We start from the raw sequence: 72,089 nt of genomic DNA on the forward strand, positions 1-72,089 counted from the left end.
CTCCTGCAAGGTAGGATCAATCTGCATGTATTCAGAGGTGTGCATGATGGCTTTGACCCCCAGATTTTTCATCACCCATTACAGGTGGATGGTCTGTTTATATTGGGTGAGCCTACCACGGGTACAGTCAGCTTCCTATGCCTCCTCCTCAGCTTGGCGGGTAAGATAGACCTCCCAATCTGCTATAACTCGTTGGACCTGTTTCAAAATTCCCCTTACATAAGCATACATGGCATCCCTGTTATGATGATCTTGGGATTTTCATCTAACTTTCTTGGGTTGTCTAAAGGAGGATTCCCTCTTGTGACCCAGAAGCTACTTTTTCAATTCTTCCTGTGGCCATACACATCTGGTTCTCATTTCACGACTGTCGCTCAAACCATATTTGTCATAGTCACTTGCAAAACAATGGAATCTCTAAGCTAGAACCACATCTAAGAAACCACCCAAACCACTACGAATGGGCCTCCATGCACGTAATTGGCACCTGAGACAATATTAAATAGAAGAAACAGGATTGATAGAACAATAGTCCCTGGGTAATGGAAAATAACGTTAAATGGACCAGCTAACCTCCATCGATGTTTCCTTCCTTGTGTTACAACCCTCTCCCGAACCATTGCGTAAATAACAATGTTTGGAGATGAGTTATAATGTTCTCAAAGGAAGAATCCCCAACCCCCACTGTAGGCCACCCTTCAATTTGCGACGAAACAAATATATATGAAACTAGAACAACAATGAGACATGGCATATGTAGCAGCCGCGAGGGATTTACATAAATCCATTCATACTCAACATAATTTCTTGCCAAACCACCCATACAAAAGCAGAAGATTCCCATTCTCTAGAGCAAGATACCATAGAAGACATACACCGACTCTGGAAACAATACTTCTGAATAGGATGTATGTCGCCCGACATTCTCATTATGAAAAATAACAACAGTGAAAAACAAAGGAATCCTTCGAATTACGAAGACCATAGACCTACAAGAAATCTCCATATTTTTCAGAACTTCGGTAGGAGAAAGGAAACAACACATACCCTTTACCCTTCGCCCAGCTAACGATGCTAGATCCTCCTGTCTGTTCATAATTGATTGCAAACCACACCCCCAAAAATCTATCCTTGAGATGACTATCATGTGGAGAGACAATGAAACACCCCATGCCAACAATTAACCAGACACTCAACGCTACCTTATCTGTGATTACTCTGTCGGCACAAGTTGTCGTCCTTTCACACCATGCACACGCTACCAGCTATACCCTCACTCCCGCTCCACTTGTCGTTGGTCTGATAGGGCCTCAATCCTTCGTAACTCATATTAATTGCCATAAGCTCTATCTCGGATGTGACTCCTAGCTGGACCACACTCTAATCGAGATTATAATATCTTTAATTTATTTTAAAGTTTTACAAAATTAATTTATAAAATTAATTAATAAATGATTAAATGGAAATTATATTCATAAACTAATAAAATAAAAAATTAAATTAATTAGTTAAATTAAATAAATTAATTTACTTCAATTAACTTAATTAAGTTAAATTAACCTAATTAACTAAAGTTAAAAAATTAATAAAACTTTTACTTAAATGTTTTAATTAAGTAACTTTATACAATTAAAAAAAATTAAAATACATATTTACATATTTTAATGCTCAGTCGGTAAAAAGTGATCAAACTTTGACCAATCATATCTTTCAAACTATGCAGCGAAACCAAGTGAAATTTGAACCACTGGAAAGCTAGAAGTAGAATGAAAGGAATGAAGCCTTTAAAATGAAAATTGAAGATCTCTCAAAGTAAGAAAATTAAAGCATCCTAGAAATGATATTAGCAAAATTTACATGGAGGGCCTCATAATTTCGAATAAAGTAGGGGGCTTTGAGGCTTCATTAATTTATGACACACTAAGATGAAATAACTATCTCTAGTTTGGTTTAATATGTTTAAATTTATCAAAGACCTAAATAAAAATTTATAAAACGTTCTCACATAGTACACCAATTCCAAAGGTCCCACATAATATGAATCAAAGTAAGATAAGCTCTTTAGAAGTGAAATTAATTCAATTCTTAGTTCTAAAACAATGAATGAAAATATAGGGAGTAATTATTATTTTTAATCATCCCTATACTATTGGATAACAAAGATAATGATGATTTTTTTTAGCATCGATTTATTGACTATAAAATTACCTCTTTTTCCCGACATTGTTTTTTTGTCTGGAAGCGTCCATAGGCTTGCCGAAGATGTCTTGGTACTGTACAAAAATGGCCCCATTGCCAATGAGCGTTCATAGTCCCAACGAGTTTACTTGTATTTCCCACACATATGTGCTTTCAAATTTCTTATGTGTCGCCCTTTTGATTAACAAATTTGGAGAATTGGTTTTAGCAATTGGGTGACAAGAACGAGGTGGTACAAGAAGTTTTTTTCTTCAAGAAATAGATGTTATACTAGTTAAGCTTGACCGCACTAATCTTCTATTCATCCACCAAATTAGAGGATTTAATTATGGATGGATATGGGATGGATACAAAGCAAATATTGGAGAAAATTCGTTCCTTTATATGGATGAGCTATAATACTTGATTCAACGCTTAATTCTCCCCATAGATAATGGTTGATGTGATAGAAAAGTGAAAACTTCGTAAGGATGACCTTTAGATAAATGAAATCATGTTGAAATGATAAAGTAAGGATTAACCATAGCCATGATTTTTTGTTTCTAAGAAAATATTCCCCTATATATATTTTGGAATATCACGAAATCCAATAATAAAAAAAACAAGTGAAGTCAAATCACTGTAAATAGTGCGAATGAAAAAACTTTGCAATTTTTTCTAAAAGAAAACGAAAGCAAAATGGAATTAATATTAGACCACTGACAAGAATTTTCAAACTACATAGTAAAAGAAGAAAACATACTAGAAAGCAAAGTAAAATAGAAGCCATGAAAATCTAAAAACTCAAAGAAGACAAGACGAGAAAATATATCTCAACATAAAGAGAAAGAATAGTGAGTTAATATTTTGATTCTCAATTAAGTTGAGTGATTAATTATGTCTCATAAGGTTTTAATTAATATTCTATTTTATTTTATATTTAAAAAGAAATCCTAAATCTAGGGAGAAACTATGAGTAAAGGAGAAGTCACATCGAGATGTCACTTTTGTTGCAAATATCTTGTTTCAAAATTAAACCTTAATTGGAAAGCCTTAATGATTATTTATTGAGGATAAGACTTATAATAAGTTTTGAAAAACCAAAGAACAAACTGTTGAATGGAAATAGGATAACAATTCAGAGACTTCCTAATGTAACTTGTTTGTAATTTAAGCATCATCACAACTGCTTTGCCAAACTAGAAGGCATGCAAAATAAAAAAATGGATTTCTAGTCTATTTTTTCAGCAAAATCAAACCTTCGATGTAACCAATGACAACCTAGAAAATGAAAACTCCAATAAAAAAATTATTTAAACAAAACTGAAACTAAAATCAAAATGAGAAAATTGTAAAATATGAAAATAAGTGTATAAAATTTACCTTGAAGAATCTGGTTATGGTTTACCTTAGAGATCTCGATTTTATCCAAATTCCATGTTTTAGAGAAGTAACTTCTTCATAATGAATATTAAAGAGCATGAAGATGTTGCATCTTTATCAAAGTTGACATATACCTATGATCATCAAATTTGTTGAACCTGAACTAAGCAAAACGTCAAGCTAAGAAAAACACTTGCCAAAAGAGAAATGGTTCGATTTTCAAGTTGTTGGCAATGAATAAGAATCAACAAAAAATTCAGATTTGTGCTTTAAATAAAAATGGAAACAATAAAAATATCCCAGAATGATAATTGCTTTGCATTTCAGCTGTCAATACCCTTCTTTGCAAATTTTGATTTTAGTTTTGTACTTCGTATGATAGCTCTTTGATTACATATCAAACCAACAAAACTTTCTTTAAATCCTACTTAAACAAGGTCAAAGTCCCAACCTATGTGGGATCTTTTATATATATGGAAATGACTGGAGCTTTTGATTGAAACAAAAATATTGTATAGTGGGCCTTTTTGATATTGAAATGGAGCATTGTATACAACCAAAATCATGGGATAACCCCAAATGAGCATGAACTAATAATAAGCTAAATTACCTTGGTACCAGGGTTGGTGGAAAGGAATTTCACGAATTTGTAAATCCAAACAAATGTAGAGTATTGCATATGTACAAATTTGTTGTTCAACATTAATCAAAGTACAACTTGTTAAAAATAAAACTCTGATGAGTAGCGAAATGCTTCCCTGAACATGTTCGCAAGAGAATTTTGTTGGGATCTCTTTGAACCATTCTTCTCCACGAAAAATTAAGGGTCCATTTCTTGCTTATTTCATACCTGCATTATTTTAGAATGAAAAAAGAAAAGCAATCTAAACAAAACTACTCCTACTCTAATATGCAAAAGCAAAAGGACTATATAGTCATATTTCTAGTGAAGCCATACAAATTCTTTATCCCTGCACACATATACACATCAAAAAATAGTAACATAAATAGGATTATTACTAGAAAAATAAAAGAAAACTTTAATCTATCATGTACATTTATTTCTAATAAGCTCATGTAAATAAATTTATTTATAAGAATCTTTGGTTGAAACATTTTCTTCAACCATATTCCAATTGGATCATAAAAATCATGAAGGATATATGTCAAATATTTGAGAATATTCAAACGAGAAGATGATAGGCTAGGTTTGAGTAATGTGTCTTTAAATGATGTAGGCCGTAGAAAAATGTTATTATTATGTATAAGAGCAAGAATATTATTAGAAATCTTCTTCGAAATTGAAATTTCCAAATAATTTTCAAATAGATCACGAAAGTGAGAATGGAAATCTAATGAGTTTATCATAACATTTGCAGATAAATAAGATTGTTGGTAAAAATGAAATGATGAATTCACAAGTGTCCAAGCTTGTGGAAGATTTATTTAAGAAGATAGAATCAGTTGGTAAGACATGAACATCAATTAAAATCGAAAAAATTGAAATTCGTGACTTTCATAAACAAGGTGTTGAAAATCATTTTCGTGTTCTTCCACTAATGTGTTGAGTAAATGTTCAACACTCTAAAAATACCAACATAAAATATCCAAAATTTGAAAAATAAGTGGTATAAAAATCAGAAAAAACACATAATAAATGAAGAATAAATAAAATAATTATATAATTTATATTAATCATACATGGAATGTTATGAGACAGATGGGATTTATTTGAAAAAATAATTATCCTCTCAAATATCAGCCAAAATAATGCATTTTGAATTACTACTGTCATCCACTTGTGAATGTCAAAATAATTCACAATTATGACCAGAATGGGAACTTTAATAAAATTAGAATCATAAAGTGGAATGAATTCTTTTTCAAAAGAAACAAAATCATTATTATTATTATTATTAGCACATTCAAAATGAGGATTTATTATAATAGTATGAGTATAAGAATATCTCTTGTCATGAAATATCAATTGACTTTGAGGATTAAGAACATGAGAATTTGATGAAGGGTGAAATAGCTCACTATTTTCAATCTCAAAATCATCATCATAAATGACTATGTAATTCCTATTAATATTCTCTTATTTTTCAAAAATAAACTTAGAACAAGAAGAACAATCAGACTTATATGCATGAAATTTCTTAGATTTGTTAGAGATGTGTTTATTTAAAAACTCTTTTTCCTAATTGAAGCTAATCAACAATTTGTTATTTACTTGATTTATGCAAGCTCCTCTATTTTCTAAAAAAGTATTGTTGAATGATTATCAAATGAATGATTATAAAAAAAAAGACCAAGATATAAATCATAATGGTTGTTCAAGCATACAAATCTGAAAATTTCTCTGCTTGCATAATGACCATTAGAATTACAAATTGTCTGTTGATTTTCTGATTCTATTTCTTTATAAATATTTTCAGCATTGATATCAAACTCATAATATTTCACAATAATTTTAGGAGTGTGATTAATGTGTTTGTTTATATATTCCTGAGAATGGACATTTATATGCTCTAAAATGTATGGTTGGAAGTCATTAATAGCAATCGAAAACCCATAAGTATTTTTTGTGGGGAGAATGCTATTAAAAAAGTTCTCTTTGCTACTTTCTTCAATTTTAGTGTTGATTCCAGATTTTGTTTTTCATTATAATCAATATGTCGACTGTTTTGGATGATGCCAACATTAAGGGGGTCTCCCAAATATAAATTCCCATCACACCATTTGGTGTAGGAACCTCAACTGGAAAATTAGATTGGTTGTCATAATCTTAAAGATTTTCCTTGACTGCAATAAATGACACAAGAGAAGACATGTACTTTTGAGATAAACAAGTAAGTTAGTCTTTTGATGTATTCAATTGCAAATATTATAATGGTTCTTACACAGAAAGGAAGAGAGGGTGAGTCTTTAAGATAAAAGTAATAGTACTATCCTAATAAAGACACACATATATATCTGAAAGAATCATTAATAATCTTGCAAAGTAGTTCACAAAAAAATAATGATCATTAAAGCAAGAGACACACAATTCAAAGATACATACTAAAGTCAATGAAATAATTTATTTTCATTAGTATGTAGAAACATAAGCATACACCGCAAAGAATATAAGAATAGTCTCACAATCATTCATGACATATGCATGAAAATTGTGCCAGATCTGAGAGCTTTGAATTATAAAGTGAATTCCCAAGATACACCATTACAATGATACAACAGTTGTTCCAATAGTGGAAAATTAAGAAACTAATTTCTTCTTAATGTTGGCATTATGATTCTGGTATGGCTCTATGTTACAGATGTTGTACTTGATGGCAACACCCTCAAGTGGCAATGCTCTGATCAGGCTCTCAAAATGTTGAAAATTAAGAGGTACGCAGGAGAATAGTTCAAAAGGTGCGTACACGCAGGTACACCGTGAAGGGACTGCGACCACACACGCAGGTCACCCGTTCAGAAGGTGCGTACCCCCAGTTCACTTACTTCAAGGCAGAGAAGCGCGTTCACGTGGGGTTTCCTATGTTTGGCCCGTGGTATTTAGCCTGCCGTTCTTGATTCTATGGTTTTGGCCCGTGGTATTGTTTTATATTATTATTATTATTGAGCCCCATGTTTTTGGGCCCCTTGTATTGGTTATCTATGGCATTGATCCATGATTTTAGGAAGAGCTTGCCTATATAAAGCAAAGGAGATCTCTTGGCTAAGCATCTTTTGCAAATTGAATATCCTAAGATCTGAAATATTGGGTTATTGTTTTAAAAGCTTGATCTATATAAAAGTGAAGACGAAAGCGAATCTATGAAGGGTGATCTCTCGAGCGCATGATCAGATCTGAGTATCTGACGATCTGTAGCACATTGGTGGACTGCCAATTCGGCCCTAACCAGAAGTACGCAGGTGATTAACAGTGCAAGTGCGTGGGTACGCAGAGCAGAAAAAGGAGAAGTGCGTGGGTACGCAGAGCAGAAGAAGGCGCAGTGCGTGGGTACGTAGCGCGACAGAGGTTCAGGTGCGTAGGCACAGGGAAAGTACGCAGCGCTTCAGAAGCCGCAGGTGCGTGGGTACGCGGCGCGATAACATCTGTGGGTGCGTGGCTGCAGTAGCAGTACGCGGCGCGATAGTATCTCTGGGTGCGTGCCTACAGTAACAGTACGCAGCGTGATTGAAGAAACAGTGCGTGGGTACGCGGTGCGGTAGAAGGGTCTTTGCGGGTATACGCAGGGGAGCAGAAGGTGAAGTGCGTACGCTCGCAAGCCAGAGAAAGAAAAACTGCGTATCTGTCTTAAGATCTTTTGTTGGCTGACTTTTCTCTGTTGATAAGGTGTTCTGGGTTTAGTTTACTGTTATTGTTGATCTGGTTACTGCAGTTGACTGGGTGATTTACTTGTACTTGATGATCTCCTGATGTTTATGGATCCAGTTTGAAAATTTATGAAAAGTGATCCTTGAAAGAAAAGTAGGGGGTTGTAGCTCCCTTCCAGGAGAGACTGGAAAACGAGAGAGAGTTGTAGCTCTCTGCAGGTTGTAGCCTGCGTACTGGTAAAGGACTGCACCAGTACAAAACCATTGTAAAAGGAGTTTCTAATTTGAAAGAAGATAGAGACATATTGCAGCAGGTGGTTTTCACCCACATTGGGTTTCCACCTTACATCTGGTGTTCTTTGGTGTGACTATCTGTTTTCTTTGTTCATGCTCATTATTTTATGGTACTGATATGCAAAAATAATTCAAAGTATAAATAAGGAAGATTTATTAAAAGAACTTGATAATACTGATTCACCCCCCCTCTTAGTATTATTTCCAACAATTGGTATCAGAGCAGGTCCTTCAGAGAAGCTTGATCGCTTGGAGGAAGATCATTCATCATGAGCAACTACGAGAGGGAAGCATCAATCAGGCCACCAATCTTTGATGGGACAAACTTCAATTATTGGAAGGTAAGAGTTACTGCCTATCTTCAATCTCTTGGTACAGAAGTTTGGGATATCATAGATACAGGCTACACTTTTCCTTCAACTACTCCTACAGATTCGGCTGAGAAAAAGAAATATGAAACAAATGCTAAAGCAGTCAATACTCTGCTAGGATGCTTATCTCAAACAAAATTCATAAAGGTTATGCAATATAAATCCGCAAAGGAAATATGGGACAAGATTGTCTTGAGCTATGAAGGAGATGAACAGGTAAAGCGTGCTAAACTTCAAACCCTTAGGATTCAGTATGAGAATCTCAGAATGTATAATGATGAAAGTGTGGCTAACTATTTTCTTCGGGTAGATGAGATTGTTAATTGCATGAAAAAATTGGGTGAAGAAATAAAAGAGGCTATTGTGGTTGAAAAAGTTCTAAGATCATTGTCCCCCAAGTTTGAATCTAAAGTGTCTGCAATAGAAGAAAAGGAAAATCTACGAATTCTTACTATGTCTTAGCTACACGGAATTCTAACTGCTTATGAAACGAGAAAGGGAGGTCCTTCAGACAGAAGAGAAGCTGCTTTCAAGGCTTCAGGCAAAGGAGACTATTATGAAGCAAGTCACGTGCCAGAGGAAGAAGAAGAAGAATCAAATTTTGTCAGAAATCTTCAAAGGGGTTCTGGAAGGTTCAGAGGTAAGTTACCTTATAAATGCTTTGCTTGTGGAAGAGTAGGTCATTATGCTGCGAAATGTCCTTATAAGGATAAAGGAAAGGAACCTGCTAGATGGAACAAGAAACAGATTACAAATAAGAAAAGCTACTACACGCATGAAGATAGTGATGGTCTATCAAATAGTGATGAAGATGAACGAGGTAATGACTATAAACTTTTAATGGCATTTGAAGATGATGATTACATGGATGCTATAGATGTGGATAGCTTTTGTGAAGAAATTTCTAGACTCAAGACATGTATAGAAGAAAAGAATAGGATCATTGATACTCTACAACTTCAAATTGATGAAAAGGAAAAATATCTTGAAAAGTTAGAAGGTGAAATTTTTGGTCTTAGAAAAGAAATTGAGAAAACAAAGGCTATTAATCTTAAGTTTGTCAAAGGATCTGAAACTCTGGATGAGATCATCAATGTACAGCGTTCTCCTCTAAACAAGACAGGTCTGGGCTATAATGGAGAAACTTCTCAAGCATCCACCTCAAAAAGTTATCTTGATGCAGCAAAAAGGAATGAGCAAAGGCACAATGGAGATCACCAAGTAAAACAGGGACCAATTACAAACAAAGACTATCAGGCAAATCAGGGGCAATCCGTCTTAAGGATGAACAAAAGCTACAACCAGCCACAGGTAAAATCCTCTCAATTTGCTTCAAGAATGAATGAAAATAGAAATTACAATCGTTTGGCCAGAAGATTGGATAACCGCAGAAGTTTCTTCAATGGACAATGCGTTTCTTGCCATAACTTTGGTCACAAAGCAGCTCAATGTGTTGCATATAAGATGATCATGACTAGAGAAGCTCAAAAACAAAGAAGTATGACCGGGATTACAAAAAAGACCTATAACAACTTTTTGGTTCTTGAAAATGAAGTTGAATGTTCTATTTGCAATAACTTTGGTCATGAAGATTCTGAATGCAGGAGCAGGTTTCAGCAGACAAAGGAACAAGCCTCAAGCACCAAAACATGGAGAATAAAGGAACCACAAACAGAAAGATGTGGGATAGCATTTTATGCAGAGGGACAGGAAAATCTATGGTACATTGATAGTGGATGTTCGAAGCACATGACAGGTGATAAAGAAAAACTTGAATCATATTCCGCTTTAGAAAAGGGAAAGAAAGTTTCTTTTGGAAATGATACTCCTGCAACTATAAAAGGAAAAGGCACTGCTCAGTTAAAAGAAAAGGTCAAAGATGGAAATGTTTTGTATGTTGATGGATTGAAGCATAATCTTCTGAGTGTCAGTCAGATGTGTGATCAAGGAATTGAGGTGATATTTAGATCAAATGGATGTCTTGTTCGTGATCTTGATACAGGTAAAACGGTGATCAAAGGTAAAAGAACTCCAAATAATCTATTCATATTTGAAGAAGGACAACAACAATGCTATCTAAGCAAGGATGATGAACACTGGTTATGGCACCGGAGGTTGGGGCATCTAAGCTTTTCACAAATAAGGAAAGCATGCAAATATCAGGCAGTTCGTGGTCTTCCAGATATCAAAATTCTAGACAACACCATATGCAAATCATGTCAGTTTGGAAAGCAAACCAGAACTAACTTTCCAGAGAAGGAAGGATCAGCTAGGATGCCTCTTGAGCTTGTACATACAGATGTATGTGGACCATTCAGGAAAAGGACACCTCGAGGAGAAGAATACTTGATATTATTCATTGACGATTTCTCCAGGTTTGTCTGGTTAGGACTTATGAAGCACAAAGATGAAGCATTCAAAAAATTCAAATCCTTTAAAGCCTTGGTTGAAAAATCAGGATACAAAATTAAGTGCCTCAGATCCGATAGAGGTGGGGAGTTTACCTCAAATGAATTTTTCGATTTCTGTGAAGAACATGGGATAAGAAGAGAATTGTCTACAGCTAGAACTCCTCAGCAAAATGGAGTAGTGGAAAACAGTCCAACAAATGGCTCGTGCTATGCTTGATGAGTCAGGAACTCCCGAAACTTTCTGGGGTGAAGTTGCTTATACTGCGGTTGTTATTCTCAACAAAACAAATGTCCGGGTGAACAACACTCAAACTCCTCATGAACTCTGGTATGGTGAGACTCCTTCGGTAAAGCACTTCAAAATCTTTGGGAGCAAATGCTATATTAAGAATACTGATGAGCAACTTGGCAAACTTGAACCTAGAGCAGATGAAGGCATTCTTCTTGGTTATTCTCCACACAGCAAAGCATACAAGTGCTACAATAAAAGACTTGGAAGAATTGTTGACAGCATTGATGTAGTGGTTGATGAGAAGGGATACATTCCTAGGCAAGTAAATCATGAAGATATCGAAGAAGATGAAGACTACCCTCAAAGACAGAATGATGAAGAAGAAGAACCTCAGGAAGAACCAGAGGAGCAGATAAGGATAGAAGAGAAGACTCCATCCAGATATGTTCAGAAGAATCATCCAGAATCTCAGATTTTGGGGCAGAAAGAAGCAGGTGTGCAAACAAGAAGAACAGTTGCAGAAGCTTCAAGCTATTTGGCATTACTCTCTTCCACTGAACCACAAAATGTGAAAGAGGCATGCAAAGATGAATGTTGGGTGAAAGCAATGGATGAAGAACTTGAGCAGATCGAAAAGAACAACACTTGGGAGCTGGTTCCTAGACCAAAGGATAAGAATGTTATAGGGACAAAATGGGTCTTCAAAAATAAATTGAATGAAAATGGAGAAGTAATTAGAAACAAGGCCAGACTTGTTTGTAAAGGGTATGCGTAGCAAGAAGGAATAGATTTTGAAGAAACTTTTGCTCCTGTTGCAAGACTTGAGGCCATCCGAATGTTCCTTGCTCTCTCAAGCTTTCAAAACTTCAAAGTATTTCAAATGGACGTGAAATCAGCTTTTCTAAATGGAGACTTGGAAGAAGAAGTTTACATTGAGCAGCCAGATGGTTTCATTCTTGGAAATGATCCAAATCTTGTATGCAGATTGAAAAAAGGCTCTCTATGGTCTCAAACAAGCTCCAAGGGCTTGGTACTATCGTTTGGACAAATATCTTCATCAACAAGGTTTTTCAAAAGGATCAGCAGACAACAATCTTTATATAAAAGTTGAAAATGAAAAATTACTAATACTTGTTGTGTATGTAGATGACATTATCTTTGGCAGCAATGAAGAAGCTATGAGTCAAAGCTTTGCCTTGGTGATGCAGAAAGAATTCGAAATGTCTTTGTTGGGAGAACTGACATATTTTCTTGGTTTGCAAATCCAACAAAAAGAAGGAGGGATCTTTTTGTCTCAAACCAAGTATCTCAAGCAGATTTTGAAGAAATATGGCATGGAAGATGCAAAACCAGTATGTACACCCATGGTCATAGGATGTAGCCTCAGTGCAAATGATGAATCAGCAGCAGTACATCAACCAACCTACAGATCTATGATTGGAAGTCTACTTTATTTGACAGGTACCCGACCAGACATCATGCACGCAGTGGGAATAGTTGGAAGATTTCAAGCAAATCTGAAGGAAACTCATCTTCAGGCAGTGAAGAGAATCTTTAAATATCTTCAAGGTACTCAAAATTATGGCTTATGGTATCCTAGAGATACAGATCTCACACTTCATGCGTATACAGATGCAGATTGGGCAGGAAGCGTGGATGACAGGAAGAGCACAAGTGGTGGTGCGTTCTTTATGGGCTCCAGATTGGTATCTTGGTTCAGCAAGAAACAGAGTTCGATTGCCTTGTCTACAGCTGAAGCAGAATATGTTGCTGCTGCATCTTGCTGCACTCAAATCCTTTGGATGATGCAGACCTTGCAGGACTTTCAAATCACTTGTACACCACCTATCTCCAGCTTATGTGATAACACAAGTGCAATCAGTATTTCAAAGAACCCCGTCATGCATTCAAAGACCAAGCACATACCGATCAAGTATCATTTTCTCCGGGAACAAGTACTTGAACAAAAGGTCAAGTTGGAGTATGTTCCTTCTAAGGAACAAGTTGCTGATATACTCACCAAACCATTGCCCAGGGAGACCTTTGGATACCTCAGGCAAAAGCTGGGGGTTGTTGATGCATCATCTTGCTGAATCTCTTCTGATGGTTACATGTGCTGGGTTGAGGATTGGTTGAAGATCGAATGGCACAGGTTCAGGGGGAGCATATAATGCATTGTTGGCATTATGGAGGACGTACAGAAGGAGATCATGGATGCTGGTCTGAATATTGCTGCAATATGTCTCTATCTCTTTCATGGTCATTTATGGTGTTTGGTGGATTATGGTTCTTCATTGCAGATCTGGTTCATATTCAGGGGGAGCATGTTCTTAGGGGGAGCATAACCCTTTGCCCTTGATGACAAAGGGGGAGAATGACGTTGAAGACTTTGAGGTTGCCATCAAGTCCAAAGGGGGAGATTGTTGGCATTATGATTCTGGTATGGCTCTATGTTACAGATGTTGTACTTGATGGCAACACCCTCAAGTGGCAATGCTCTGATCAGGCTCTCAAAATGTTGAAAATTAAGAGGTATGCAGGAGAATAGTTCAAAAGGTGCGTACATGTAGGTACACCGTGAAGTGACTGTGACCACACACGCAGGTCACCCGTTCAGAAGGTGCGTACCCCTAGTTCACTTACTTCAAGGCAGAGAAGCGCGTTCACGTGGGGTTTCCTATGTTTGGCCCGTGGTATTTAGCCCGCCGTTCTTGATTCTATGGTTTTGGCCCGTGGTATTGTTTTATATTATTATTATTATTGAGCCCCATGTTTTTGGGCCCCTTGTATTGGTTATCTATGGCATTGATCCATGATTTTAGGAAGAGCTTGCCTATATAAAGCAAAGGAGATCTCTTGGCTAAGCATATTTTGCAAATTGAATATCCTAAGATCTGAAATATTGGGTTATTGTTTTAAAAGCTTGATCTATATAAAAGTGAAGACGAAAGCGAATCTATGAAGGGTGATCTCTCGAGCGCATGATCAGATCTGAGTATCTGAAGATCTGTAGCACATTGGTGGACTTCCAATTCGGCCCTAACCAGAAGTACGCAGGTGATTAACAGTGCAAGTGCGTGGGTACACAGAGCAGAAAAAAGAGAAGTGCGTGGGTACGCAGAGCAGAAGAAGGCGCAGTGCGTGGGTACGCAACGCGACAAAGGTTCAGGTGCGTAGGCACAGGGAAAGTACGCAACGCTTCAGAAGCCGCAGGTGCATGGGTACGCGGCGCGATAGCATCTGTGGGTGCGTGGCTGCAGTAGCAGTACACGGCGCGATAGTATCTCTGGGTGTGTGCCTATAGTAACAGTACGCAGCATGATTGAAGAAACAGTGCGTGGGTACGCGGTGCGGCAGAAGGGTCTTTGCGGGTATACGCAGGGGAGCAGAAGGTGAAGTGCGTACGCTCGCAGGCCAGAGAAAGAAAAACTGCGTATCTGTCTTAAGATCTTTTATTGGCTGACTTTTCTCTGTTGATAAGGTGTTCTGGGTTTAGTTTACTGTTATTGTTGATCTGGTTACTGCAGTTGACTAGGTGATTTACTTGTACTTGATGATCCCCTGATGTTTATGGATCCAGTTTGAAAATTTATGAAAAGTGATCCTTGAAAGAAAAGAAGTAGGGGGTTGTAGCTCCCTTCTAGGAGAGACTGGAAAACGAGAGAGAGTTGTAGCTCTCTGCAGGTTGCAGCCTGCGTACTGGTAAAGGACTGCACCAATACAAAACCATTGTAAAAGGAGTTTCTAATTTGAAAGAAGATAGAGACATATTGCAGCAGGTGGTTTTCACCCACATTGGGTTTCCACCTTACATCTGGTGTTCTTTGGTGTGATTATCTGTTTTCTTTGTTCATGCTCATTATTTTATGGTACTGATATGCAAAAATAATTCAAAGTATAAATAAGGAAGATTTATTAAAAGAACTTGATAATACTGATTCACCCCCCCTCTCAGTATTATTTCCAACACTTAAAAGCCTAATCTTATCTCCTATGCCTAGATTGAGAAGCCAAGGTGAAAAGTTGTTTTCTTGAGCCATGGGGGTGTATATATAACAAATGAGGTAGCTCTCCACCTCCCTTGTGATTCTTGATCTCCCCCGATGAATCTTGAGCTTCCATGTGACTTTTCAAATTCTTATGAGATCCTTGAGCTTCTATATGACTCTTCACATTCTATGTGTGACCTTTGGGCTTCCAAACTGATCCAAGGGATAAAAGATATGCTAAAAAATCAAACTACTCAAAATTGCTCAAAACTAGGTCCAAATATTAGATCTCGTTGTTATGATTCTAACGATGCTTGAGTCACCTCGATCCAACATCGTATGTGAAAGTTATAACGTTCATAATTTTTTGGAAAAGAACTAAGAAGTCAACTTGCATGGTTGAATAGGCTACTGATGAGAAAGGATGTATAATGATGTGGCACTAACATTAGTAGGTTACCCGGGTAGGTACGGTGGACAGACATGCCAATCACATGTTGACACATGGCATGACCTTACGGGGACAAACCATGAATTTTTATTGGTTAATGAGGTTTTTGGTTGGACCAATCGGGAGGCACCCTGGAAAATCACGCCAAAATCGAGTGAGTGGGCCAAACGACCTCTTCCAGGTTCAAACCCATGACCTTTCAATTAGCAATCAACCGTCTCATCGTTAGACCATCCGTGTTTCTTGTTAATGGTGGTGGAGGCAAATTTATTTAAATTGTAATGTTTTTGGCATTGGAGGAGGGGGTGGGGAACATGGCCCCATCCTCGGGTCATATGGCACGCTACAAGCCCATGGCAGAGGTGGAGGGGATGGGTGGCTAAACCTGGCCCTAGGTCATATTCATTATAATGAGACTGTCAGTGGAGGTGTAAGAGGAAAGGGGTTGGTGTGTGGCCCGATTTGCGACCACATGGCCTATAACACGACCAAGGGTAGAGTGTCGGTAGGCACGTGGCCTTTAGATCGTGCCCCTAGCCACATATCTTCCATATGACTAAAGAAAAGGGTAGAAGTTGGGCCATGGGCACCCAACTAACTGTTCGAGAAATTGCTTGATTTTCAGCGGAATTTCTGCCATGCCCATGTGAAATTGTTGCCTTGAGGATACGCTAAGGAGGAAAACGTTGCTAGTTTTGTGAGTATGGTGAATTTGCAAGACGGATAGTAGAGAAATGAACAAGGAGGCCTCTCTTGGCCATTTTTTAGCCTTTTTGAGCCCAAGAAGAGCCTACACAGGGGTTTTTGGGCGCTTTGGATACAATGGTAGTATTATTTTTGTGATTTGAGAATTGTATGTTGATGTGATCAACATTTTGAGCATATAATATAAATTGCCAACATTGGAAGCTAGATTTAGATATGTATCCCAGGAGGGGTGAAATCCATCATCAAATTGTTTTTTTGTGGTGTTGCATGTTGTCTATTTTTTTCTGGTTAAATATGCAAAACTTAACTAAAATTTTAAAGTTTATGTGCTTTTGCAATTTCGATTTGTTGCCCAAAAGACATAAACTAGATCGCAAAGTTTTTCAAGAAACCTTCAATTTTCAATTTAAGATTAGTTTGGTATTAGATAATGTTTGTTTTGAAGGTTTGAGTATTTTTTCAAGTGTTTTTGAATGATTGCAAGGTCTAAGTTGAAAAGGGTAGAAGGAGTGCTTGAAGAATCAAATCCTCAAATCGGTTCAAGGAGGTCACAAGCTCCAAAAACTCCACCAGTCATGGCACATGATGAAGGACATGAGATTTTTTTGAGGATGAGAGCTCTCAGAAAGGATTTATATGATATGTTAGAGATGGTGAAAATCTTGTACAATGTGAGCACAACAAGGTTGCAAGGAGAAAGTTCAAATCGACAAAAAGGTAATGGTGGGTGATGGGAACAAGCCTCCACCTCCACCTCCTCCTTCACCTCCATCTTCACCTGCATCCTCACCTCCTTGTTCACTTCCTTCAACACCTATACATACTCCTCCTAGATCTCCAAAAGGACATGCTAAGTCTCCTTTGCTTAAACTTGATGTCAAGTTTGAATTGCCTGTGTACAATGGGGAAGTAAATGCTGAAAAGTTGGATAACTGGGTTCGTCAAATTGAATTCTATTGCAAGATTCAAAAGATTAAGGATGACTTTACAAAGATCCAAATTGCTTCTCTTCGTTTGGAAAGTGTATCCGTCATATGGTAGGAGGCCATAACTCAGGAAAAAAATGAAGAAAAGTGGTAAAATGATCTCTTCTTGGAATGATTTTATAGCTGCATTAAGAAAGAAATTTTATCCATTATCTTATATGCAAAAATAAATTATGGATTGGCAAAATTTTAGACAAGCTAAATGTCAGAGTGTTCAAAGTTACACACAAGAATTCAGAAGAAGAGATTTAATCTTGGGTGTTGATTTGTTTTCACAAGATACTCTCCTTAAATACATAGGTGAGTTACATAGTTATTTGAGACATACTATAATTATTTGAGACATACTATAATTATGTTTAATCCCACCACTCTAGATGAATTATGTGTTCATGAAACTCATTTAGAATCAAGAGGCAAGAATGTTCCTCAAGACTAGAAAGACGCCATCCAAATCCGGAGAGAAAGGAAAGGCAAAGTTTAAAGGAAAAGGAAAAAAGAATGCTACAATCAAGAAAGAGGGAGATAAACTTACATGTAAACATTTTTCAAAACAAGGCCATGATGAAGACCATTGTTGGAAACTACATCCAAAAATGAGACCAAAGAAGTTCAATAACAAGGGGAAACAAAAGACTACTGCAACAACTCAACAAGATCTAGAATTTGATTCAGGTGATGAAACCAAAATCACAGCCACAGGAATGGAAGGTAAAGCTTCTAATGCAAGTAATAATTCCTCTAGTAAGCCTATTGAGTCTCAAGATGATAAATAAAGAAGTGAGATTTTTCATATAAGGGTCATTACAAAACATGCAAAATTTGATACATTGTTTGATAGTGGATCCCAAGTCAATCTTATATATGAAGATATTTTCAAGAAACTAAATTTAGAGACCACATCTCACACTATATCATACCCTTTGGGTTGGGTATGTGATGATGCAAGTTGCAAGTGACAAGAAAGTCTAACTTAAATTCTCCATCACTGCAAACTTTATATATGAGGTAGAGCTTGATGTTGTACCAGTTGACATATGCAGAATTATTTTAGGGATTCCATACTTATATGACTGGAAAGCCATATTCTATTGTCATGAGAAAAAAAAAAACATCTTTTTAAAGATGGACTTGAGTATATTATTAGAGAACATTGCAAGAAGATGAACTTATCTCTTGTAAGTGTTGGTCAGATGAAAAGGCTTGCAAATGCTAGTAATAATTTTGTATTATTGACGATTAAAGCTAAAGATACTATTGAATCTAAAGCTTTCAAAGGATGTGGTTCTAAACTCAAGCATGATTTGGTTCAAGTTGTTAACAATTATGAAAATATGTTTCAAGAACCTGGAGGGTTTGCTCCTAAAAGAGGAATCCAACATGAGATTCACTTGCAACAGGATGCACCACTTCCAAACATTAGCATTTATAGAATGTCAATTTTGGTGAATGCAGAAATCAAGAAGCAAATTCAAGAGTTGCTTGAAAATGGGTTCATCATGCCTAACACATCTCCTTGTGGGTCTCCTATTGTCTTGGTTCCAAAGAAAGATGGTATATGGTGCATGTGTGTGGATTTTAGAGCTTTGAACAAGATCAAAACAAAGAATCACTATCCTCTTCTTCACATTGATTATTTTGTAGATCAACTAAAGGATGTTGTTTACTTTACTAAGTTAGATTTGAGAAGCGATTATCATTAGATAAGGAATATTGAAGATGATATTTGAAAAATTGTTTTCAAGACAAAACAAGGTTTGTTTGAATGGTTAGTTATGTCGTTTGGGCTTTGCAATGCACCTGCGACATTCATGAGAGTTATGAATGATGTATTGAGACCATTCCTTGATGATTTTGTCTTGGTATACTTAGATGATATTCTTATTTTCATTAAGACTCGTGAAGAGCATTTCAAGCATGTGAAACAAGTTTTATATGTCTTCAAGAAAGATAAATTGTATTTGAAGATGTGTAAATGTGAATTTAGGAAAACCTCTTTGGTTTATTTGGGTCATATTGTAGGAGGGGGTGAATTGAAAATTGATCCCTTGAAAGTTGATGTCATTGTGAATTGGCATAAACCCAATGATGTAACAAAAGTTAGGAGATTTTTTGGTGCAACCCAATTTTGGAGAAAATTTATAGCTAACTTTTCCCTCATTACAACACCATTACATGCTTTGACAAGTGTGAAACATGTCTTTTAGTAGGGAGGCAAGAAACATAAAAGCCTTTGGCACGTTGAAAGAGAAAATCAGTACAACTCCATTTCTAGCACTTCTATATCTTCTGATGCAAGCGATTTTGCCATGGGGGCACTTTTGGTGCAACATGGTAAGCCTATTTATTATCATTCTGAAACCTTTACCAATGCAACAATTAACTATCCAACTGATGATAAAGAGTTGTATGATTTAGTACAAAGCATGAAGAAATGGAAGCACTATTTGATGGGTAAAGGAATGATTATTCATACTCACCATAAACCTTTGCAATATTTACAATTGCAAACTAAGCTACAACAAGATAGACATTTCAGATGGATGGGATTCCTACAACAATTTCATTTGGTAATCAGGTCCAAGAAAGGTATATACAAGAAAGTTGTTGATATGTTATCAAGGCCTATTGTTAATGCATCTATCATTCTTAAGCATAACTCAATCATGCACGAAAGTTATATTAAACAGTGTGCTCAAGATGCTGATTTTAAAGATGTTTATGCAACTTTGATTCAAGGCAATCATGTTGAACAATTGGATTATCATGTTCATAAAAAATTGTTGTATCATCTTGGCAAGTTATTTGTTCCACGGGGTGAAAGAGAATGTTATAAGGGAAGCCCACACTTCTCTTATTGCTAGTCATTTTGGTGTAGTCAAAATAGTTGCACAAATTCAGAGGTATTTTTATTAGCCTCGCATGAATGAAACAATTTCAAGATATGTAAAGGGATGTTCCATGTATGCTACTAGCAAGGCTAGAAATAGGAAATTGGGTTTATACACTCCACTTGCTATTCCTTCTCTTCCTTGGGAAAGTATTTCTATGGATTTTGTAGGAGGACTACCAATGTCTAAGAAAGGTCATGATTATATCTATGTTGTAATGGACCATTTTAGCGAATTATGTGTGTTGATGCCATGTAAGAAACAAGTTATAGTTGAAAAAATTACAAAGATGTTCTTCTAGAATGTATGGGTTCACTTTGGGTTACCCACTTCTATTATTTTTTATCGAGATTCTTGATTTGTCAATAAGTTTTGGTAAAGTTTATGGGAACTCATGGACACCAAGTTGAAGAAGAGCACAACATTTCATCCACAAACTAATGGATAGAACAAAGTGGTAAATAGAAAAATAGTGCATCTCCTTCGAGGATATTGTGGCAATCATCCTAAACATTGGTATGAGAATTTGCATTACATTTGACATGCCTATAATTGTACCAAGCACTCATCCACACAAGTATCTCCATTTGAAGTTTGTTTGGGTTATTTTCCAAAGTCCCATTTGGATTTCATCTTTAGTAAAGATATTGCAATAGATGGACATAATGATGTGGACAAAGCCAAGCATTTCATTGAAAAAATCCTACTAGTGCATCAAAGGGTACAAGAACAACTAGAGAAAAAGTAAAGCAAAGTACAAAACAAGACATGACAAGCATCGAGTTAATAATGATTTCCAAGTGGGAGATCAATTTTGGTTTTATATCAGCAAGGAAGGTGAAGGTAAAAATCTCAAGCCTATCAGATATTGTCCTTTCGAAATCTTGGAGAAGATTGGTAACAATGCTTTTCGATTAGATTTTCCACCTTACATGCAAATTTATTCTTTTGTGAATGTGGAAAGCTTGAGATTGTATGATCCTCCAATGATTGATGATCATGAAGAGAATGTTCAAATTCCATCTATTGAATATTTTTCTCCTGAATATTTAGATGAGTTGCAAGAAGAATCAATTCTTGACAAGAGGATAAGGACTTGACGTAGAGGTAATGTGGAGTATCTTCGAGTGGGGCTCAAAGGTACCAATCCAAGTAAAGTAAGATGGATTTAGATCGTAAAAGTGAGGGAGTTGTACCCTCACTTAGTTGCTGAGTAAAAGCATACTTTTAGTGGTCTAAAAGCTTCTAGTGGGGAGGAATGATCCAGGGGATAAAAAATATGCTCAAAATTACTCAAAACTCACACCAAATCATAGACCTGATCATTCTGATTCCAAAGACGCTTGAATCATCTCAATATGACACCATATCTGAAAGTTATCATGTTTTGAAGTTTTTGGCAAACAACTGAAAAGTTAATTTGCAGAGTTGACTAAGCAGGCTGTACAATGACGTGGCACTGACATCATCATGATGACTAAGAAAGTATGGTGGTCAGATGGGCCAATCACGTGCTGACATGTGGCATGACCATACGGGGACAAATGGTGGATTTTTATTGATTAATGAGGTTTTTGGTTGGACCAATTGGGAGGCACCATGTGCCCCAATGAGAGGGTGCCACATGGTCCTTGAAAATTGTGCCAAAATAAGGTTAGTGGGCTAACCAACCTCCACCAAGTTCGAACTCATGACCTATCAATTAACAACCAAGTGTCTCATTTTCAGCCCATCCATGTTTCTCGTTAACTGTGGTGGAGGAAAATTTATTTAAATTATAATGTTTTTGGCATTGGTAGAGGGGGCAGGGCACATGGTCCAAACCTCGGGTTATAGGGCATGCGCTGTGCCCATGGTGGAAGTGGAGAGGCTGGATGATTAGCCCGGCCGCATGTCATATTCATTGTAACGAGACCGTCAATAAAGGGCTCAGAGCAGAGAGGTTGGTACGTGGCCCAGCTCGCAGCCACATGGTCTATAATGTGACCAAGGATGGAGTGCCAACGGGCGCATGGCCTTTGGCCCATGACCTTGGCCAAATGTTTACCATATGATTGAAGAAAAGGGTATAAGTTGGGTAACGGGCACTCAAATAACTGTTCGAAAAATTGCTCGATTTTTGGTGGCATTTCTGTCGTTCCCACACGAAATTGTCGCCTGACAGATATGCCAAAGGAGGAAAACGTTGCTATTTTTGCAAGTTTGGTGAATTTGCAAGACAAATAGCAGAGAAATGAAGAAGGAGGCCTATCTTGGCCATTTTTCAACCTTTTTCAGCCCAAGAAGATCCTACACAAGGGTTTTTGGATGTTCTGGACACAATGGCAGCATTATTTTTGTGACTTGAGCATTGCATGTTGATGTAATTGACATTTTGAGCATATAACATAAAGGGTATACATTGGAAGATGGATTCAGAGATGTAGCCCAAGAGGGGTGAACTTCGTCATCAAATTGTTGTTTTGTGATGCTGCATGTTGTCTATTTTTATCTGGTTAAATATGTAAAACTTAACTAAAATTTTAAAGTTTATGTGTTTTTGCAATTTTGATCCTTTTCCCACAAGACATAAACTAGCTTCCAAACATTTTCAAGAATCCTTCAATTTTTAATTTTAGATGACACACATTTGACATTTTCTCATTTTGAAAATTACATAATTACATCCACAAATGATGTGGTAAAATACAATGACATATGAGACTCTAATGGTGACATGTGGACAGGCCATAACTTTGCAGTGATGACACGAAATTTCATTGTGATGTGTTAATGTGAAGCTTTCCTCCTTGTTGTCATCTTTGTATATTCATGATATATTTTGTAACTACTTCATCTTCATCCTCCAAGAGGCTAGTTGATATGGAGTCTTCCTTGTGATCTTGATCTTCAATCTTCTATAGTAGTCTAACGTCCCTTCAACTTATTTCTTGATGATTTATTTGTGGTTTCAACTTCACAAGTGTCTTCTCCCATGATCTCCTCAACATTCTCCTTGAGCATAATCTTGTCATGTCATGATAACAACACCTACAAATGGAATTCACTCATGACAAGGTGACATCAGTCTAGAAATCTCCTAGTCTATCTTGTTCTTTATGCAACACATTGACTGATTCGTGAAAGAGTACAGGACTAAGGAGGAGGCTCAGGGATTATATAATGCATAGTTCCAAGAGGTAGTGATGAGGAACTAGTCACCATGACTATGCAATGTGAAGTGGCTAAGGGACTAGAAGGCATGACTACGCAGTTGAGGGAGTTAGTGATGCAATGATGCAGTGTTTGTCACTTTGATTGCATACTGCATAGTTCTAGGAGAACCAGGATAGTGGATTACGCAGTTGAGAAAGTTAAAGATTGATATAGGCTTGAATACTAACTAGGATTAGGTAGTGTGTAGTGGAATCCTAACTGGTTAGTGATTGCGCAGTTTGCAAGTATAGGAAGCAGGGATTTAGCATTGGGATTGATCAATGTGCATTTCTTGGAGGTAGTGACTGTACATTGTATAGTTCCAGGGGGAAAAGGTGTCTAACTAGGAGTTAAGATTGTACGATGTGCAATTTAGGAAGGAAAGAGGAGGAGTGGTTAGTTGGGAAAATTGCGAAGAAAAAAATAGTTGAGAAATTGACTGTGTGTGGGATCAATGAAGCAAGAGACGAGACTAGAATATGTAACAAGACTTAGACATGATCACACACTTACAAACAATAAAATAGAAGACAATGAAACACTTAACACCCAAAATCACATGTAGCCATTGAAACGACAACAAATGACACTTACCATTAAGTGTGAAACTTAAGATACACTTTGTGACATAAGTATCGACTGCAATAAGAATGTTTACAATACTATAGGAATAGGTCTAATGCATATCTCTATGATAGATATAACCCCTTAGTATAAGAGAAAAAACCAAAGCTGCCTCTTAAATATGTATTGTAACTCCCTTTCACAATGAGCAACACTTCCCTTAACAAAACACGACACTTGAATTTTCTTCACAAAGGAACTTGGGAACTTAGCAAACAAGTATAGAATGACTTTATTCACTAGAAATGACAGTTCACATGCTTAAAGGGAGGCCACAAAGTTTGAATATGGGCCAAAATTTGGAGGGTGTTGTAGCAATAGCAACACTTGGTGACACAATAGTAGAACTACCAACTTATATGTTTGGGTCTAGCTTTATGCACATGGTCTATCCTTTCAGGAAGTATTGATTCATCTTGTGGATTTCTTCAATTTCCCCATTTAACCAGATTATAGATGTAGTTTCTCCTAGCCCCTTTCTTGATTAAATACATTTAAAGAACTTGCCATATCACAATTGTTTCGATATGGGAGAAGGATAATATGTCACGAGTTTAAAATTATCATAGTTTTAGTTTCATCTATAGTGTTGCTCCACTGCCAACAGGCCTATTCAGTACCCTGATAGAGTCACTACAAGAATAAAAGCATTGCTTTTCTGCCAATGAGCCTGTGCAGTACCCCAACAAAGTTTCTTGGTTTACTTGTCCATGCATGAAGCCTTTCTATTCTTTCACCTCTTATTTTATTTTCAATGCTCATTGGTATTTTATCGATGTTTATATCATCAAGGTGGAAGAGGGATCTTGAATTACTGAGATCAAGAGAATTTTTTCCTTCAGATACTATTACATACCTCTGAAATTGATATGCTTTGCATTAGCTTTCCCCTTTCCCTTCTCTATTTGATTGGATTGACATGCATAACACCATTCAATTACAATGCCGAGTCAAGTAATGAAGATCCTAGTATAAATATGGGTGTCATGGTTCTGCTCAAAGTTTTCTATTTGAATGGATCATATTTTCCATTCAGACATCATTAACCTTAAATATATTGGACGAAGAAAAAGAAGAGGGATCGAAAGTTAAACAAGTGTTGCTTTATGTCACAAATCCCTTTGAAATTTTTTCCACATTTGTTAGAACTAGGCAACTCACACAAAGTTTTGTTCACAAGACCAACAAGACAAAATACGATGGAAAGAACACAACATAAAATGAAAAAAAAAACAACAAAAAGGACAAGGAAATAAATATGTATGTAGGTAGGGACACAATGCTAGGCTGCTATTAGAAATAACATTTGAGATCTTGGCCATTGAAAAGAAGAGAGTCCATGTTCCCATTTAAGGATTGAAGACAATAAGTATGGTGGCCAAGAATATCATGCACAACAAAGGGTTTGATCCATAGGGATTGGAATTTAGTGTGTTTACCTTTCTCTTCATGGGCTATGTTCCACTCCAATACAAAGTCTCCCACACTGAACTCCTTGTTCCCTGCAAATTTCTTGTCAAACCAATGCTTGATACGACTCTAATGAATAGGGAACCTTTCTTTTGTTTTCCACCTTTCTTCCTCTAACTTCAAAAGAGTGTCTATCATGTTATTAACAATAAGACATGGTTTACCTCAGGACTCTTGAGAAAGTTGAAGGGTTGAGAAGTATATGTTTGGAGGAAGGATAACGTATTTTCCATACATGAGAAAGTAAGGGGAAGTCTTTGTAGAGGATTTTGGTGTGACATGGTTAGCCCACAAACCATTTACCAATGCATTATGTCAGTTCCTCTACTCAGAGTAAATGATTTTCTTGATGATGCGAACCAAATTCTTATTGGTAGACTCAGCTAAACCGTTTCCTTGAAGATAGTAATTAAATGAGTGCTTTAAAATAATACCATTTTCTAATTAAAAATAATAAAGTATTAATGATGAGAAGTAAGTTTCATTATCGAAACAAGTGACGTAGGAGAACCAAACCTGGTGATGATATTCTACTTAAGGAAGTTGATGAATTCTTTCCCATCCTCTTGTTTCAATGGAACTGCTTCTATCCATTGAGTGAAGTAATTTGTAGTGGTTAAAAAATATCAATGTTGCTTTAAAGAATGAAGAAACTTTTCACCAATAACATCTAATCCGCATTGTTGAATAGGCGCTTCAATAGAAATGGGTTGCAATGGGTTGGTTGACTTCCTATTGTGACCAACACATATTTGACAAATACAACACTTACAGACATAGGCGTGTACATATTTAAATGATGTTAGCCAATAATAACTAACCTGCATGACTTTATGAGTAGTAGTATCACCTATGTAATGCTCACCAGCTGGCCCATCATGAAGGTCTTTTAATACCCTTTTTGAATCTTGTGATTCTAGGAATCTAAGCAGGACACCATTATGGTGCTTTCAAAAAAGCACACCATGTACAAGATGACATGATAAAACTTTGAGTTGAATAGCCCTTTTTTGTTTAGCTGATAAATGTAAATGCAAGGTATCATGCTCTAGATACTATTTCACATATGTGTACCAAGACGTGGGTGCGTTTGTAGGGGTATCTTATTCAATATTGTACATTTTGATGTCTTGTTCTCATCCAAAAGATTCCTCTTCTAGTGAATTAACTGCTTCTACTGCAACCTGACATAGAACATGGCCTTTTATCATATGAAATGCTTTAAATTATAGATCATATTCTTGAAGACTTGTCATTCTTTTCACCCTCCTCTCACCCAACTCTTGTTGCAAAAAAAGTGATCTAACCGTTGGGTGAGGCACAAAGATGATAACGTGAATTTTTAGGACGTAAGGCCTAAAATGCTTCACTACCTTGTATATGTTGGGTGTGGGGGCTGATTATCTTCTCTTATTCAAAGGTATCGCCGCATTGGACCCCAGTTCATAATGGGGTGAACAAGCTGCCCATTATTTGCGCTGCAAGGGGAGTCCATGGGGGCGGAAGTGATCTTTAGGAGGCCCCCCCTAGCGGGGATTAGGGGCAGTGCCCCCGAAGCTAAAAATATATGTAAAATTGCCTTGTAAAAAGTTGTCATTTCGTAGTCAATCTGGGTCGTTTATTAGGCGAAAATCTGACCGTAGAAGTTATGTTTAATTTAGGGTTTTTTTTTTCCCTAGAAGGCAAACCCTCGCTATATATGAGGGAATTGTATTGCGGCTATGTAGATTTGTATTATGATCAAGAAATAGAGAGGAGATTATGTGAGAGTGAAGAGGTAAGTACAACGGATCTGCTGTAGGTTGTATCTCTTCATTTTGCTGGATAATATAAAAGGAAGGACTTGTTTTTTCTCCATGGACATAACCTAAATTAGGTGAACCACGTGTATCTGTGTCTCTCTTGTTTTATGCATTTTCTATGTTTATATTTAAGCAATATTCTATGCATTCCATTGCTTTGTAATATACAATTTTCTAACAATATACTGCATAAGCTTGTTTATCGATGGCAGGATAATTCAATTTGAATCCCTGTAAGCCAACACTCATGAATGATACTGGCCTCTCATTTCCTTGATCATCCTTCTGAGTAAGAACGGATGCACGAGATGTGTCAGAAGCAAATTTTTATCACAAGAAATATTTTCCAAAATCTGGACTCTACAATGTTAGGGCGTCAACAATCACTTACTTAATTTGGGTGAAGGAATATTTATCCATTTGATCCCACTTGTAAATTTGATCCTTCTTGATCATCTCTTATCATGGATTAACAATCTGTGCATAATATGAGATGAACTTTTGAAGGAAGTTCATTTTCCCCAAGAAGGATTGCATAGTTTTCTAATTCATAAGAAAGGGATTTTGAACAATAGTCTTGACTTGTTCATGGTCTACTTTAATCTTGATATTAGCTAAAATGTGACCTAAGAGGTTGCCCTTAGAAACTCCAAAAATTCTCTTTTTAGTATTTAAAAATACCCGATATCTTTGACATCTCTCGAAAATATGCCTCAGATGACAAAAGTTATAAGATCTTTTCTTTAAAAATATCGTAACATCATCAAAGTACACCACTATGCTTCATCCAATCAAATCATAGAACGTAATGTCGATATCCCGCTAAAAGGTAGCACCCACATTGATGAGTCCAAAAGGGATCCATTTAAATGCAAATGTACCCAACTTAGTCCTGAACATGGTTTTATATATGTCGAGTTTTATTACTAGGATTTGGTTGTATCTAGAAAATCCATCTAATAGCAAGAAAAATTATTATCAAGATATTGTTTGAAGTATCTTCTCCATAGACGACATGGGATAATTGTCCTTATCTGAAGCCAGGTTCATGTTGGAAAAATCAACACATAAGCGTATCTCTCCGAACTTCTATCTCACGGGAATCAAATTAGAGACCCAGGTAGAATGATGAAATTTGAATATGATCCAAGCATCTAGTAATTTTCTTAGTTCTTTATGAATAAGGGGTTTAAGTGTAGGATGAACTTTTCTTAACTTTTGTTGAAATGGATTTACCCCATCCTTGATGGGTATCACATGTTGTATAATTCACATATAATAAGTTTTCAAGTAATCATATGTCCACACAAACACATCTTGATACTATGTACACAAATGGATAAAGGCTTGTTTTTCTTCAGGTGCACAACACATACCGAAATTCACATATTTCAAATCTCCTTTAGTACCCAAACTCACTTTTCTGTGCAACAATGTAGGACTATGGGTCTTAGCATTGGTAGGTCCCTTGAAAATGTTTTGCAGGTCATAAAACTCCTCTAAATATACAACAACTTTGGGCATGGGTTCCCTTTGTTTGCCTAAGATGATTCTTACAGGCCCTTCTCATACTCATCTTCGTCGATTACCGTGTTCTTAAAAATGTCAACATTTTCCATGAAATCCAGTATCAGTTGGTCATCATTGAAAGCACAAAAATTAGTAACAATATCAGGCACTGATGGCTTATAAATAATCTCATCAAAAAATACATCTCTTAATGGTGATAACTTAGCAGCAACATTAACCAATGTGTTTGTCGTTGCAATATGTACTCTAGGAACAAAATTAATATTAAAAGCTTGGAAATATGAAATGAGACTCCATATCTCTTGTTGGTAGTTTCTAAGATTAGATGGCACACAATGAATAGTATTTTGTACATGTTGATCTCTGAGTAACCAATTACCATAAGCACTTCCACCTTGAGGTCTATGGATTTCTTTATACCCAAAATGAGTGCTTCATATTCGTAAATGTTATTTGTGCACTCAAATTCCAATTGACATGAGATCAAATATTTGTTCTTTCATGGTTCCACTAAAAGACAACCAATTCCAAAACCTTCCCATTTTTTCGAACCGTCAAAATACAAAGTCCAACTGTTAGCAGCATCCAGATTAGTTCCCTGATCCTAATCAGATCCATAAACGACTGTCATAGAACTGTGACTAAATCAAGTTGAGCAAACCCTTGAAGAATCCAAAACAGTAATCGAAAACACCCTGAACTAGTGGCCATCGCAGCCAGTGCGGAACAACGAGGACCTCGGTCAAAGCATGCTGACCGAGGCCCATGGATACTGCGCAGGAGGTCAAAATAGCCCCTAGGAGCCCTTGATTGGGAAAGGAAGCTGGTTTTCAATGGGAAAACAGGGCTGAAATGGTAGGGCTTAAGCACTCGGTCACGTTGGGAGCCAAAGGACTGTGGGTGGAAAAAGGTAAAGCACCATCGTACGAAGGTGGGACCCACACCCTGGAAACCGATAGTTTGATCGGGGCGCCCTTGAACAGTAAGTGGTTTTGGAGAAAACGGAGCGAGCAACCTCAGCGATCAATTTGTGGCAGCGGAGTTGAGAGAAAAAACTGCCGCGATCGCGCATTATCGGTCGAGCAAGTTAACCACGCTCGACGTGCGAATGACGTTGGATCTGGAGGAGCCCAAATCAGACGGCTGAGATTGCGCCCGATAGACAGAGCAGAATTGACAGGGAATCAAGCCACGATTTAAGGGGATCTGAGATCCGTTGACCACCACGGTGGAGAAAGAAACGAATCGACGAGCAGGCTGGCACAGTTCCAATGGGGACGCGTGGCTACTTCTTGAGCATTCATGCTGACGCTAAACAGGGAATTCCAAGCACGCAGGTGACAGGCGAATCGACGCAAGCGTGAGAGGAAACGAATAGGCAGGGAGGTCGAATGGCTAAAGCCATGAACAGAGACAGTAAACGGACATCAGAAGAGAGATTCAGAATAGAGAGTCCAAGCGACCAAGAGAGACAGTGAACAGTGAGCCCTGAGAGGAGGACTGAACATAGAGAGCAGTAAAGCCAAGCAGAGGAGACAGAGGGCCGAGCTGACCACAAGCAGCATCGAGAACTAGAGAGCTTGAGGAATCAAGCCTTCCCATAGAGGAATCTGTCTAGATTGAGCATCACAGTTGGCTCTTTCCACTGTAGACCGAGGGTCACAGAGCTGGTAGGAAGAATAAGAGTCTGTGTACTCCAAGTGGCTTGGGGAGTCCAAGAACCACCCTGCCAATCAAAATCTACTTCAGGAGAACTCATATTGAGTCCCTATATTGTAATTTCTCTGCTCAAAGACATAATAAAACAAGGTCACCACTAAAGCTGGACTAGAGACGTAGCCCTGGAGAATAGGGTGAACTCCTTATTAAAATTGTTTGTGTCTTTGTATTGCTTACTATATTTCTTTGCTGTCTTTCCATTTATTTTCTGTGTATTGACAATCTGATCGATCCATTGTTTCAATAACACAGAACACACACCAGCACATGAGTCTATAATACCTTTTTTTTAATAAATCTTCACTGAGGTCACTCATAGGTTGATTATCAGATCAAGTGGTATTAAAGCTCTAGGCTGTAAGGTTAGACAATCTTGTGTTGGTTTAGCTGTGAATGCTCACTAGATCAAAGCTCAAATTAGGAGAAGGAGAATTGGTGGAAACTAATCCTGAAATTGGGAGAGTCTATTCTCGAAAGACAATGTTAGAAGAAGGTTCTGTAGGACCAGACTCTCAATTCCTAGAAAGCTTCCTAGCTATAAATTCCATGGTGGAAGAAATGTATAGGGACTTTAGAAAGCATAAGGGTGAAGATTCATCAGGCTCTAAGCAAGATAAAGAAGAAGATGAATCTCATTCCCATGACCACTCCAAAGGAAAGGGGAAAGAAGAAAGCTTCCCTACACCTCCTAGTAGCCCTGTGCATAATAAGAAAGCATCTTTGATTAAGTTAGATGTTAAATTTGATTTGCCTATATATGATGGAGAGTTGAATGTTGAAAAGTTGGACAACTGGATAAGACAAATTGATGTGTATTGTAGAGTACAAAATATAGACTCAGACAAGAGCAAGATTCAGCTGGCAAGCCTTCGCCTAGGGGGCACTGCCTTGGTTTGGTGGGAAGGCAGAACCCAAGCTGATATGAGGAAGCATGGTAAGACCATTTCTGTCTAGAGTGACTTTGTTTCTGCCATCAAGAAGTTGTTCTATCCATTGGCCTACATGCAACAAGCCATGATGAGTTGGCAAACTCTTCCGCAGTTGAAAGGGCAAAGTGTACAAGGGTATACTCAAGAGTTCCGAAAGAGAGCATTGATGTTGGGTATTTCATTAGACTCACCAGAAACTCTTTTGAAGTACATTGGTGGTATACACAGCTACATGAGGCACACTATCCTCATGTTTAATCCCACTAGTATACATGAGGTATTTGTACAAGCTACTCATCTAGAAGCTAGAGGAAAGAATGGAAATCTAGAAGTTGGGGGACCATCCCAACCCACTGTAAGCAAGAGCAAGGAGAAAAGAAAGTAGAAGTGGAAGGCAAGGAAGGCTAACACTGCATAGAAAGGCAAAGCCTCATGCACTCACTGTAAAAGGGAGGGGAATGATGATGAGCACTGTTGGATTCTACATCTAGAGCTGAGACCTAAGAAGTCCGAGGGCAAGAAGAAGACGACTGCTACAACTATTCAGAAGGATTTGGGGTTAGACTCGGGAGATGAAACAATCATTTCAGCCATAGGTATAAAAGGTAAGAATTTTGAAGCATCTACTAGTAATTCTGGTCAATCTGTTATTGATGAAGAACATGAGAGAAAAAGGCATGAGCTTTTCCATATTTGAGTTGTTTCCAAATATCAAAAGATTGATACTTTGTTTGATAGTGGCTCACAAGTAAATCTGATTTCTGAAGCAATTGTAAAGAAATTGGGATTAGCAACTACACCTCATAAGAAACCATACCCATTAGGATGGTTGAATGATAAAGGACAACTATAAGTGACTAGACAGTGCAAACTCAAGTTTTATTTTAGGTCAGCATTTGTAGATGAGGTTGAGTTAGATGTAATTCCTTTGGATATATGTGGAATTGTTTTAGGAAGTCCTTACTTGTATGATAGAAAGGCTATTTTCTATAGAGCTGAGAACAAGTATCTACTTGTTAAAGATGGAATCGAATACTTTGTAAGAGCTCATAAGCTCAAGAATAATTATACTCTTATAAACTCAGGACAGATGAAAAGAATGATAAATTCATGCAAACAGTTCTTACTAATGGTTGTAAAGGAAAAAAAAACTGATAAAACCAATGTATTTGAGGGCTGTAATTCTGATCAGCAAGCTGATATAGAAAAGATTGTTTCAGAGTATGATGTCTTGTTTCAAGAACCTCAAGGTCTGCCACCCAAAAAGGGAATAGAACATGATATTATTTTGCAGCAAGATGTTCCTTTGCCTAACATTGGGATGTACAGGTTATCTGCTTTAGAGAATGCTGAAATCAAGAAGCAGGTGCAGGAGTTGCTCGAGAAAGGGTTCATCGGGCCTAGCACATCACCATGTGGGTCACCAATCGTTTTGGTGAGAAAGAAAGACGGCTCGTGGAGAATTTACATTGATTACCGAGCACTGAATAAAATAATGATAAAAAATTGTTATCCCCTTCCTCTCATAGATGATCTTTTAGATCAATTGAAGGAAGCTGTTTATTTCACCAAGCTGGATTTGCATAGTGGATACCATCAGGTCAGAGTTGCAGAGCAAGATGCATGGAAGACTACTTTCAAAACAAAGCAGGGATTGTATGAATGGTTGGTTATGACTTTTGGCTTGACCAATGCCCCTGCTACTTTCATGAGATTAATGAATGATGTACTCAAAACTTTTCTTGATGATTTTGTTATTGTGTATCTGGATGACATTCTGATTTTTAGTAAAACGTGGGAAGAAAATTTAAAGCATGTTAAGCAGACATTAGATGTTTTGAAAAGAGAAAAACTTCATGTTAAACTCTCCAAATGTGAATTTGGCAAAACCTCTTTAAATTATTTGGGTCATATAGTAGGGGGAGGTGAATTGAAAATAGATCCCTCTAAAGTGGCAGTCATTGTAAACTGGCCTAAACCCAAGTCTGCTACAGAAGTGAGAAGCTTCTTAGGAGCAGCACAATATTGGAGGAAGTTCATTTCAAATTTTTCCTCAATTTCAACTCCCTTACATGCTTTGACAGGATTGAACAAGGTGTTTTAGTGGGGAGGAAAATAGCAGAAAGCCTTTGACGCCTTGAAAGAAAAAATTAGTACAACACCCGTACTAGCACTGCCAGATCTACAAAGACCCTTTGAGATCCAAACTGATGCCAGTGACTATGCCATGGGAGAAATGTTGACACAGCACGGTAAACCCATATGTTATCATTCTTAGACTTTTAATCCTGCAGTAGTTAACTATCCTACCTATGATAAGGAATTGTATGCATTAATTCAGAGTGTGAAAAAGTGGAAACATTACTTAATGGGCAAAGAAACAGTAATACATACTGATCATCAGCCACTTCAATAGCTACACTCCCAAACTAAGTTGCAACAATCAAGACATTATAGATGGATGGGTTTTCTACAACAGTTTCATTTAGTCGTCAGATATAAAAAGGGCATACATAACAAGGTTGCAGACATGTTATCTAGACCCATTACAAATGCATCTACCATACTTAAGCATAATTCTGTGCTACATGAAATCTACATAGAACAATATGCTGAAGATATGGACTTTAAAGATGTATATGCAACTTTGAGTCAAGGCAAAAGAGTAGAAGAATTGGACTATCATGTGAAGGACCGACTCTTATATCATTGTGGGAAACTCTTCATTCCACAAATTGAGAGAGCAAAGATAATTAGGGAAGCACACACTTCTCTGATATCAGGTCACTTTTGGGTAAGTAAAATAGTTGCACAGCTGCAAAGGTTCTGTTACTGGCCAAGAATGAGTGAGACAGTTTCTAGATATGTAAAGGGGTGTGCTATGTGTGCTAAAAGAAAGCCCAGTAATAGAAAACTAGGCTTATACACTCCATTACCAGTTCCTTCTCACCCTTGGGAAAGCATTTCCATGGATTTTGTTGGAGGGCTGCCTAATCTAGGAAAGGTCATGATTATCTATATGTTTTTGTGGATAGGTTCAGCAAAATGTGTATTTTGGTACCCTGTAGTAAACAAATTACAGCTGAACAAACTACAAAATTATTCTTTGAACATGTATGGGTTCATTTTGGATTACCCACTTCTATTATCGAGACACCCGATTTGTGGGAAAGTTTTGGTCCAGTCTATGGGAACTAATGGACACCAAATTAAAGAAAAGCACAACTTTTCATCCACAAATAGATGGCCAGACAGAAGTAGTTAACAGGACAGTGATCCAGTAACTGAGAGGATATTGCAGCAAACACCCTAAGCTTTGGGATGAACACTTGTGTTTTGTGCAGCATGCTTACAATAGAGCCAAACACTCTTCTACACAGAGATCTCGTTTTGAGACCTGCTTTGGTTTCATACCAAGGTCTCCCTTGGATTTTGTCTTTGGTAAAGATACCATGGTTGATGGACACAGTGATGTGGACAAAGCAACTAGGTTCATTGAACAGATCCAGGAGATCCACTAGGCAGTACAGGAACAACTGGAAAAGAGCTAGGCCAAGTACAAGGCTAGGCATGATAAGCATCAGATGGAGCATAGTTTTCAAGTTGGAGACCAAGTCTGGTTGTATATCAGCAAGGGCAGGATGCAAGGTGAAGGTAAGAAGCTAAAACCTATCAGGTATGGACCCTCCAGGATATTTGAGAAGATTGGTGAAAATGCTTTTCACCTTGATCTGCCAGCTTACATGCACATCTACTCGGTCATGAACGCGAATTGCTTGAGGTTGTTTGAACCTTCAATGGTTGAGGACCTTGAAGAGCAGAGTCAATTGCCTTCTGTTGATGACTTGCTACCTGAATATCTTAATGAGTTGCAGGAAGATACAGTGTTGGACATGAAGGTAAGGATGACGCATAGTGGACAGGTGGAATACCTTAGAATTGGGCTTAAAGGTTCGAAGCCGAGCAACGTGAAGTGGATTGAGATTGGACAAGTGAGACAGAAGTTTACTCAATTAGTCGATGATTGAAGGAAAACCAACTTTTGGTGGTCCAAAATCTTTTCAGTTGGGAGGCCATGATCCAGATCGGATCCATAAACGACTGTCATAGAACCGTGACTAAATCAAGTCGAACAAACCCTTGAAGAATCCAAAATAGCAATCAAAAAAACCCTGAACCAATGGCCCTGGAAGCCGGTGTGGAACGACGAGGACCTCGGTCAAAGCGCGCTAACCGAGGCCCATGGATACTGCACATGAGGTCAAAATAGCCCCTAGGAGCCCCGGATTGGGAAAAGGAGCTGATTTTTGATGGGCAAACAGGGCTGAAATGGTAGGGCTTAAGCACTCGATCACATTGGGAGCCAGAGGACCGTGGGTAGAAAATGGTAAAGCGCCATCATATGAAGGTGGGACCCACACCTTGGAAACCGGCGGTTTTATCGGGGCACCCTTGAACAGTAAGCAGTTTTGGAGAAAACGGAGTGAGCACCCTCAGCGATCGACGCGTGGCAGCGGAGGTGAGAGAAAAACCCACCGTGATCGCACGTTATCAGTCAAGCAAGTTAAACACACTCGATGTGCGAATGACATTGGATCTGGGGGAGCCCAGATCGGACGACTGAGATTGCGTCTGATAGATAGAGTGGAATTGACAGGGAATTAAGCTGCGATTTAAGGGGATTCGAGATCCGTTGACCGCCACGGTGGAGAAAGCAATGAATCGACGAGTAGGTTGGTGCAGTTCCGATGGGGATGCGTGGCTACTTCTCGAGCGTTCATGCTGACGCTGAACAGGGAATTCCAAGCACGCAGGCGACAGTCGAATCGATGCAGGCAGGAGAGGAAACAAATAGGCACAGAGGTTGAATGGTTAAAGCCATGAACAGAGACAGTAAACGGACATCAGAAGAGAGATTCAGAATAGAGAGTCCAAGCGACCAAGAGAGATAGTGAACAGTGAACCCTGAGAGGAGGATTGAACACAGAGAGCAGTAAAGCCAAGCAGAGGAGACAGAGGGCCGAGGTGACCACAGACAGCATCGAGCCCCAGAGAGCTTGAGGAATCAAGCCTTCCCATAGAGGAATCTCTCTGGATTGAGCATCACGGTTGGCTCTTTCCACTATAGACCGAGGGTCACAGAGCTGGTAGGAAGAACAAGAGTTTGTGTACTCCAAGTGGCTTGGGGAGTCCAAGAACCACCTTGCCAAGCAAAATCTGCTTCAGGAGAACTCATATTGAGTCCCTGTATTGTAATTTCTCTGCTCAAAAACATAATAAAACAAGGCCACCACTGAAGCTGGACCAGAGATGTAGCCCTGGAGAATAGGGTGAACTCCTTATTAAAACTGTTTGTGTCTTTGTATTGCTTACTGTATTTCTCTACTGTCTTTCGCTTTATTTTCTATGTATTGGCAATCTGATTGATCCGTTGTTTCAATAACATAGAACACACACCAGCACATGAATCTGTAATACCTTTTGTTTAATAAATCTTCACTGAGGTTACTCATAGGGTGATTATCAGATCATTCCTATGCTAGTAATATATTTTACATTTATGTTACAAGAATCATAAGCACCAGTTGGATTGCAAGGAAGGTGTTCCAAATGTGTATCTAGTGGTACAAGGGAAAACTGCGCAACATAACATTTGTGATCAACTCCTTGAAAAACAATTCCAAAAATCATTTGTGCATAACTGATAGGCTCACTAGGAGCTTCAATCATCATGATGGTATGTTTCATGAAAGGCTCAATCTCTACTCGGATATGATTGTTCTTTCCCTTGTATGGAAACCATAAATGCGATCAATCTATAGCAACGTATCCTTACAACTAGCTAGACCAATCACTAGTCAAAAGCAAGCCATAAGCTTCTGGAATGTCCACAATGACAATATCAATACATTGGTGAACTCTATGGTTTGATGATAAACAAATTATAACATTATTAAGGTCAAAAATTTCCTATACTATATATATATATATATATATATATATATATATATATATATATATATATATATATATATATAGATATAGATATAGATATAGATATATAGATATATCTATATATATATATATATATATATATCTAATGTACGATTCTAGTGTCAATCTTTTCCCATTTAGCATTGATTTTATTTGCAACTGATAGAGGCATGACATTCACAAAAGCATCAGAATACATTGTAATTAAAAATATCAAAGGTTAAAAGAAAAGGGGGCCAAGTGGACCTAGAATTTACATTCGTTGCATAAACGATTGGTTCGAGAGTGGTAGGATACTTACTAAACAAGGCTTGAGAAGAAGAATCCATTCTACCTGATGGAAACTAAGATTAAATGCTTGAATGATCAACTTATGTTGCCCTACCAACTTTGCTAGGTCAAATATGAGAATATTTGCTCGAGTTTTCTTCATATCCTCAAGAATATTGTTTTCAACATCTTCATCTTAAGTAGGGTGTGCTGAAGAGGTAGGTGGTGTGACTTTGTTCAATGCCTCTGGGATGAAAACTTTTTCTTATTATTTCTTGAAGCAGCCTTCTAAGGTTGTGTACTTCTGGTTTTTTTCTGAGTGCCTTGAGTAGGATTAGTAGGAGGTAATATCTTTCTTAATGATTTATTTCTCACATCTTGCTCAAGCACCAGTCCTTTTCTCCTTGAGTTATATCGCTTCACAGTTTGTTAAGGAGGAGCATCACCCATTGGGGGCTGACCAACACCTTCTCAATCATTGTTGAATATAAGATCAGATGTGAAAAATTGAATCAGCAATATTTTATTTTTCCTCTGTTGAGGGAGGTTCACCAGTCTCGTGAGTTTGCTTCGAATGCTCTTATATTGAAAAACTTTCTATAACTTTAGCAACCACAACATTCATGTTATGTTTCCATTGAGGGAAAGTTTTCTCTGAATACGCTTCTTTATGAAAGGTACAATAGTTACCCATGCCTAAATTCTCAATATTGAATAAAAAATTCAAGCTCTATGCAGACTTAGTCAGTTGATTGAAATTATTATTAAGGAATGACTTAAAATACTTGTTGTTAGTATAAGCCTCACTTGACTTCCTCTTGAGTTCTAATACTTCATTAGTTAGAAATTTCAAAGATTTAGTCAATCTATCCATGTCAAAAGGATCTTTCTCTTTAGCTTTAGTGGAGGAGGCCTGGGAATTTTTAGAATTGTCTTTGGAGTCCTTTGAATCCTCTTGATCAATAATGACACCAATAGACCTTAAGTCCTCAATGAAAATTACTTCTGAAAAGTTAAGAGCCAAAGTATCTTTTGCAACATGCTTGACAAAAACAAAAATGTTAGCAGGCAAGGCAACAATATAATAATATTTAGTGATTGAATCATGTGGTTGTACATCGTTGGCGAATTTCTTCAAAGTATGTTTAAATATTGGATTGAAATCCTTAAAATTTTCTTTACCCCTCACATTAATGTTTATGAGCTCCTTAAGTAACATGGCTAGAGTTTTATCATTTACAAATGTTTCGAAGAATAACTATTTAAACTCCCCCAATTATGGATTGAAATTGGTCGAAGGCTACGGTACTAAACAGATGCCCTACCTTCTAGAGTGTATGAAAATAGCCTACAAGAAACATTATCAAAGCGTACCTCTAACATCCAATGATGAAAGTATAAATAATCAATATGATCTTCAGACTTCACTTTCTTATCATGATCATACTTTGTAAGCATATTTTCCAGGTGCTTGGGTAAGCGATGAAGGTTTCTTGGAAGAGCAAGAGGCCCTTGGGCCATCCAATCTAATTCTAAAGAGTCTTCTCCTTAGCCATTTAAATTCTCGTTATGATGAGGTTGTTCATCCTCTCTCCACCGTTCTTCGTTAGAAAAATGAAAATCCTCCCCATCTCCATCCAGATTTTCCTCAATCAGTGGTGGAAGACCCCCTTGCTGATATATTCCTTCTAAAGGATTAGATAAATATTCAAGAGTTGTGTAAACCAATTCTTCCACTGAAGAAACCAACACACCATGATGGGTTGTCTCTTTCTTTGTTTTCTTATGAGGAAGAAAGGATGTGACAAGAAGAAATCCAATAGCTCTAGAAAACTGACAAGTAATGGGCCAAAGAGTTTGGAGTTGATCATAAGTGACTTCATATGCAAGCTATACAACTTGGTGAGATGACTCTCCTTTCTCATAAATATGAGTTGGAGTTAGGATCAAACAATTACTACCTTACGCAAAAGGCTCTTTATGTGAATGTGGTGAGTTATCAACCATAAAAAGGCTACCTTCCTTTTAGCGCTAGAACTATTCATGGTGTTGATGTCACCAAAAGTAAGGGGGTCTCCCTTATATGAAGTCCCAATCAGACCTCACATTGTTTGGAGTAGGGGCCCCAACTAGAAAATTAGGTTAGTTGCCATAATATTAAAGATTTTCCTTGGGTGTAATAAATGACACAATAGAACACATGTACTTTCGAGATAAACAAGTAAGTTAGCCTCGTGATGTATTCAATTGCAAAGTGTATAATTCTTATTTCATGGAAAGGAAGAAAGAGTGAGTCTTTAAGAGAAAATTAATAGTATTATCCTACTAAGACACACACATATATATCTGAAAGAATCATTAAATACTCTTATGAAATAGTTCACAAATAAATAATGATCATTAAAGCAAGAGAAAAATGATTCAAAGATACATACAAAAGTCAACAATATAGTTCATTTTAATTAGTATGTAGAAACATAAGCATACACCACAAAAATGAAATAATAGTCTCACAATCATCCATGACATATGCATGAAAAGTGTGACAGCTCTGAGAGCTTCGAATTATAAAGTGAAAGTCCCAAGATACACGATTACAATGATACAACACTTGTTCCAGTAGTGGAATGTTAAGGAACTACTTGCTTCTCATAAGCCTAATATTACCTCCTATGGCTAGTTTGATAAACCAAGGTGAAAAAGTCATTTTCTTAAGCTATGAGGGTGTATATATAACAAATGAGGTGACTCTCCAACTCCCGTGTGACTCTTGAGCTCCCCTCATAACTCTTGAGCTTCCATGTGACTTTTCAAATTCTTATAAGACCATTGAGCTTCTATATGACTCTTCACATTCTATGTGTGGCCTTTGGGCTTCCACACATTTGGAATTTTCTCATTTTGAAAATTACATAATTGCATCCACAAATGATGTGGAAAAATACAATGACACGTGAAACTCTAACAGTGAAACTTGGACAAGCCATGACTTGGCAGTGATGACATGGACCTTCACTATGATATGTTAATGTGAGGCTTTCATCCTTGCTGCCATCTTTGTATCTTCATGATATATTTTGTAAGTACTTCATCTTCATCCTCCAAGAGGCTAGTTGATATGGAATCTTCCTTGTGATCTTGATCTTCAATCTTTTGTCTCGGTCTAGTGTCCTTTCATCTTCTTGCTTGATTATCTCTTCATGTTTTCATCTTCACAAGTGTCTCCCATGATATCCTCAACATCCTCCTTGAGCATAATCCTGTCATGTCAAGATAATAACACCTACAGATGGAATTCACTCATGGCAAGATGACATCAGTTTGGAAATATCCTAGACTATCTTGTTCTTCATGCAACACATTGACTGATCTAGGAAAGAGTGCAAGACTTGGGAGGAGGATCAGGGATTGCACAATGTGTAGTTCTAGGAGGAAATGATGAGGGTCTAGTCATTGTGACTTTTCAATGTGTAGTGGCTGAGGGAATGGAAGGCATGATTGCGTAGTTGACAAAGTGAATGATGCAATGAGGTAGTCTTTCTCACTTTGATTATGCAATGTGTAGTTATGTGAGGACCAAAACCATGGGTTGCATAGTTGAGCAAGTTAAGAACTGAGACAATCTTGACTAGTGATTGAGATTATGCAGTGCATAGTGGAAGCCTATTATGCAACCAACTCAAAAATAGATAGATCAAAGACTTAAAAATTATCCTCTTCAAAGATGAAGCCTCCTTTACATTACATAAATGAACAATTCTTGGATTATACAAATGAAGATAAATCCTTTGTATATATAGCAGGCTAAGGAGTCATAATATAATCAGAGCCTACATAACAATAATAATGTAAGGGCACAACAATAACAATAGTGGGCTTATGTGGGGCACAACAATAACAATATGGGGGCTACATGGGCACAAAAATAACAATAAGGGGGCTACACAGTATTATAGGGACCTAACATGCCCCTATCCTTCAAAAATGTGTTGTCCTTAATATTTGAGTAGTTCTGGATGCTTCTGTATAAAATTCTCATCCTCCCATGTGGAATCTTCAGCAGGTAAGTTCTTCCACTTAATGAGATATTCTGAAATTGGTCGATTTTGTAGTTGTTGGGTTCTTGTTTCCATCACTGCTTCTGGCTCAAATATTATTTTTCCTTCTTCATCAAGTTCTAGGAAACATTGTTTGAAATGGAAGCTTGTCACCGATAACCTTCTTTAAGTATGAAACATGGAAAACTAGGTGTACTTGGCAAGATGTAGGCAACTCCAATTTGTATGACATAGTACCAATATTTTGCAACACCTTGTAAGGACCGCAGTACTTGGGTGATAAGTTATTATCCTTCTTAGCTTTCTTAAGGGAAATTAGTTTGTCTGTTTGTAGCCATAAAAATACCTAGTCACCTACCTGAAAACTTCTTTCACTATGATTTTGATCTGCCTGTTGTTTCATTCGATTTTGTGTTAGAGTGAGGTTATCCTTTAAGACTTGGATAACTTGTTGTTAATGCTTGATGTGATATTCTACTACTTGATTATTAGAATTTTCTCTTAAAAATGATGCGATGGATGGTGGATGATATCCATAAAGTTCCATAAATGGGGTCATTTTTTCCATAGTATGGAAGGAAGTGTTTAATCACCATTCAGCGAGAGGTAACCACTTGACCCATTGTGTTTTTTTATCAGATACAAAGCAAATAAGGTATCCTTCCAAATATTTGTCAACTATGTCAATGTTCCCATCACATTGAGGATGTTAAGATAAGCTATCAACTAATTGAGTACCAAGACAAGAAAATAATATTGTCCAAAAATTTCCAGTGAAAATGGGATATTTGTCACTTACAATAATCTTTGGGTTTCCATGAAGTTTTTGAATTGTTTCCATAAATGCAGTAGAAACTGTACTAGCTTTAAAAGGATGAGATAATGCAAAAACGTGTGCATACTTGGTAAGTCCAGCAATAACCACCATGATGACACTCTTTCCTTCATACTTGGGTAAACCTTTGATAAAATCCATTGAGACCTCCTCCCAACGCTGACTTGGAATGGATAAAGGTTGTAATAGACCCAGGGTCTTATTTGTCTCAACTTTATTTTGTTGGAAAACCAAACATTCAGCTACAAAGTTTTTAATATTAGATTTAAGGCCATCCCCAAAAAAATCCTTCTTGACCATGTGGTAAGTTTTTAAAAAACCTAAGTGCCCTCCTAAGGGAGAGGTGTTCAATTCCAAAATAATATTTTGTTTGAGTTGCAAGTGCTTACAAAGACATAAGTAATCTTTGTACCATAATGAATCAATTTTCCAGTTGAATGTCTCAGATATACTGGGATCTTACTACAACTTTTGAATGAGCATCCACACCTCTTCATCATTCTTCCATTCATCCCTCGCTTTTGTTATCAACTTAGGTTGGATAATAGAAATGGCACAAAGAAATGCTTCCACATCCTCATCCTTTCTTGAGAGTGCATCTACAACAATAGTTTGCTCCCTTTTTTGTAGATGATTTCAAAGTCATAACCAAACATTTTTGTGACCCATTTTTTATTCTCTTCTGAAGATAATCTTTGTTCCAAAAAGTATTTAAAACTATCCTGATCTGTTTTTACTTTGAAGTGCCTTCCCATTAGGTAATGTTGTGTTGAATCCTAAAAAATCATTGCTACAACATGGGGGAAAACCACCCGGTCCGGACCTTGGTTAGCAACTCCTTTTCCATTTGGTGTAGTGGCTCTGACTGGGGATAATGGGACTAGTTTCCCAAAAGAGATTTTGATTGTGTTGATGGGATGATATATGATGTAACGGGGGAATGATTAAGCTAAATGTAATCTAATCTAAACTATTAAATAGATGCATATATCCTAGTTTGAACACAATTAAACTATAACTATGCCTAAGAATAAAGTAAAGTATGCGATCTACAATAATTCCCTATAGCAATTGGTAATAAAGATCATTCAACTGCAATAAGAAGTGAAATCGTTTAACAGTAATCATTTTGGATAAATAGTTATCCAAAATCATTGTTAAATATATATCGCATATGGAATCGTTCATATATTCAGCATAAAGTTAAAGCCAACACCATACAAAAGTGCAATAATGCTAACCGTAATTCAAACTTTCATACATAAAACAATTGAAGAAAAGTTGTTACCTGATACATAAATAAAACATAATCATAAGATAAAAGTACCATATATGATAAGTTCTTCTCATGTGTTTCAGCAATATTGACCTAATTCCAATCAATCCAACATCATCTAAGAGTACAAAAGTGCAATTTCAGTAGAGCATGCCAGATATTCAAAAGAAAATAGATCTTGTTCCATTCATTCCATCAAAACCTCCTCAAAGGTACAAAAGTGCATGTTTTGAAGAATGTTTTTGATAAAATTTCTGGACCCCTCTCTAAATGCATGAGAGGGGTTTAAATACTAAACTATAGGTCCTAAAATAGATTATTACAAAAAATAGCTGAGGAGGTTTAAACGACCTTCCTCAGATTATGCTAAATAAAAATAAAATAGAAATAAAACAAAGTGACTAACTCCTTTGCATTTGATCCTTAAGATCGCAGATATTTGTCATTGGCCTGAGTTGTGTCAGTTGGCTGATTGTAGATTTCAACTGCCCAGTAAATATAATGTTTGTCAGTGCTGACAACATTTTTGTGTGGAGATAGTTAAGCATCTCAAGGTCATCCACTGGTTGTATGGTTTGACTAAGAATTTCCAGTATGATTTCCAGTTCAGCTTGCTCATTTGTCTAATCACCTCATCCCTTTCCTTTGCCACCTGTCTCCACTGCTACTCTAGTTGTTTGGCATTTGGGAGAAATCTTGGTATAGATTTTGCAACCAGGTTGGCGCAATGTAGATTTTCGTTAATGCCTTCAATGATGTTGTTTGATACTGCTGCCGCGACTGTCTTTCCCCTTTCTGCTTGCTTGAGCCGAGAATCCCAGTCTACAAATAGAATTTCTTTATGTGATTCCTGCAGTTTTGGCAAATCAGCCTTCCTCCCATCTTCTGATTTTTTCCAGGTGATAAAGTCAGTAATCCTTTTATGGATTTCGTCATACTCAACCTCATGTCAATGACTTGGCTCTTTAGCTTATCACTGATCTCGCAATACAAACTTATTTGTGAGATTTTCTGGCATAGAACTTCCTTTTGCTGCATTAGTTGGGAGTTAAGGCTGAGTGCTTCTTTTACAAACTGATTGATTTGTGGACTGTCTTTATACTTATCTATCATAGCTTGTATCCACACATCTCTTTCTACTAGGTTGGCTTGATTTTGTATTTGCATCTATTCAAACTCCTGCTGAAGCTTGGCTACTTGTAATTATGCCTGTTGGTTAGATTTTTCCTGCTCTAATTGTTGTTCCAACAACAAAATATTTTGTTCCTTTTATCTCAGCAACATTTGGACTTTTTTTGCTTTATCAATAGTTTTCATGGCATAGGCTCCTACAAATTGCGACAATCTCGTAAGGTTCATAGATGGGTCCATGGGCGAATCTTTCCAGACAATGTCCATTGGTTCATTATCGGGAGTGGTAATAGTTGTAGCAACTAAATTTCTTGTCTTCCTCTACCTTTTGACGACAAATTTGTGGATAGGGCTATAACACACATCTAATGGAGGAATTTCCTCAATTCTCAAAATAGTTTCTGAAGTGGGGGTGGCAGGAATGAGCTCCAAATATTGAGTGCTTACAATTTTCTCCACTATAATTTCTTAAGTTGATTTGTGCTGTGGAGTCTGTATCTCAGATGTTTGTTCCTCTGTATGGAGATTCTTATTAAAATGCTCCAATTCTTTTTCTAAATCAATAACTGGGGGTTTTTCCAACTGAGTGGAAGTAGAGTGAATTTCAACCTGCTTCTCTACCGAGGCTTTCTCAGTTGTTTTCTCTGTAGTGCCGACTGTGTCCCTTTCAAACTCTTTGTTTTTATTGCCCCCATTTTGAGACTGTTGCTCTGAGTGCTCTGACTCATGAGTAGACTTCTCCTGGGACTCTACTTCGGAATCTTCTTTGGAATTTCCTTTGGAGCTTTCCTCTAAGATTACACTGGGAGTTGGCTCCCTTATTGGTTCAATATGTAGCAGGTCCAATGGGACCTTTAATAATCTCCTCTCCCTATATTCACGGAAGGCTTCAAGATCATCTGGGGCAAAAAGTAGTGATGCCATATGCGTCACTTCTGAAAATGTCTCCTTTTGTAGGAAGAGGTCATCGAAGGCATCTTCCTCCTGGGTAAATGGTTTGACTTTTTCCATAGTAGTGAAGTCTTTGGCGATGCCATTTGGGTCATACTGTCTTCTTGGGAATGTAGTCAATTTTAGAGATTTCATAATCTCTGCTTCTTTGCATGCATGTCCAAAATCGTGTAGTGAAAACGCACCACATTGCAACAGAAATGTAGGCCAAATGGCCTTTTTCTGTTCCTTCAATCCTTTGCTCAACCCACCTTCCCCTGCTATTTGGTAGGCTATCTCCTTGGCCATTAACTTGTCGGGGACATAGTATGGGAGGACATGCGGTGAAGCAATGCTCCCAAATACTCTGATATATGTAAATGTCTCCTCCCCAAACCATCTGGCTACAAGTAGGATATCTACTTTAGCTTCTCTAGAAAACCTAGGGGCATTTCTGTTGTAGACTTGTTTATGGATAGGCAACATAACTCCTTGAAATTTTTTGTAAAAATGGGGGTGAAACTGAGACTTCAACATACTCTTATGATGTATATGGATAGGAAGTAGGTCTTGCACTGTCCACTTCCATCCCATGATAGGATATTTAGAGCCAAAACAGATTGTGTCCATTATATAGGCACTCATGAAAAATGGAGGATAAACCCTTGAAGAGATACTCCTCTTTCTCCAATACTCCATAATAGATTTCTCCAAATTATTAGACAAAATTTGGGCCCAATTCATTATTGTTATGTTTATGGTTGCATTTATTAATGGTAGCCATTTTGGGGAAAACTTGGTACTATCAGGCTTGCTGAACGTTCTACATAACATGGCTGCTGCAAAACTATGAGGGGAAGAGATAGATGTTGTAGTAGACATACCCATCCTATCCTTTTTGCTCTTGCCTTTGTTTTCTATCCAGGTCCACGTGACGTCTGCTGGCTCTTCATTCTCCTTAGAAAATTTCTCAAGGAACTATTTGTTGTGGAGATTCCTTGGCTCTGGTAGATTGTACATAATCCATAGGTTGTTTGGTGAAAAAGATCCCATAACATCCTGCCTGCTATTTTTGAATTCTCTGTCCAAGACGTACACCTAATCAATTATCCACTTAACCATATCTATATAGGGAATTATCTTCGGTCTTACGGCTATGCAGTGCAGAAATGAGTATGTTGTCTCGAAGAAGGAGGCATCGGAGGAAACATGACCATTGGCTGTGGCCTTTGTTACTAGAGGTCTTGGTTTCTCCTCTTCTAATAAATCATACATGGCCTCCCATGTTTAGGTTCCTCCATCTCTGCTGCTTGTAGTATTAGAGAATAGAGGGATCATTTCTAATTTTTTAGATGCGACTACCTTTCCCCTCTTTTCCATTGCTACCAACGACTCTTGTTTTGGATTGTTCCTGAAAATGGAGCAAAGAAGAAGCTATCAGATAGACACAAGTAAGAAAGAACATAAGAATGAATGATACAGATAACCTTGAAAAGGTGACAAGAAAGGATTTTTTATTAAATGAAAATGAGAAGATATCATATCACGTCGAGCGGATTTCAAACGTAAATGCCATTAACCCGTACTAAATGCCCACTAATGATTCCTTATCCCTAGCTTGCTCATTAATGTTTTGCATCATAAGTTGGGAAAGAAACTTATTAGGGTGGCACGATTTTTAATTGTGAAAATGTCGATTTTGTAATTACGATGCAATATTGCAAATCGCATTATCACATTTCGTGTGTGCGCTTTCCTTAACATTCCTTTGGTTTTTGCGAGATGAAAAATGCGGGATGTTCTTTATTGTTTTCAAAGCACATCTTGTTTGATACGATTTCCTTTATAAAGCCTTTTTTAATTGCGCGGTGGACTTGAGTGTTCTTTATAACATAGTTGGCAATTGGTTCTGGGCTTCTATCGCATTTCGTAATATCGCATGGTTGGTAAGGTTTCATAACATTCCTAAGGGTTTCCAATGTGATGCGATAAGGGTGACCATGTCATCGCAATATCGCATATCACATGGTTAAAGATAATTTATGATGGTGTGCCCTTTGTACATGGCGATATGTGATGTGGCCCTTATTTTAATAAGAAATGCCTTAGGACTTAGTTCAAATGAAAAATCCTAATAGTTTCGAGGTTAAGCGTGGTAATCCCTTTTGATCGCTTTTTGCGAGTTTTTGTCGTTAACAGGGATTTTGACACGTTTGATCGTGCGATATGTGAAAAGGCGAGCATTTTCTAGCTTTTCAAAGGGTTTTATCTTGATATCTTGCTTTATTCCAAAAATAACAAGAAAATGCCTAAATGCTAAATTTATTATTTGGAAGGATTTTTTAAGGGTCCCCATTTATTAATAGAATATTAGCTATTATTTTAACAAATGGGGGGGTTGTTGAATAGCACAACAATTGGTGATTCGCTGGAAGAACCAGTTATCTCTGATAGTTTTTTGAAATTTCTAAAAACTTCCAAAATAAAGGTAGTTTAGAAAATAAAAATACATGAAATATAAGATAAGTAACATTACTCTGAATAATAAAAACAACATCTACCTAACTATCATCCTTTTGATCATCCTTTTCAATATGAAAGTTGCTTTGTCTACATCAGTCATTACTTGGTTTTAAAGATAAAAACAGGGGGACTCTCACAAATCAGCTTTTAGGTGTACTCAGTGTTGGCATTATGATACAAGTGTTGTCCTTGATGGCAACTCACTCAGAAGCAGGTACAGGTGATGGCAACTTAATCAGAGGACAGATCTTAGTACAGCAGGCCAAGAAAGTTCATACACGCAGGTTCATTAAGCCCAAGTCGCGTATACACGCTGGTTCACTATATACCAAGTCGCGTGTACGCAGGTTCGCTATATACCAAGTAGGGTATACACGCAGTTTCATGAACGGAAAAGTGCGTACATGTCGGAAAGCTTACTTTTGGTCCGTGGTAGTTAGTCCTTGGAATTTGTGCCTATGGTTTTGGACCATGGAGTCTCGACAGACGTGTTGATCCCTAGTATTGAGTTGATGGTATTGGGTTACTATGGTTTTGGACCGTGGTATTGTGATGTGCCTAAGGCTATATAAGGAGAAGATCATTAGGCAAAGAGATGCAAGAAAAGTGTGTCTGATGAAGTGAGAAGATCTAGTATTGCTGGTTATCTGTTCGGGATGCTTGGCAAGGGTCGGATCTGACAGCGAAGGTATAAGTAATTATTTCTAGATCTGTACGTGGGTTGCCTTTGGAGAAAGCGCGTATACACGCAGTTTTGGTATAGCGAAGTAGCGTATGCATAATAAGAATTGATATTTCAGGCTGCTATTGATTCTGGTGGTTGTTGCAGAGTTCTGGGCTCTGGTTTGTGTTCTGTGTTCTTGATGACAGGGTTTCAGTGATTCAGTATTGGGTGGTTTAGAGAATTATGATGCAAGTATAAGTTGATGATTGTATTGCAGTAATGTTTGTTTTGTACTCTTGGATCCAGTCTGAAAATTGATGAAACGTGGTCCCTGAAGGTTGTAGCTTTCTGTAGGGTCAGCACCTACGTACTAGTAAGTGGATCGGCTAGTACAAGAGCTGAGGGGGTTGTAGCTCCCTTCCAGAAGTAGCTGGAAAACGAGAGAGGGTTGTAGCCCTCTGCAGGTTGTAGCCTGCGTACTGGTAAAGGACTGCACCAGTACATTGTAAAAGAAGTTTCTTATTAAAGAAGAAAGAGACGAATTGCAGTAGGTGGTTTTCACCCACATTGGGTTTCCACCTTATATCATGGTGTTCATGTGTGTGGCTTTTGTGTGATGATCTGTTCTGTTATACTGCACCTGTTTACTGTTAATATGGTTAATAATTTTCTGATGCATTTACTGAAGATAAGCTAACTGAATCATAAGATCTCTGGATATACGCTAGTTGCTTTAGACACAGTAGCGTGTACACGCGGGTTCACTTAACTGAAGTAGCATATATGTTTCTGAGTATGAAATTTAAAAGGTTTTACTGATTTGATAATACTGATTCACCCCCCCCCCTCTCAGTATTATTTCCAACAATTGGTATCAGAGCAGGTCCTTCAGAGAAGCTTGATCGCTTGAAGGAGATTCGTAGAACAATGGGGAAGAAAGCACGTCAGAAGAAGAAGACAGCTCAAAGGAACAATGACAACCTACCGTTGAGTGGAAGCAAGTATTCAGATCCTGAATCACCTCAGATTGAAGATGGACAAGCAAATGAAGCATCAGATCAAATCATAGATCAGCAAGATCTACCTAGCAAAAGGGAGAATGCCCTCAAAGAAGAAATCATCATATTAAAAGATCAGTTGGAATGTGCATCCAGAATTCGACAAATGCTGCTAGCGCTGAATAAAGAGCAAGAAAACGAGATCCTCGAACTAAGGCATCAGTTGGATGAAGGAAGGAAAGCTGAAGAGACCTTGAAGAAGCAATGTCTGGAAAAAAGAAGAACAACATCAAGTTGAGGTAAATATCTTGAAAAGTAAATTAGAAGAAAAAGATAAACTATTACGATTTCAAGATAGTACTAAGATCTTGGATGATATTCTTAGTAGTCAAAGGTCCCCTGCTATCAAAACTGGTCTTGGTTTTCATGAGTCTATTGAAGGTGAATCTGGTTCACAAAGTAAGACAAGAATCTCTAATGCAAAATCTGAAAGGCTCAACAAGGAGATGAAAGGACAACTCCATCAACAATCAAGAAAGAGACTCCTCAAAGAAAATCTTTTACTCCTCCCATGAATAATGTTGAATGCCATGTATGTCATAATCTTGGACATGTTGCAGCCATATGTAGAAGAAGAAGGTTTCAAGACCATCATGCAGAAAGATCATCACATTCAAGGTACCTTAATGGATATTGCTTTTCTTGCAATATGTTTGGCCACAAAGCTGTTGATTGCTATAGGAGGAATATGAAACATGTAAGATGCTATGCATGTAACAAGTTTGGACATAAAGCAAAAGATTGCAGGAACAAAGCTCATGATAAGAAGAAATAATCAAAATGCTTGAAGATATGGAAGAAGAAGGAAGCTCAGTCAGAAAGATGTGGCACAACACAGTGTACTCAGCACAGCACAGACATAACAGACTCAGGGGGAGCTGAAGGTGTAAAACTTCAGTGTTCTAATTCTCATACGCAAGTTTAATGAAGGGAAGCTGCGTATACACGCGAGTTTCACACTGCAAAAGAGCGTATAGGTCAGTCTGAAGAAAAGCAGTGGGGATAGGCTCAGAAAAGGGGTCTGATATGATTCAGTCCAGTATTTTCTCTATTGGTTAACAATTACAGTCTGCTGAGGATGTCTGGAAATGTTTTGATACTTGTAAGATGTTAGAAGTGTTTTAATCCTAACTTGATGATGATGAGATCTTGATGCTTATTACTGATGTATGCATGATCAGATCTAACAGAAAAATAGATGGCACAGGTTGAGGGGGAGCACATGCCTTTTACATTGTTGGCATTATGGTTAGAAGTTGTTGATAAAGTCTATGAAGCTAAATGATACATCTTTCTGTTTGATCAAAGGAATGGTATTGCAGGCTTATGCGTATGGTACAGATCATATATGATAAATGATAGTTATTGCTGATCTTAGAACCTGCATCTGCTCAAGGGGAGCATGAACAACACAATTCAGCAAGATCAGGATGGATAGATTGGTACACTTTGGCATACACAAAGGGGGAGCACATTTGGAGATTTCAGCAGGTACTCAGGGGGAGTATGGATAGCAGAAGGTATACCAAAGAAGAGAATATCTTGGTCCGCCCTTTGCCCTTGATGTCAAAGGGGGAGAGTGACTTGGTGTGGTGGTTGCCATCAAGTCCAAAGGGGGAGATTGTTGGCATTATGATACAAGTGTTGTCCTTGATGGCAACTCACTCAGAAGCAGGTACAGGTGATGGCAACTTAATCAGAGGACAGATCTTAGTACAGCAGGCCAAGAAAGTTCATACACGTAGGTTCATTAAGCCCAAGTCGCGTATACACGCTGGTTCACTATATACCAAGTCGCGTGTACGCAGGTTCGCTATATACCAAGTAGGGTATACACGCAGTTTCATGAACGGAAAAGAGTGTACATGTCGGAAAGCTTACTTTTGGTCTGTGGTAGTTAGTCCTTGGAATTTGTGCCTATGGTTTTGGACCATGGAGTCTCGACAGACGTGTTGATCCCTAGTATTGAGTTGATGGTATTGGGTTACTATGGTTTTGGACCGTGGTATTGTGATGTGCCTAAGGCTATATAAGGAGAAGATCATTAGGCAAAGAGATGCAAGAAAAGTGTGTCTGATGAAGTGAGAAGATCTGGTATTGCTGGTTATCTGTTTGGGACGCTTGGCAAGGGTCGGATCTGATAGCGAAGGTATAAGTAATTATTTCTAGATCTGTACGTGGGTTGCCTTTGGAGAAAGCGCGTATACACGCAGTTTTGGTATAGCGAAGTAGCGTATGCATAATAAGAATTGATATTTCAGGCTGCTGTTAATTCTGGTGGTTGTTGCAGAGTTCTGGGCTCTGGTTTGTGTTCTGTGTTCTTGATGACAGGGTTTCAGTGATTCAGTATTGGGTGGTTTAGAGAATTATGATGCAAGTATAAGTTGATGATTGTATTGCAGTAATGTTTGTTTTGTACTCTTGGATCCAGTCTGAAAATTGATGAAATGTGGTCCCTGAAGGTTGTAGCTTTCTGTAGGGTCAGCACCTACGTACTAGTAAATGGATCGGCTAGTACAAGAGCTGAGGGGGTTGTAGCTCCCTTCCAGAAGTAGCTGGAAAACGAGAGAGGGTTGTAGCCCTCTGCAGGTTGTAGCTTGCGTACTGGTAAAGGACTGCACCAGTACATTGTAAAAGAAGTTTCTTATTAAAGAAGAAAGAGACGAATTGCAGTAGGTGGTTTTCACCCACATTGGGTTTCCACCTTATATCATGGTGTTCATGTGTGTGGCTTTTGTGTGATGATCTGTTCTGTTATACTGCACCTGTTTACTGTTAATATGGTTAATAATGTTCTGATGCATTTACTGAAGATAAGCTAACTGAATCATAAGATCTCTGGATATACGCTAGTTGCTTTAGACACAGTAGCGTGTACACGCGGGTTCACTTAGCTGAAGTAGCGTATATGTTTCTAAGTATGAAATTTAAAAGGTTTTACTGATCTGATAATACTGATTCACCCCCCCCCCCTCTCAGTATTATTTCCAACAATTGGTATCAGAGCAGGTCCTTCAGAGAAGCTTGATCGCTTGAAGGAGATTCGTAGAACAATGGGGAAGAAAGCACGTCAGAAGAAGAAGACAGCTCAAAGGAACAATGACAACCTACCGTTGAGTGGAAGCAAGTATTCAGATCCTAAATCACCTCAGATTGAAGATGGACAAGCAAATGAAGCATCAGATCAAATCATAGATCAGCAAGATCTACCTAGCAAAAGGGAGAATGCCCTCAAAGAAGAAATCATCATATTAAAAGATCAGTTGGAATGTGCATCCAGAATTCGACAAATGCTGCTAGCGCTGAATAAAGAGCAAGAAAACGAGATCCTCGAACTAAGGCATCAGTTGGATGAAGGAAGGAAAGCTGAAGAGACCTTGAAGAAGCAATGTCTGGAAAAAAGAAGAACAACATCAAGTTGAGGTAAATATCTTGAAAAGTAAATTAGAAGAAAAAGATAAACTATTACGATTTCAAGATAGTACTAAGATCTTGGATGATATTCTTAGTAGTCAAAGGTCCCCTGCTATCAAAACTGGTCTTGGTTTTCATGAGTCTATTGAAGGTGAATCTGGTTCACAAAGTAAGACAAGAATCTCTAATGCAAAATCTGAAAGGCTCAACAAGGAGATGAAAGGACAACTCCATCAACAATCAAGGAAAGAGACTCCTCAAAGAAAATCTTTTACTCCTCCCATGAATAATGTTGAATGCCATGTATGTCATAATCTTGGACATGTTGCAGCCATATGTAGAAGAAGAAGGTTTCAAGACCATCATGCAGAAAGATCATCACATTCAAGGTACCTTAATGGATATTGCTTTTCTTGCAATATGTTTGGCCACAAAGCTGTTGATTGCTATAGGAGGAAGATGAAACATGTAAGATGCTATGCATGTAACAAGTTTGGACATAAAGCAAAAGATTGCAGGAACAAAGCTCATGATAAGAAGAAATCATCAAAATGCTTGAAGATATGGAAGAAGAAGGAAGCTCAGTCAGAAAGATGTGGCACAACACAGTGTACTCAGCACAGCACAGACATAACAGACTCAGGGGGAGCTGAAGGTGTAAAACTTCAGTGTTCTAATTCTCATACGCAAGTTTAATGAAGGGAAGCCGCGTATACACGCGAGTTTCACACTGCAAAAGAGCGTATAGGTCAGTCTGAAGAAAAGCAGTGGGGATAGGCTCAGAAAAGGGGTCTGATATGATTCAGTCCAGTATTTGCTCTATTGGTTAACAATTACAGTCTGCTGAGGATGTCTGGAAATGTTTTGATACTTGTAAGATGTTAGAAGTGTTTTAATCCTAACTTGATGATGATGAGATCTTGATGCTTATTACTGATGTATGCATGATCAGATCTAACAGAAAAATAGATGGCACAGGTTGAGGGGGAGCACATGCCTTTTACATTGTTGGCATTATGGTTAGAAGTTGTTGATAAAGTCTATGAAGCTAAATGATACATCTTGCTGTTTGATCAAAGGAATGGTATTGCAGGCTTATGCGTATGGTACAGATCATATATGATAAATGATAGTTATTGCTGATCTTAGAACCTGCATCTGCTCAAGGGGAGCATGAACAACACAATTCAGCAAGAGCAGGATGGATAGATTGGTACACTTTGGCATACACAAAGGGGGAGCACATTTGGAGATTTCAGCAGGTACTCAGGGGGAGTATGGATAGCAGAAGGTATACCAAAGAAGAGAATATCTTGGTCCGCCCTTTGCCCTTGATGTCAAAGGGGGAGAGTGACTTGGTGTGGTGGTTGCCATCAAGTCCAAAGGGGGAGATTGTTGGCATTATGATACAAGTGTTGTCCTTGATGGCAACTCACTCAGAAGCAGGTACAGGTGATGGCAACTTAATCAGAGGACAGATCTTAGTACAGCAGGCCAAGAAAGTTCATACACACAGGTTCATTAAGCCCAAGTCGCGTATACACGCTAGTTCACTATATACCAAGTCGCGTGTACGCAGGTTTGCTATATACCAAGTAGGGTATACACGCAGTTTCATGAACGGAAAAGAGCGTACATGTCGGAAAGCTTACTTTTGGTCCGTGGTAGTTACTCCTTGGAATTTGTGCCTATGGTTTTGGACCATGGAGTCTCGACAGACGTGTTGATCCCTAGTATTGAGTTGATGGTATTGGGTTACTATGGTTTTGGACCGTGGTATTGTGATGTGCCTAAGGCTATATAAGGAGAAGATCATTAGGCAAAGAGATGCAAGAAAAGTGTGTCTGATGAAGTGAGAAGATCTGGTATTGCTGGTTATCTGTTCGGGACGCTTGGCAAGGGTTGGATCTGACAGCGAAGGTATAAGTAATTATTTCTAGATTTGCACGCAGGTTGCCTTTTGAGAAAGTGCGTATACACGCGGTTTTGGTATAGCGAAGTAGCGTATGCATAATAAGAATTGATATTTCAGGCTGCTGTTGATTCTGGTGGTTGTTGCAGAGTTCTGGGCTCTGGTTTGTGTTCTGTGTTCTTGATGATAGGGTTTCAGTGATTCAGTATTGGGTGGTTTAGAGAATTATGATGCAAGTATAAGTTGATGATTGTATTGCAGTAATGTTTTTTTTGTACTCTTGGATCTAGTCTGAAAATTGATGAAACGTGGTCCCTGAAGGTTGTAGCTTTCTGTAGGGTCAGCACCTACGTACTAGTAAATGGATCGGCTAGTACAAGAGCTGAGGGGGTTGTAGCTCCCTTTCAGAAGTAGCTGGAAAACGAGAGAGGGTTGTAGCCCTCTGCAGGTTGTAGCCTGCGTACTGGTAAAGGACTGCACCAGTACATTGTAAAAGAAGTTTCTTATTAAAGAAGAAAGAGACGAATTGCAGCAGGTGGTTTTCACCCACATTGGGTTTCCACCTTATATCATGGTGTTCATGTGTGTGGCTTTTGTGTGATGATCTGTTCTGTTATACTGCACCTGTTTACTGTTAATATGGTTAATAATGTTCTGATGCATTTACTGAAGATAAGCTAACTGAATCATAAGATCTCTGGATATACGCTAGTTGCTTTAGACACAGTAGCGTATACACGCGGGTTCACTTAACTGAAGTAGCGTATATGTTTCTGAGTATGAAATTTAAAAGGTTTTACTGATCTGATAATACTGATTCACCCCCCCTCTCAGTATTATTTCCAACACTCAGTTGTCATAGGTAGAGCCTTTACTGCTAGCAGGTGTCCATAGCCTTGACAGGGTTACCTTTTAACCAACAATGATTCAATATCCCATCTAGATAAGAATGCAATATTTAAAGGTAAGTTCAAATTTATATACTTATTCTTTTCATTCTTTTCTAAACAATTCTCTTTTCTATAAAAATTTCATTTTACTCCTAAAAGGTCATTGTCTTGGTTTGGTGACCAAAATTGACAATTCCATTCACTAGTTGTAACTTAACTGAACAAGTTGGCTCTTGATGAGACCCCTTGTCTTTTGATTGATGCAATCTCAAGTCATTACCCTGTTTTGATATGCATTATTGGTAATGTCAGCTAGTCGTTTCCCCATGATCATGGTAAGCCGACTCTTGATGAGACTTCTTATCCTTTAAGTTTAAGCATATTTTAGAATTACACTCTAAAAAATGAAAGCTTACTAGATGGGGAGAATCATTAACCCCTTAAGAGTTTCTGGATGACAATTGTAGAGTTTAAAGATGCTTTTCTGTAGAGAGACTTTACTTTGTTACATATACTTTTCTTGACTAATGGTAGAGCAAAGGCTTATTTATAAAGTCGAGGTTTAGCAAAGGACAAATAATTTTGGGAGAGAACAAGAAATTTCATAGTAATAGAACTTAACCCATGTTTCAAATGTGAAAGTCATCTTCTTAACAATCTCTACTTATACAAGCGAAAAGTCAAAATATAAAAGAGACTATTTTTGTAAAGCGAAAAGCAAATGCTGCTCAACTTTTATTTTTTCTAAAATGTAAAAGCAATAATATACAAGGAATAGAAGAGGTTATCTTCTATGAAAAATATTTCTTCAGGATCTGCCCATTAATAGGTAGATATTCTCTCTTGCCTGATAAATTTTGCAATAAAATGGTTGATGAGCCTATTTGTTCCACAATCTAAAATGGGCCAAGCCACATTCATTGGAACTTGGTATGCTTACCTTTTTCCTCATGTGCTTTATCCCATTTCAATACCAGGTCTTTGAGCTGAAAGGATTTTGAACTTACAAAATTTGCATCAAAGGAAGCTTTGACTAACTGTTGATGATGTGCATGTGTAATTTTGGCCTTTTCCCTTTCTTCTTCAAGCTTAAGGATTTGTAATTGTCTCACTTGCATAGAAGAGGAAGGAGTTTCTTCAATAAATTGAACTAGGGCTAGAGAGGGAATAACTACATTTGTAGGGAGGACAACTTCTTTCCCATAGACCAAATTAAAAGGAGAAGTGCCTATTGAGGTCTTCTGTGTTATTCGATCTACCCATAGAGAAAATATTAAATATTTATGCCAGTTTTTTTGACTTTGATCAATAGTTCGTTTGATAATCCTTATGAGATTTTTGTTTGTAGATTTGGCTAAGCCATTTCCTTGTGGATAATAGTTAGCAGACTATTTGAGTTGAAAATCTCTTTTAAGAGCAAATTCTGTCAGAGCGTTGCCTGAAAAATAAGATGCATTATCAAACATAAGGGAGGATGGCAGACCAAATCTGATAATAATAAATTGATCAACGAATTCAATGATGTTTTTAGAATTGGTTACCTTAAGTGGAATTTCTTCCACCCATTTTGTGAAGTAATCAGTTGATGTAAGGATGTATCTATGCTTCTTAGAGAAGTGAGGAATGATCTCACCTATTATGTCTAGTCCCCATTGTTCAAATGGTTGTTCAATGTTGACTGACTGCAATGGTGATGCGGGTTTCCTCTGTCTCCTAGCAGTTGTTTGACAAACTTTACATTTACTTACATAATTGTGTGTATCTTTAAATAAGGTTGGCCAATAATAGACAACATGCAAGATTTTATGTGCGGTTGTTTCCTCTCCAAAATGTCCACTAGCTGGTCCATCATGGAGTTCCTGCAAAACCTTTTCTGCCTTAGATTTTTCAAGACATCTAAGAAAAATAGAATCATAATTTATTCTAAACAACACATTATTGATGATTTGGTATTGTCTGGCTTTTAGCCTCAAAGCCCTCTTTCTTTTGTAACTTAGTTGTGTAGGGGCATACCCATTTCTTAAATAAAAGATGATATCAGCATATGTGGATTCAGTGTCATTAAGGCTTACCTTGTATACTTGTATATCATCACCTGAATCTTGTAGTGTTGATAAGTTGGATGGTCCTGCTAACATTATGCAAAAACCCTGACCTTTTACGATTTTAGCTGGTCTGATTTCAATGTCATATTCTTGCAGTGCTATTACCCAATTTTCCCTCTTCTCACCTACATCCCTTTGTATTAATAGATTTCTCACTGCTGAGAATGGGACTACTACCTTGGTGTGGGTTTTGAGGAGAAAGGGTCTGAAATGCTTTATTGATTTGAAAACAAAAAAAGTTTGTTTTTCAACATCTAAATAGTTCAATTCAACCCCCTGTAGATTGGAGATAAAGAAAGAAATTGGTGCTTCGGCTTTATCATCATTGACCTGTGTTAATATAGCTGCATATGATTTCTCGGAAGCAAAAGTATATAAAATGAAATGATTAGAAAAATTCAGAGTTGCTAAAGAGGGAGCATTTATGATTGCTTGTTTAATCAGATTAAAGGCTTCATGCTCTATATGTCCCCATTTAAAAAGAGAATTTTTCTTAATCATGGATTGAAGAGGTAAAACAATTCGTGAAAATTCAGGGACAAATATTTTGACAAAATTTATCTGACCTAGGAAATATTGCATAGATTTTTTGTTATGAGGTAAAGGAATTTCAGAAATTTCTCTTATTCTATCAGGGTCAATGTGAATCCCTTCTTTGGATACAATGAATCCAAGGAGTTTTCCTTTACTTAACACAAAGAAAGATTTCTTGGGATTAAGAGAAATTCCATACCTTAGACAACGCTCAAATATTTGTTTTAAATCTTCCAGACGATTACTGCGCTTTTAAGAGTATATAGTTATATCATCTAAATAGATTACCACTGATTTGTTTACCAAACCTTTGAAAGCTATGTCCATGACTCTTTGAAATGTTGCACCAGCATTGATTAATCCAAATGGCATCTTTTGATAGGCGAAGGTGGCCTATTTGGTTCTAAATGTAGTCTTTAGCCGGTCATATGGATGTACTAGAATTTGATTATAACCTGAAAATCCATCTAGGAAAGACATTAGTTTTGAGCCTGCAACTGATTGCAATATTTGTTCCATAGGAGGCAACGGAAAGTTTTCCTTCTGACAAGCTTTGTTGAGATTACGGAAGTCTATACATATTTGAATATCACCATTCTTTTTTCTAACTGGGACAAGGTTGGAGACCCACTTGGAATGTTTGACAGGGAAAATAATCTTGGCTTTTAATAGTTTATTCAATTCAAATTTAATTTGATTTTCTATATTGGGATGGATCTTTCTCAATTTCTGTTGCATAGGCTTTTCATCAGATGTCATGGGGATGGTATGTTGAATTATAGAAGTGTCATATGTTTTAAGATCTTCATAGTTCCATGCAAAGACATTCTTATATTTCTTCAACAAATGTATGAAGGTTGATTTTTCATCTGACATAAGACCAAGGCCTAGATTGATATTTTGAGGTTTAAGGTCAGTTCCAAGATTAACTAATTCAAACCTCAAAGTTGAACTCTGAAGTTTTGAGTTGGTGGGTCTTTTGAATTTGTCCTTAAGGTCATATAAATCTTCCAGCTTAACCACAGACTTAGGTATGGCATTCATAGTTGCTTCTTGCTTAAGCTGGTTGTCATGCTGATCTTCATCAATTATTTGGTCATCATAAGAGCCTTCTGATGTCAAATCTTATTATATTTGAATCGTTATTAAAGACTCGTCAATTTTTGACATTGTCAGGAATAGAAGGCCTGGAAATCAATTCAATAGAAAAGCGATTAGGACTGTAATCTCTTGGTAGAATGAGATTGGAAGCCACATTAGCCAAAATATCAGCGCTTGCATTTTGGAGTCTTGGGATAGGGGAAATATTAAATGCTGTAAAGTGAGAAGTAAGGTCTTGGACTAACGATTGATAATGTTTCAAATGTATAGACAAACAGTGTATATTATTTCTTACCTATTTTATCACAATTTCCAAACCTCCAAACACTTGAAGGTGTTTGATATTAAGGCTGATGGCTTTATACAAGCCTTGAACTAATGCTTCGTATTCAATAGTGTTGTTTGTGCAATCAAATTCAAGTTTGCATGCTAACATAGTTTTTTTCCCTTCTGGGCTAACTAATATGCATCCTACTCCTACTCCATTGTTGGATTTAGATCCGTCAAAAAATAATTTCCAAAATAAAGAGCTAACTATAGGTTTATCTACAAAATTTATACACTTAGAAGTATCTGTTTGAGAAAAGTTTTCAACTTGCAATAAAAAAGAATTTTCTAAGAAAGGTGAAGTATTTGCATTGAAATTTCCTAGAAATGATTCGATTGAGTAGTTTCTAATGATATTGCTGCTATATGTGACTGGTTCATTCTCTCCTTCTAGTTATGTAACAATATACTTTTGATGTTTTGCGCAATAAACCCTTATTTGATTTGGCTTGCCATTATAGGGAAGCCACATGTGAGACCAGTTAGTTGCAAAATAACTATGGATCTTTTCTGACCAGTCTCCACTAAGGATTAAGTCATAGAACTCGGGAATGTCAGCTACAAGAATGTCAATGAATTTACACACTTTAGGGTTCGATGAAAGTATAATGGTGACTTCATTAAGTTCCCCTATAACTTCGACTTGGGATCAGTCTACCTGTAGAATGCACATAACAGATTTTTGAGGTTGAGCATTCAATTTCTCACAAAATGTTCTTGGTAAAATGTTAGATGAGGCTCCAGAGTCAACTAAATAGTTGTGTAGATTTTTATTGAAAATTTCAAAAGTTAACATAAATGGAGGAGTATGGGATTTAGATCTTCCTTCGATTAGAGCAATATCAGTAGGATCGATTATGTCTAGTGAGGTGTTAGGGGGCCTTCCCATTTCTTGGGCAGCTTGTGAGATTACAATAGCAGGAAGAGGCGAAGTAGGGACTGCTTTGAGTTCTTTAAGCAGCAGATTTTGCTAATGTTTTAACTTGATAAGCTCATGAAAGGTAATGTTTGCCCTGGTCTTTTTCATATCATCCACAATTTTATATTCCATTTCATTGGATACTATCAAGGTTTTAGTTGGAGGTGAAGAATTTGATTGAAGAGGAATGGTTTGGGTAGATTTAGATGAAGATTTCTTACCTGTTTTTTTGTCCTTGGGAGCTGGAGTTGATACCTTCTGCTTTGGATATTTTTGTGGTAAATGAATAGGGCTTCTACTCTGGGTTGCAACAGGTAGTGCTTCTTGTGTATCTTCATTAGGAAGGATAAAATCCCACATTCCTTATAATTTGACCACTTCTTCATCATCCGTTTGTTCTTCAATTGTTGAAACTTCATTTTCCTCCACATCTGATTCAACATTTGATATAGTGCTTGGAGGCTTAGGATTAGCAGAGGGATTCCTTTTATATGGTCTAAAAGATTTCTTCGAGGAAGTCTCTACTATTTGTTTCTTGATATCAACCATTTCATTAGACATGGTTTTGAGGAATTTTTGTAAACCTTCAAGATCAAAAGGATCTTTAGGTGGTTTTTTCTTGGATTCATCCCTAAAATTCACTTTCTTGGATTTTCGTTCTTCTAAAGTAGTTTTCTTATTTAAGGCTAGAATTATTTTTTCTACAGCTATTGCTTCTTTCATGTTTTCTGCCAAAGTTGGTTTGGCAGCCCTATTAATGAAAATAGTTGTGTTTGAAGGGAGAGCATAAATGTACAATTCATTTTGGACTTCATCACTAGGCTTGGATGCCGTTGGTATTTTATTCAGTAACTTATTGAAATGAGAATTGAAGTCTTTGATCAATTCTTTAGGTTCGACTTTCAAATTGGAGAGATCATTGAGAAGGGTAGTCGTGGATCTGTCATCTCCAAATTTGGTTAGGAAATTCTCTTGAAAGGCATCCCAACTATTAATAGAACCCGATGGTAATGAAAAGTACCATGATCCTGCTAATCCTTGTAAGGTATAATGAAATAATCTTACAATTGCATCTTCTTCTACTACTTCGTTTAGGTTAATGGACAACATAAATTTTTTTATGTGTTCCTCAACTGGTAGGCCATTATCAGTATTGAACTTTGGTAGCCACTTTTTGGGATGGGATAGTAATTGATGTAAAGGCCCTGCCATCCGTATAACTTCTAGATTTGTCCATTGCCTTAAAGGGTTTTGAGCCATCATTGGTATCTGCATAGAGGAAGATATACCAGTGGTTGAAGGTAATTGGGTAGAGGAGGCTTGAGCTCTAGTACCTGTGTAAATCACGATCTGGAGTTGTGAGGTGGGTGACTGATCTTGTGATTGATCTGCTGGGTCTTCATTCTCCTTAGAAAATTTCTCGAGTAACTGTTTATTGTAGAGATTTCGTGGCTCTGGTAGATTGTACATAAGTCATAGGTTGTCTGGTGAAAAAGATAACATAACCTCCTGCCTGCTATTCTTGAATTCTTTGTCTGAGACATCCACCTATTCAATTATCCACTTAACCATATATGTATAGGGAATTATCTTCGGTCTTGCGTCTATGCAGTGTAAAAATGAGAATGATGTCTTGAAGAAGGAGGCATCGGAGGAAACATGACCATCGACTATGGCCTTTGTTACTAGAGGTCTTGGTTTCTCCTCTTCTAATAAATCATACATGCCCTACCATGTTGAGGTTCCTCCATCTCTACTGCATGTAGTATCAGACAATAGAGGAATCATTTCTGATTTTTTAGACGCGGTTGCCTTTCCCCTATTTGCCATTGCTCCCAATGACTCTTGTTGTGGATTGTTCCTGAAAATGGAGCAAAGCAGAAGCTATCAGATATACAGAAGTAAGAATGAACATAGGAATGAATGATACAGATAACCTTGAGAAGGTAACAAGAAATGAGTTTTTATTAAACGCAAGTGAGAAGATATCGTATCACGTCAAGCAGCTTTTCAAACATAAATGCAATTAACCCGTACTAAATGCCCACTAATGGTTCCTTATCCCTAGCTTTATTGCTCATTAATGTTTTGCATCGTAAGTCGGGAAAGAAAATTATTAGTGTGGCGAGCTTTTTAACTGTGAAAATGTCGATTTTACGATTGTGATGCAATATCACAAATCACATTATCACATTTCGTGTGTGCACTTTCGTCAACATTCCTTTGGCTTCTGTGGGATGCGAAATGTGGAATGTTCTTTACGGTTTTCAAAGCACAACTTGTTTGATAGGATTTCCTTTATAAAGCCTTTTTTAATTGTGCGGAGGACTTGAGTGTTTTTTATAACATAGTCGGCAATCGGATCTGGGCTTCTATCACATTTCGCAATATCACATGGTTGGTAATGTTTTAGACCTTTCCTAAGGGTTTCCAATGCGATGCGATAAGGGTGACCGTGTCATCACAATATCACATATCGCATGGTTAAAGATACTTTATGAGGGTGCGCCCTTTGTAAGTGGCGATATGCGATGCAGGCCTTATTTTAATAAGAAATTCCTTAGGACTTAGTTCAAATGAAAAATACTAATAGTTTTGAGGTTAAGTGTGGTAATCCCTTTTGATCGCTTTTCATGAGTTTTGGTCATTAACAGGGCTTTTGACACGTTTGATTGTGCGATATGCAAAAATACGAGCATTTGCTAGCTTTTCAAAGGGTTTTATCTTGATATCTTGCTTCATTCCAAAAATAGCAAGAAAATACCTCAATGCTAAATTTATTATTTGGAAGGATTTTTAAGGGTCCCCATTTATTAATAAAATATTAGCTATTATTTAACAAATGGGGGGGTTTGTTGAATAGCACAACAAGTTTCCATTTCTTTAGTGCATGTAGTATTGCTAACATTTCCTTCTCATAAATAGGTTTCTGTATATATTTTCCTTTTATTGGATGACTTTAAAAAACAATGGGTCTTCCTTCTTGCATTAAAACAACACCAATTCCATTTCTCGGGGCATTACATTCCACAATAAAGGGTTTTTGAAGTCTGACATAGCTAGGACCAGTGCTTGGAACATTGCCTCTTTAAGATGTTCAAAGGACTTAGTGGCTTCTCGAGTCCAAGAAAATGCATCTTTATTTAGTAATGATGTTAGAGGTGTCGCTATTCTCCCATAATTCTTAAAAAACTTGCGAAAATACCCTATCAACCCGAGAAATCCTCATAGAGTCTTTATGGCTGTGGATATTTTCCATTCCTTAATGGCTTTAATTTTGTTAGGGTCTACCTTAACACCCCGTTACACAGTAATTTGTCACTAACTCCGCATTCCATGATCCCGGATACTGCCGGTCCATGTTATTGACATATGTGTTGTGTTATCTTACCAATTATGTGTCATTACCTTCCTTGCAATCTCAGGAAGAGTGTCTGAATTCATTATCCCTGAAGAAGACCCCTTTTACTTAAGTTTCTGGGTCACCGCAAATTAGAGGTTATCCCTCTCGCAAAGATGGTCAAGTTAACACTAGCCCTAGCGAAGTCTTCACTCTGTCCCTATGTTGCACCCACGACGAGCCAAATTTGGCAAGTTTTTCAACAACTCGTCGAAAATTGGAGATGAAATTGCTTCATGGGTGGTCCTAGGGCTGGTTGTTGGGTTAGTTGAGCTCGCCTCTCTCCTCTGGGATAGTTGTTCCACCTTTTGTGCAACCTCCCTAAGAGATAAGTTCTTCCTTCCTTCTCTTATGGGACCTCTCCCTCCTATAAATATCTCCTCCATGAATGATATCAGCTAGCTTGGATGTAACTGGATGATAGCTAGATGTAATTTGATAGTTTCAAGTTTCTAAGAGAGGAGTAGAGGTAGAGAGTGTTATTGGAGTGTGGAAGTAGCCTCATTTGTATTTTGATTTGAGAGATGTTTGAGTAGAGTTGGCTTGACATCTTTCTAACATCAACCCTTTTGGACAAAAGAGAGATTCATATGTTCCCTTGGGAGATGGTCCACAAGTAAATTCTTACGAAGACATGCCCACATGACCCTTTAAGGAGGCTTATGACGTCAAGGCTCAATTGTAAGTTTTACTTCGATTTATATTAATACAAATCAATAGCTTGTTTCCTATATCGTGCGTTAAATTGTATGTCGATAGCTTGAGGTTCCTTGACTCTTCAAGTAGATTGTTTGGTCATTTTCTATTGCATTTGTGGTGTTTCTCTACATGTTATTTTCTGGTATGAGCGATTAGAAGAAAAGGAGATGGAGCAACATGATGAGGACTTCATCGAATGTCGGATTGAAGGTAGGCCTTCATAACACCAAATTTCTAAGGAATTTTTCTTTGGTATTGTTTGTACAGTGACTAGACCCACTCTAGGGCTAGAGGAATTGCCTTTGTCCACAGAGGGAACTTACTTGTGTCACACAACCTCATGAGATACAAAATGACCAAATATTCCACCTCCTGTACTCCAAAGAAACATTTAGAGGTTTTTTCATATAATTTTTTCTTCTCCAATAGTTTGAGCACCTTGTCAACATGTTGAACATGATCCTTCTGAGAATTGTTGTAGATTAGTATATCATCAAAAAATACTAACACAAATTTTCTAAGGGTTTGAAAATGGAATTCATCAAACCTTAAAATGTGGAAGGTGCATTAGTAAGGCCAAAAGGCATGACCAAAAATTCATAATGACCCTCATGAGTCCTGAATGTTGTTTTCAGAATGTCTTCATTCTTTATACTAATTTGATGATATCCTGAATGAAGATCCAGCTTGGTGAAGTAAATTTCTCCATGTAACTCATCCAAAAATTCATCAATGACATGAATGGGAAATTTATCTTTAATAGTGAGCTTGTTGAGCTCGCTATAATCGGACAAATTCTCCATGATCTATCCTTATTATGCACCAATACTACTAGAGTAGAGAAAGAACTTTGACTAGGTTGAATTATCCCAACCTCTAACATTTCTGCAACCATACGTTAAATTTCACTCTTTTGGGCATAAGGATCTCTGTAAGGCCTAATGTTTGGAGGAACACTTCCTGGAATCAATTGAATATCATGATCATGATCACGAATAGGTGGGAGGCCTTTGGGAGTATCCAATACCTTGGAATGATTGTTTAAGACTTTTTGGAGATCTAGAGAAATAGATGATTTCGATGTTTGAACCTCTAGTGAGCATAATTGTGCAATTACACCGAGTTTTTATTTTGTTAGAAGATTTGTCATGCCATTAGAGATAATTATCTTTCCTGGTTTCCCTGTGATACCCCTTAATTCAACTTCCTTTCCTTCCCAAAACAAATTCAAGAAAATTTATTGAAAATTAAAAGCTATTGTCCCCAAAGATGGTAACCATTGGAATCCCAATATAAAATCAGCACCACCCTTTGGAATGGAAAGCATAGTACTATTCAACACATATTCCCCCATGGTTAACTTAATATTATGGACATTCCCGAGCAATCTATAGTTCCTTGATTTTAAACCATCACTTTACACTCCGGTGTTGGATATAGGAGGAAGTTCAATTCTTTGGCTATCTTAAAATGAATAAAATTATGGCTACTACCTGAATCAATCAACACCATTACCTTTTTTTTTCTTGATATGTACTTCTACCTTGAGAGTTTAGGAGTGGTAATTCCTACCAATGCATTACAAGATATGGTTGGATTCATTTTTTCTTTCTCTGGGGTTGGTTATTGGTGTATATCATCTTGTTTTGAGATTTCTTGTTCCTTTTCTTCCTTCTCTTCACAATCTATGAAAAATAATTTCTTCTCAGCACACTTATGACCTTTAGTGTATTTTTTATCACAACTGTAACAAAGTCCTTTTGTTCTTTTCTCCTCCAATTGTTGTGGTGTAAACCTTGTAGGTTTTGGAAGTCTAGGATAATCAACATTTCTATATTTATAGTTGTGAGTGGTAGACTTCCTTGTTGCCATAATTTTTCTTTCAACTTTTCTTGCCACACTTAATGCCTTCTCTAATGAATCAGGTTCCCAAAGGCGAACCTCATGTTGGATGTTATCCTTTAAAATCTGTATGAAGAAATCAATCCTATGCTCCTATGGAATATCATTTAACATGATATTAAATTTTTGGAAGTCCTCAATGTGCTCCACCAATGAACCCTTTTGTTTGAGATTTATCAATTGGCTAAAGAAGGTGTTTCTCTTTGTATCAACATATTGTGCTATCATTTCCTTCGTAAAAATTGACCAAGTGACAAGTGGTTTATGAGAACAAAGCCATTGATACAATTCAAATTAATTGGATTCTAAATATAAATATGGAATGCATACCTTTTGTGTGTGTTTCACATTATGGATATCAAAATATTGCTATATTTGTAGTATCCATGTTACTAGATCCTTGCCATCAAACTTCCTCATATCGATATTTAGAATATGGTGGGACTTCAATACAAAGTTAGGGTTTATGAAATCATGATTAACATTATTATTTTTATCATCATGAGTTTCATCTAATACCTTTTCACCATTAGGAAGCATTTCCTATAGCAACTTTGTCAAACCTTCCTTCAAACCTTCCATTTTTATTTTTATTTTTAAACCATCCTTCAAACCTTTCATTTTTTATTCTAACGCATCCATGTTCCATTTTAAACCATCCATATTAACATTCATCATCGCTTCCAATTCATTTTTGGTTACTCTTTGTGAGAGTGAAATTTGTTGCACTTGGTCTCATACTTTTGAGATATCATGCTACATTTCTTCCTCTTCTTCATGCATCATACAAAAGATTTCTGTTGCTTACTAGGTGTGTCCATATTTTTTGTTTCAATACATTTTGGAATCAAACAATGATATTTATGCTTCTCTATGCCCTTTGAATCACTTCAAACTGCTTTTATAAAGCAAAACTTATGCAAAATTTAAAAAATACACACCTTTTTCTTACGTTTTAGGATGTAGATATTGGCGTTGTTGTATCCTTGTAATTACGAATCTCCAAGATTTGAATTTTCATCTTGTAGTATCCCTCTGAGTCTTCCTTCAAAACCAACAATTCAAACCAATATTGGATTCTTCAAGAAAAAAGTTATGCTCAATATCCCACGATGACCTTATTATAGTTTGGTTGAGTAGAGCGAACTTGTACGGAGTGCCACGTGTCACTTTTTCTACCTTCGGCCCTGAAAATGATATCCAAACAACTATTATCCATCCTATTTCTATAACTTTTTAATAAATTCAAATCTAATTCTGAGAGAGAAATTTATGACGATTTTCCCTAGCTCGCCTATTTGAGATGGAATTCTGGAGCCTGCAAAAACCAAAACTTCCTCGAATAATATCTCCGAAAATATAGAGATACAAGATCTGAAATTCATACACAAAGTTCGGTAATACTTTGGCTCCATGTGGTTTCAATTTCAGCTTCTGAAGCTTCGTAGAAAAAAGGTTATAGCAAAACTTCCACGATGACCTATTTGAAGCGGTGAAACCCTAGAATCCAAATCTCTAATACCAAATGTTATGCAACCAACTCACAAATAGATAGATCAATGACTTAAAATTTATCCTCTTCGAGGGGGAAACCTCCTTTATATTACATAAATAAACAATTCTTGGATGATACAAATGATGATACCTCCTTTATATGTATAGGAGTCTAAGGGGTCACAATATAATTAGAGCCTACATAACAATAATAATGTAAGGGCACAACTAAGAATAGTGGGATTTTGTGGGGCACAATAATAAAAATATGGGGGCTACATGTGCACAAACCTATTAATAATTGGGTTACACTAGTATTATAAGGACCTAACAAAGCATGACTGGTTTGTGTTTGCGTAGTTTGAAAATATAGGAAGTAGGAAATAAGCACTAGGATTACACAATGCACAATTTTTGGAGGTAGTGTCCTTGTAGTGCATAGTTCTAGGAGGTAAGGGTGTCTAACTGGGGATTAATACTGCGTGTTGCACAATCTAAGAAGAAAATAGGAGGAATGGTTGGTTGGGCAGTTTACAAAGAAAAAAACACTTCATAAATTGACTATGTGTGGGATTAGCGAGGCGAGAGATGAGACCAGAATATATAATAAGGCTTAAACATGATCAAACACTTACAATAGATAAAACAAAATACAATGGAACACTTAACACCCAAAATAAACATGCATCCATTGAAACAACAAAAAACAACACTCACCTCCAAGTGTGATACTTAAGATACACTTTGCGTGACACAAGTGTCGAATGCAACAAGATAGTGCATAGTACTCTATGAATAGGTCTAACTGATATCTCTATGACAGATATAACCAATTAGTACAAGAGAAAACACCAAATTTTCCTCTTAAAGATGTGTTATAACTCCCTTTCACAAAGAGTGACACTTCCCTTAACAAAAGACGACACTTGGATTTTGTTCACAAAGGGACTTTGGAAGTTAGAAAACAAGAATGGAATGACTTTAATCACTAGAAAAAACAATTCACATGGTTAAAGGGAGACTCCATAGTTTGATATAGGCCAAAATTTGGATGGTGTTGTAGCAACGAGAACATAATAATTTTATTATAGTTTGGAAAAACTAATTCATCAACAACAACTTAGAACAATTTAGCAATTAACATTATTTTTAATGGATGTACTCATGTCTTGTCGAAATTGTTCATTAGAGATTCTCGTTTTGTCTATTTGAAGAGGATCATGAATGCCATTTTGAGCAATCAATTCTTAAATAGTAGTAAATACACTTAAAAAAGTAGGATCTTCATTTTCTTGGAAACTACTTAGATTGAAAGGAAGTGAAATAATATATTGAAACCATTTTGTTAATTCAATATCTCAACGTTTATCTTGAGATTTCCATTTTAAACAAATCAATTTGAATCTAATTGTAAAATCTACTATAGATTAATTTTTAAATTTTTGTAAATGTTCAAGTTCGAGACATACTTGTTCATAATCATAATTGTCAAATACATGAAGGAACTTTTTTATAAAATCATACCAACTATAAATAGAGAAAATTGGTAGATATTCACACCATATTTTTGCTTTACCTGTGCAATCTAGAGTAAAAATTATGTATAAAACACCTTCACCAATTTCAGAAAAAATAGAATTTGCAAAATTTTGTATAAATTGCAAAACATGTTCATATGGTGAAAATTTTCTCTTACCATCAAACTTCACCTTCGAAAAAAATCTTATAATTTTAATTGGAGTGCTAGAGGATGCATGACCAAAGATGAAACTCCAAATAGGAAGTTTAGAAGGAGCCATTGCAATTAATTAAAAGCTTTAAGATACAAAACTCTGAAAGGACAGCTTGTCATTGGCCCTTCTTCTAGTGCTAAAATGTTGATGGATAAAATTAACCATGATCAACATTAAGGAAATCACCTGGTCAGGGCCCCAGTTAGACCCTTATCCATTTGGGATGGTGATTTTGACTAGTTATAGGCTTGTTTGCCTCAACCTAAATCTAACCTAAACTAAATGCCTAATCTCATCTAAACTAATATAAATGAATAAATATACTCTAAACTTTACCTGATGGTGTATGATATCGATTGTTGATGCTAACAAGAAAAGGGGAAGAATTTCCCTTTTGTGGCCTCTTGAAAAGGAAATCTTTCACGTTAGCAAAAATAAGGGCTCAACTAGGCCACAATATGCATTGCTCCTGCATAAGGATACTTAAAAAAAATAAGAAATAAATTTAAATCTAAATGTAAGCCTACTTGCTAATGCAAAAAAACAAAGAAAACTACTCTAACTTAACACATAAGAAATAGTTTCTAAATACCAAGTGCAAATATTTTAAGACAATGGAGATTTAACATGCATTTTATGATAAGTATCAAGTCATTGAAGTAGTTATAACAACTGGTATTCTCGATGTAGGACATGCTATATTTAGACACTAAAATAATAAGAGATATGTCAATAAAATATGGAAATAGTTCACACATTTTTAATGAAAACTAAATCGATTTATGATAACAAATTTTTGAATAAATAGTTACTCATAAATGGGTTTAAATGCAAGATAAAATCAAAAGATAAATGGCTTATCTATGTAATAATTAGATCAGATTAGTGTCAAATAATTATAAATTCACATATCTAACAATAATGCTTAAACATGGAATCATTAACACAAATCTGACATAAAAGAATAATATTATATTCACAAATAATAGTTTTTTAAATGCAATCATAAAGATGTACATTGTGCTCCGTCATTACAAGGAATTTATCCAATAGTACTCCCAAGACATTCAACTCTACCAATAGATAATGGATCCATAATAGTGCAAGATCTACTTATCCAATAGAGGCTTAATCTCAGAAGGAAAACCCCCAAACTTAGATCTAATTCTAACATATTCTATGGAAGAAACTCGTCTTAGAATAGTGCAAAGAGCATTCTCTTTTGTAGAAGGATTGGAACCTCCAACTCTTCTTCAAAGCTTATACTTATAATTTACAAAATCAAATTTAAATGGAGGATTTTGTTACAAAGTAGTTATGATATTTGATTTTTTAGAGATGGAAAAATGTCTCTTTTCTCTTTGATACTCCAATCCTATTTCTCAGAAGATCTAGATCCTTATCCCTTAGAACAAACTCTTCAAACATAACAAA

Source organism: Pinus tabuliformis, chromosome 4_1 (assembly GCF_031772625.1).
Source record: "Pinus tabuliformis cultivar Carrire ecotype Pingquan chromosome 4_1, CPIR1, whole genome shotgun sequence".
NCBI classification, from domain to species: Eukaryota; Viridiplantae; Streptophyta; class Pinopsida; order Pinales; family Pinaceae; genus Pinus; species Pinus tabuliformis.